Consider the following 71,882-nt stretch of genomic DNA (forward strand, 5'->3'; position numbering starts at 1 on the left):
CATGACTGGATCTGGAGTATAGAATTAGAATCATATAATCACAGAATGGTTTAGGTTGTAATGGACCTTGAAGATCATCTAGTTCCACCCCCTTGTGCCACAGGCAGGGACATCTCCCACTGTATCAGGTTGTTCAAAGCCCCATCCAACCTTGCCTTGAACAATTCCAGGGATGAGGCAGCCACGACTTCTCTGGGGAACCTGTTCCAGTGCCTCACCACTCTCACAGGAAAAAAATATATTCATAATATCTAATCCAATTCTCCCCTCTTTCAGCTTAAAACCATTTTCCCTAGTCCTGTCACTACACCATGATTGTTTTACAAAATTACACATGCCGCTTTCAGTATTTACTACCTTCTATGAGGACTGTTTCTTCTAATTCTGTTTAAACAAGTTGTGACATCTCTAAGTGCCATTCTCTGCATTATAATCGCTAGTGAAGTCAATATGGATTTACGTCCAGAAATTTTTCAGCAGGCTGTTTTTTCACCAAAGCTGAGAGCATGTCAGCCTTGCTAGTTTGCAGTTCTATTTCACACTAGGTTTTGGAGAAACAGCATTGACCGGTGCCCCTTTTGTACTAGGGACAGCAGCCCCTCCTGCCTGTCAAATGGTTTAGAATGGTCTTTCTAATTCCCCCATACAGAACAGCTTTGATGGCAAGACCAGTTTTCAATAATCTGCTTTCTTTTGTCCAGAAAATGGCTCCTTCTCTGCCATTATTGACAATTCCTGACAAAGTTCATAGTTTTTATGCAGGCCAAGTGAAAATTTGATCTGAAACAAGAATAATACACCCTTCCTACATCAAATGCTGCTAATATTTTATTACTACTATTACAATCATAAACTGGTACTTTACAATCTGTCTTAGCAAATGTACAACTGACCAGCAATATTCAGAATCTTAAATACAGATGGTCTTCTGATGGGGGAGTGTGCAATTATTACTCTGTGTTGGTTCAATTCTGCCATCTTAAAGACTGGTTGAGAAAAAAATGAGGCTATTGATTAGTCTTTTACATAACCTTGACCTTTTATTTTCTGTTGATGCCTATGATGATTTAGAGAATCTGTATATAATTTCACAAAATCTGATTTAATATCCTCCCCCATGCATCTTTTATAAAGCTGAATGTGACATACTCTTGGCAGCCCTATATCTTTTCTATTGTGCTTATGTAGAAAATCTGGACTTCAGGAGACCTTGTTAGTTGACACAATCTGTCTCCCTGTTCCAAGACAAACTTAAATATTTATATCAATATTTATAAAAATATTTCTTCTACAAGTTATGAAATACAAACACACTGAAAATAAGAACTCAACAGTCTTTCACAGTAATCTCTTCCTGTGCTTTTCACAATCCTTTGCATAATGGAGGTAAGCCTTCCATTACTGACATCAGTTTATTCCCTTCTGCTCCTTCACAGATATGCGTTAAATGACATTGAGGTCCTGGAGCGTGTCCAGAGAGAGCAACGAAGCTGGTGAGGGGGCTGGTTAAGAGGCCTTATGAGGAACGGCTGAGAGAGCTGGGGTTGTTTAGCCTGGAGAAGAGGAGGCTGAGGGGAGACCTTACTGCTCTCTACAACTGCCTGAAAGGAGTTTTGCAGAGAGGAGGGTGCTGGCCTCTTCTCCCAAGTGACGGGTGATAGAACAAGAGGGAATGGCCTCAAACTGTGTCAAGGGAAGATTAGATTAGATTAGATTAGATTAGATTAGATTAGATTAGATTAGATTAGAAAAATTCTTCACAGAAACGGTTATCAAACACTGTCAGAGGCTGCACCGGGAGGAGGTTAAGTCCTCATCCCTGGAGGTGTTTAAAAAGTGGGTAGATGAGGTGCCTGGGGACATGATTTAGTAGTAGAGAGGTACAGTTGGAGTTGATGATCTCTAAGGTCTTTTCTGCTGTCGAATCCAAAACACTGTGATATTTCAAAAGCATAGCATACAAATCCTAAAGGAATGTTCTCACTAACAAGTGGTGTTCTCTGTTTAACTCCCTGCAAGGAGTCAACACACCATTGCTTCTATAACTCTTTGTATTTGTAGGCTGTTATTAGAACTGAACTTCCATTAAGCTAAAGAAACCATTTCCTACTAGGTTATGTATCCTGAGCCTTGGATCCTTCTTAGGCACTCTTGCTTTCTTCTTTCTTTAATTGCCATTCTGAAAACTTGGCAGTACTCCACCAGAGACCCTACCAGTGGTGAATACACTGCAAGGATTACTTCATGTGTCTTTCAGACTACATTTTTGTTTATACAGTCCAAAAGCTGATTATCTTTATTGCAATATTGTGACACTGTTGACTCATGTTAAGCTTGTTATTCACAGCAATCTCATGATTTCTTCATGCATGCTGAGCTGGAATTCCAAAGGGTAACAACACAGACTGAGAAGGCAGCAGCCTGTGTAACAAATGGCCTATAAAGATGATTGTCCTGTTTGCCCAGGAGCAAAGAAGGTAGGTAAAGATGTCTATCTTCCTGGATTGCTGGCTGGACAACTGTCACGTGTGTGATTGCTTCAGGCCTGCCACAGGGTGTATTGCTTTTTGGTGCACTGACAGGCTGAGCAGACAACCAGGGGAGATGCGAGAAGGATCTAGAGGGTTGTAGAAAGAAAGTCTAGGAAGAAAAAGGAATATTTGTGGAAGAAACATTGCCAGTTGTTGATAAACTGTAGTCTTTCTGAGTATCCTTTTGATCAAATAATGATAATCTACTCAAAATTAATGATTTCCAGAAAATATTCTGCTCTGACCAAGGAGAAAGGGTTTGAGAGGCCACGTCACCTTAAAGAATAAACCACAAAACTCCATGCATAGTCGAATGACAATGTCAGGAGCTTGAAAAGGTATCATACTACAGTAGGAAGCCTAGGGCAGCTTCTCTACTGCCTACATTTCATAGAATCATAGAATCACTAGGTTGGAAAAGACCCACTGGATCATTGAGTCCAACTATTCCTATCAGTCACTGAACCATGCCCCTCAGCACCTCATCCACCCATCCTTTAAACACCTCCAGGGAAGGTGACTCAACCACCTTTACTTTTGTGACTGCTAGTTGCTTGAAGATTGTCATATATTTGTTCCATTGACAGTAAAATCACAGGATCACAGAATCACTAGGTTGGAAAAGACCCACCAGATCATTGAGTCCAACCATTCCTATCAATCACTAAACCGTGCCCCTCAGCACCTCATCCACCCGTCCCTTAAACACCTCCAGGGAAGGTGACTGTGTGAAAGAAAACAAGCAAGGAGCCTGGAGGTAAAGAATGAAGATGTGAGACCAGAAGCTGAAGTAGATCACGTTCCAAGATTACATTTCTGTCTCTAATTCTTCTGGCCACCCTGCCATCCAGACCTGTGTCCCCTCCAGATAACTTCCACATGTGAAATGCTGTTTTGTTACCTTTCCTGTGCTGCTGGATCTGGAGCACATACGGTGCAGATATTTCATTGTTCTGTCTCTATGCTTCACGGAGACATGCCAATTTCTGTGATTCAATAAAAACACCTACATTATTAGATGATGGAAATTTGTCAGTAGTTGGGTCAGCCTAGAACAAGTCCTAAGTTTCACAACTGGGATGGTGACAGAAAAGATAACATTATGTTCCCTCACTTTCCAACAGATTACTTATGATGACGGAAATGTTCTTTCCTGTTATGAGAAATAACCACCCTATTTCAAGAGTCAATTAAAGCTATCCACTAAGAAGAATACGAGACACTAGGTGTGTTTTCCTGTTGTGAAAAGATCTTCGACTGGACTTGTGATGGTCAATAATGACGAATGGCCAGAAGAAGATGAAATTCCCAAACACATTATGAAGTTCTATCTCAGCAGACTCTTGATGTATTGCAGCACTTGCCAGCCAACACATCTTCTTTTATTCTTTGGCAGCCCTCTGAAGGGTTTTTTTGTGTGTGTGTCAATAACATACAATTGCATTCACTTCAAAATCGGACTGTGAGGGTGGTACTATGTCAGGGCACCCGTGGTTTGAGCAATGCCACAGGGCATTGCGTGGGGCTGCCTGCGGTGTCCACGGCTTCGCAGGGCATTCTGGATGCTTGAGGAGGCAAAGCTGTCGCACAGGTGGAAGGCGTGCACTGCTGTTGGCTTCCCAGCACACCGAGGGGCAGGTGTGGGTGGCTAGTGCCGTGACATGGGAGAGCATGGTCACGAAACCTGAAGCTGGGGTTGTTTAGCCTGGAGAAGAGGAGGCTGAGGGGAGACATCATTGCTCTCTACAACTACCTGAAAGGAGGTTGTAGAGAGGAAGGTGCTGGCCTCTTCTCCCAAGTGATGGGGGACAGGACAAGAGGGAATGGCCTCAAGCTCCGCCAGGGGAGGTTTAGGCTGGACATTAGGGAAAAATTCTTCACAGAAAGGGTCATTGGGCACTGGAACAGGCTGCCCAGGGAGGTGGTTGATTCACCTTCCCTGGAGGTGTTTAAGGCACGGGTGGATGAGGTGCTAAGGGGCATGGTTTAGTGTTTGATAGGAATGGTTGGACTCGATGATCCGGTGGGTCTCTTCCAACCTGGTTATTCTATGATTCTATGAAATAGCACAGAATGGGATGGTGTGGGAGGACTGGTGGCCACCAGCCAACATTTGGGCATACCTATAGGCGATGGGAGTGTGCTGGAGGTATCAGGTGCCTCATTATTGCGCATGTAAGTGCCAGGGGCAGACAGTGTGGCTGGGCAAAGAGGCATCCATGTGCATGAGCCATGTGTAGGCAGTGTTTGGAAGGGGTGTGGGACCTGGTGCGTGGGAGTGCCAGTACATGCAAGGCAGCAGTGGTTGCACAACACCGGGTGGGTCCTGTCCTGGGGAGAGGTGGGTGACGCTGGGACGGTGCCTCTGTGACTACCATCAACGAAAGAGTGATGGTAAATGGAGTTAAATCCAGTTGGAGGCCAGACACAAGTGGCGTTCCCCCAGGCTCAGTGCGGGGTCCAGTTCAATATCTTTATCAATGACCTGGATGAAGGCATTGAAGGTACCCATAGGAAGTTCACGGATGACACTAAGCTGGGAGGAAGTGTTGATCTGCTGGAGGGCAGGGAGGCTCTGCAAAGGTATCTGAACAGGCTGAACTGCTAGGCTGAGACTGTGAAGATGAGGTTTAACAAGGCCAAATGCCGGGTCCTGCACTTGGGGCACAACAACCCTGTGCAGTGCTACAGACTGGAGGAAGAGTGGCTGAAAAGCCGTCTGGAGGAGAGGGACCTGGGGGTGCTGGTTGACAGCGACTGAACACGAGCCAGCAGTGTGCCCAGGGGGCCAAGAAGGCCACTGGCATCTTGGCTTGTATCAGAAACAGCGTGACCAGCAGGTCCAGGGAGGTTATTCTCCCTCTGTACTCGGCACTGGTGAGACCGCTCCTCGAATCCTGTGTTCAGTTCTGGGCCCCTCACCACAAGAAGGACGTTGAGGGTCTGGAGCGAGTCCAGAGAAGAGCAACGAAGCTGGTGAAGGGGCTGGAGAACAGGCCTTATGAGGAGCGGCTGAGGGAACTGGGGTCGTTTCGAACCCCCCGGGGCTGGGGCGGTGCCTCCCCCGCGCTGCGAGGGGCGGGGCTGGGGCGCGTGACGGCGCGGGCGGGAGGGGGGCGTGGCGCGCGTGTGACGGGAGGGAGGGAGGGAGGGAGAGCGCGTGACGGGCTCCGCGCTCCGCCTCCCCCACCGCCTGTTTTCCCCTCCCGCGCTCCCTGCGACCGCTCGGGCCGGCGCGGCCATGGAGCCCGAGTGCAGGGTGCTCTCCATCCAGAGCCACGTCGTCCGCGGGTACGTGGGCAACAAGGCGGCCACCTTCCCCCTGCAGGTGAGCGGGCGGGCCCGGCGCCGGCGCTGCTGCTGGTGCAGGTGCTGCTGGTGGCGGTGTCGCTGCTGGTGGCGGTGTCGCTGCTGGTGCTGGTGTTGCTGGTGCTGGTGGTGGTGTGGTGCTGTGGTGGTGCTGGTGTTGGTGGTGCTGGTGCTGGTGCTGGTGTTGGTGCTGGTGTTGGTGCTGGTGTTGGTGCTGGTGTTGGTGCTGGTGGTGCTGGTGCTGGTGGTGCTGGTGCTGGTGGTGGTACTGGTTGTGCTGGTGGTGCTGGTGGTGCTGTGGTGTTGCTGGTGTTGCTGGTGGTGCTGGTGTTGCTGGTGTTGCTGGTGGTGCTGGTGGTGCTGGTGTTGCTGGTGTTGCTGGTGGTGCTGGTGTTGCTGGTGGTGCTGGTGGTGCTGGTGTTGCTGGTGTTGCTGGTGTTGCTGGTGGTGCTGGTGTTGGTGCTGGTGGTGTTGGTGCTGGTGGTGGTACTGGTTGTGCTGGTGGTGCTGGTGCTGGTGGTGGTGCTGTTGCTGGTGGTGCTGGTGGTGGTGCTGAGGGGGAACTGGTGGTGGTGCTGGTGAGGCTGGTGCCGCTGCTGGCGCTGGTGGAGGTGCTGGGGCTGGTGGTGGAGGGGCGGGTGCTGGTGGAGGGACTGGTGCTTGGGGGGCTGATGCCTCTGCTGGCACTAGTGCTGTTGGTGCTGGTGCTGGTGGTGGAACTGCTGGTGGAAGGTCTGGTGCTGGGGAGGGGGCACTGATGGTGGTGCTGGTGGGGCCGGTGCCACTGCCGGTGCTGCCTCTGCCCTTGCTGCAGGGTGGCCGAGCGGAGCCGGACAGCGGGCAGGTGGTCACGGGCAGCCGGGAGCGGCGGGCGCAGTGTGGGGGTGTGGGGGTGTCAGTCTGTGTGTATGTGTGCTTGTCTGTGTCCTGTGTGTGTGTTTGTGTAAGTCTGTGTGTCTCTGTATGTGTGTGAGTCAGTCTGTGTGTGTGTCTGTGCACGATTCTGTCTCTCTGTGTGTGTGTCTATGTTTGTGTGTGAGTGCAAGTCTCTGTGTGTGTGTATCTGTGCCTTTGTGTGTCTGTGTGTCTATATGAGTCTGTCTGTGGCCTGTGTGTGTGTAAGTCTGTGTCTCTGTGAGCCTGTGTCTGTTTATCTATGTGTACGTGTGAGAGCATGTCTGTGTGTGCCTCTGCATCTGTGTGTGTGCCTGTGTGTGTGCCTGTGTGTAATGCTTCTGGTGGGTTGGCTCGGCTTCATTCACACCCAGGTGTGTTCTCCAGCATCAGCCAGGCTCCTGCCTGACCGTGTCCCCGCTGGGCTGGTTGCACCGCTGGCCTTGTGCTGGTACAAAGCCAGGGCCCTCTAGTCTTCCTGAGCCATGCAGCTGGGTTAAACTCGTGCCCCTCGGTTTCTGAGGACCTATGGAAGCTGTAGTAGAGTATAAAAAAGCACTTAATAGCCATAGAAAAGGCTGAGATGGAGAAACTCGCTTAAGTGGCCCTGGGCTTGAGGTTCTAATTTAATCTTGGCTGTCATGTGCTGACTTCGGAGTTGCTTGCTAAGGTCTAGCTGATGGTGGGAAAACCCTGGCATGCTTTGGGGTGATCCTTTGTATGTCTCACTGCTTTCTCTTGTGAAGCGTCTACATCCTAAGAGGTCTCCGTTCTTGACACACGTCTGGCTGTACGAAGCTTGCCGTCTAAGAATCTCATTGCTAGAACAGCGTGCTGTGACATTGGTTGTCTTGGTACATGCTTAACAAATGATGGTGTCACCTCGCTTGACTTAGATGCAAGAGATGGTCTTGCCCTGATAAATGACACGCTTGAAATCTGGCCTGCAACAAACTAACATCGCACCCTCTTATCACCATCCAATTATAACATAAGCCAGTCTCTTGAAAATTAGTATATGGTGAAGGGTGGCATAGGTACAAAATGCCCGTCTTGTGGATAAATCTGTATGTGTGTATCTTTGTCTGAAAGGCTGTTATGGTCTGCAGCCCAGCCGTCCCTCCTTTCCCAACAGAATGATCTCTAAATTGTGCTTTGGCCTTCCCCTCCCTCAGCTGTTTTTGTGGTAGCAGAAGGGCATGCAGTAGTACTTACTCCAGAAATCTCTGGTCTCTTAAACTGTTGTTTTCATTTTAATTCTGTGCCGAAGGTTCTCTTTGCTCTTCTGTAACTCAGCCTTTCTATGGCATATGAGCCTCTGCATGGGTGTCTTGTATGACTTGGTAAATCAGTTCCTGTATAGTGTCTTTAGTTCCTTGACTGTGATGCTATAAAAAACTACTCTAGTTAAAAGGTACTGTTGGTGTTGTAGTTGGGTTCTGTTTAGGAGGCTCACGCTGTGTCACATTTGTCAGTATACAGCATAACAAGAAGTTAGTGTTGGGGAGGAAAGGTAGTTGGGGGACAACTGAACTCCTGTCACTACAGGCTGCACTTGAAAATCCTATGTAGGCAACGCTTAATGAAGCTGTGCTTGCTAGGAAGTTATTTAAACCCTGGTTTTGCTAAAATATCAGATGTAGCAAGTTGCCACCAAGTGAAACTTGACCTTTTAAAGTTTTTTTGGAACAAGGAAAGGAATTAAACTAAGTCTCTTTTATTTTTTTTTTTTGTATATATAAAAGTGAAACATGATTCTAGTCATGAGCATGGGTGCACATGTGGCATGGTTATGTTATTTCCCATTCTCTTTTTTATTTTGGTCTTCTGAACCAATAATGATTAAATGAGGCATCCCCCTGAGCTCATCGGTACTGAGTTTGCAAGGGAAGATGTATGTAGATATGTGTGTGTGTGCGTGTGAGGTCTGGTGGGCTGAAATCCTGACAGTACAGTTCAGGAATCTGCATTTGGACAGCAGCATCCAAACAGCAGACCAGATGTGGTTTCATCTGCTGTTTGCGGACTTGTGCAAAACACACCAGTCTTGTTTGAATGACTTGATCTTTGGTGGACGTCTATGGCATTATTATTTATTAGCAACAGCTAGTGTAGCACAGTGTGCATCAGAGAATCCCTTAGTGTCTTTTTTTATTCCAGTTGATCTTAGAAGTAGGTATGTAGAAATACTTTCTCTGTGAAGTATGTGGTAAATGCTTTCTATATAGCAAACACAGAAAAAGACAGTTAGGCCATATTTCAGAGCAGTCATAATAATGGAAGTAATAATAGAACTGAGTGAAAAATGCTAGAACCCTTTACACCATTTCAAGATAAAATATATTCAAGTAGTTTGAGATACTGGAGTAACTAATAGGTCTTAGAGGAAACATGCACCTGGATTTTCCAGGTAGTAAAATCATAGGAATTGAACCGTCCTCAGCTGTGCTTTGAGTTCTGCTTTGTCAAGGCTTTAAATCTTTTTTACTTGCATGGTTTTACTATCTCTTTAAAAGTTCTGAAGGTGGTTCAAAATGATTTTTAAAAGTGGTAAGTTATTTCACAGTCGTGTAACCTGAGCAGCTTTTGGTATTGGGAAATAGTTTAGGGCTGTCCAGAGTTTGAGGGTTGAAGAGCGGTAGGGTTTATATTAACTTAGGGAGTTGCCACTACCAGTCAGATAAATTGTTTTAAAACACCAAAGAATGTTTCTCCTACTTGACTGAGAGTTCTTATAGTTTTTCTGATAGAAACAAAAAAATTGTGTTTTCACCACACCATTCTACATGAATTTTGTCATGTCTTTTCCTCCTAAGTGCAATCTCTTACTTGTTACTGTTAAATGGCATTTTAACTTGTTTTTGTTGCCCCACCTTCTAGGTAGGTAGAATGCAGCAATAAGTAAAAGGTGCACTACTGGGAAGCCCTCCTCAAACCACAGAGAGAATACACAAGGGCGAGCTCATTTCTGTTTTGCTAGGGTATTGCATTTAATTCTGACCCTTAGCAAAATTTTGCTGGGCAGACGAATTTGAAGTTCATGTACTGCACCCATCTCTACCAGCTCTAGTGAATGAGTATTTCAGTCTGTATGTTCAGTCGTTTGGGCCTCTATGATTTTCCAGTAAAGAGGTTTGAAAGTACAAGGAATGGTCAGGAGAAAGTCGCAGCCAATTTCACCTGGGCACTGGACATTAGCATTTGGTTACCACTGGACCAGCATATACTCCCGTCTGCAAGCAAGAAACTGTTGATTTTTGCTTACATATAGGTAGCAATGAGATCCAGAGAGTTTTGTACTTTCTGTTCTTACCTTGTTTGATAATGCTAATGGAGCATAGTTATGTTGTGTTGTTTTTTTATCTGCCCTAACAGTCATGGAATTTGAGAAAAATCTTGTCTCCGTTTTGAGTATTTAATTCTTGACTTCCTTTTATATCTGCTTGCCTTGAGGATGGAGCTAAAAGCATGGGTGGCAGATACTATTAATTATTTGGGTCTGGAATATGAAATTGGGTGTTCTGAATTACATGATGCTACAACCATAAACAGCTTTTACCATACAGGATAAGATGGCCTTTTGAACTTTGTTCCAGTGAGTTGTTTGGGTTTTTTTTACCCTTGCTGAATGGTAATACTTGTCTTTTTGGGTATTATATTAATAAGGGCAGATGATTCTCGTTCTTACAGTATTCCTCATTGATTCTCTCATGCAAAAGAAAGAGTAGGTCTATATTTTTAGCTCCCTGTTAATTGTATAAAAGATGGGAAAACAACTTTGGTCAGCACAGATGGTAATTTCTTTGATATTTAAGGATTGTCTTGAACCCCATTGTTCAAGGTCAAGGGTATAATTTGTTTCCACAGGCTGAGACCAAAACCATTATCAACCTATCTTTAATGATTATCTAGCGTAAAAGTTAGTCTTTTTTTTTTTTGGCTTGTTTTGTTGAACACTGTAGTGAAATGGATTAAATATTGTACGGAAAGAGAGATAGATAAAGAGCAACTCTTAAATAAGATGACTGCTTGTTCTGTTTTTTTCAAAACCTACTTCTATTGTGTTAAATGTACAAGTCAGAAAAAGGATGACTCAATCAAAAGTCTTTACAGAATAACAGTAAGTAATGTTCCTACTGGCTAGCCCTTACTTTGTTACAGATCAAAGGCTGGAAAAGCCTAACCCTTAAACAAAAAATAAATACAAAGATGAAAGGCTGTATTTTCTCTTTGTAGTGCATAAAGATTGTCCTAAATCACTTATCTGAAACAAGAATTGTGGCTCTAGATTCATACTTCAAATGAAGCTTGCGGAAGTACGTTTTTCTTCTTTGCCTCTGTTCTTGTAAGAAAGGTAAACAAGGGACAGATGAGTTTATAAAAAAACAAACCAACCAACAAACACACAAAACTCTCATAACTAAACTAAAAACTCACAGCCCCTCTGGGAAGGCTTATTCATAGCTACGTAAAGAGCATTTTCTTGTTAAGTGGATGTCAGTATATGTAGTTGCAAAAGTCCAGAGAACACCATGTGCAAGGCGAGGCCCTGAAAAAGACCTGTAATCCAAAAGGTCGTAACAATGTGGTTCCTAGCAGTCTAGATTTCTAGGAAAAAGCTTTTTGAGAACTTTACCAAAGTGTTTGTCCATGTTAACCCACCTGTGAAGGAAGGATGGCTCTGGTCCTCTAGAAGCTCTGATGTGCTGTGAGAACTTTGAACTTGTGAGAGAATTGTAGGAGATGGATTTTCAGCCTGTACAGTAATCTGGAAGGGGAGTAGGACAGGTCTGAGAGAGGACAAGGAAGTGGAAACCTCTTTGAAACTAAATAAAATAAAATAGAGGTGAGGGTTGCCACTTTTTCAGCTCTTAACATTGCTTGAAGACCTACCTAAAAGAAGTGCAACTAGGACTGCTCATGTGCTGTAGCCTCTAAAGTGCAAGTCTGAGCAGGGTCTCTAATAGAGAGCAGGGCTGACGGAATGGTTATCATCTGAAGTCAAGTGTGTGACCATAGTATCCATTACTGTTCCCACAATGCTTAATCGTGGCAACTTGTTAAAATAAGCTTTTGTCATGAATATACAGAAATGCTGAGGGATGTTCACAAAGGTTGTTTGTATTACAGTGAAGAAGCTGAAAAAGGCATTTTAAGATGCATTAAAGTTTGTTTAGCTGTGTGTGTATGGGGCCAGTTGCCATTATAACTTTTTTTACAGAGGAGACGATAAACATTTACAGTGATTGGTTTTTATTATAATGTGCTAATTTTTTCATAGTGCATTGTGAAAACTGGAACTATGCAGGTACATAGGCTGATATTTGACATGTTTGCACTGAAATATGTGCTGTGGTGAAGAAAGTTTTTTTCCACACAGAAACATAATCTTTTAATCTAACACAACACAGGAAAGTAGAAAGATTGAGGATCACATTTGGTGTCTTCAAGTACATGCAAATATTTGACTTAAGAGCGCAAGGAAAACTGCCTTACGCTGATTCACCCACTTTCTTTAGGAAAAAACATTGAGTTGTCAAGAAATTGCAAATCTTATTAAAGGACTGGAAAATCTTTCCTGAAGGTGGATTTGCAGTGTTTGTATTGAGAACATAATATACTCAGAGACTCTGCTGCAAGTGTTTACTTGCTTAAGGCATTTTGTTTTAATAGGAAATAGCCTTATGTTCTATATTTAAACCTTAGGGGTTTTTTTGTTTGCTTGAATACTTGCAGTTCTTACGTCTTATTTCTGCTCCAGATGAAACAGTGGAGAGAATATTTTTTCATGTATAAACAGAATAGGACAGACAACAGAGTCAGTGTTGATCAGATTTGTGGAAAAAGTGAACTTCAAGTTGGAAGTTCACTTATATATTAAAATGTACTGAAATAAATTAAAAAATAAAAGAATCATTTGAAATAATAAGACGAATCTTTAATTGTACATGTGAGGATGGTACAAAGATACATCTGGGAAAAAAAGGTGAGATACAAAGCTAATTGTTAAGCCTAGAGTAGAGAAGGCACTGGAGAGACCTTATAGCAGCCTTACAGTACTTAAAGGGGGCTGCAGGAAAGCTGGGGAGGGGCTCTTCATCAGAGAGTGCAGTGATAGGATGAGGGGGAAAGATTTTAAGCTGGAAGAGGGGAGAATTGGATTAGATATTAGGAAGAAATTTTTTCCTGTGGGGGTGGTGAGGCACTGGCACAGGTTGCCCAGAGAAGTCATGGATGTCCCATCCTGGAAGTGTTCAAGGCCAGGCTGGATGAAGCTTTGAGCAACTTGATCTAGTGGGAGATGTCCCTGTCCATGGCAGGGGTTTGGGATTGGATGATCTTGAAAGTCCCTTCCAGCCCAAACCACTCTATGATTCTAATGATACTTCTCTAAAATCTTCTTTTTAGTAAAGTGATATCTCTCTCATATTTTTTGTATTTATATCCACAATGATGGTTCCTTGGAGAACATTCTTAGTAATTTTAAGCGAGGGATAAAGCATTATCCGTGGCTGACTGAACACACAGCAGGCAGGTATTTTTAGCCTCTTTAGGCAGAAAAGATGTGGAAGTTCCACTTCAGTTGCTTGTGTTGCATGGAAAATGGGCTTGAGTTGGTGAAGGAGGATTAATATGAGGAGTTGGACATGTGTCCTGGTGCACAACATGTCCGTTCTTATGAAACTGCTATATGTGATAAGAGTTTGCAGCTGTACAGTAATCTAGGGGGGAAAAAAATGAGCATGATGTTTGAAATAGGTCAAGAAGATCTGTGTTGATTGATAATATGTGCCCCAACAGAAGCCAGATTAGTTACTCATCCTGTGGCTTGGCAGCAGTGGGGTAACTTGTCATAGCAAAAAAAACCCAAAAAACCCAAACCCATTACTAGGCTGAACTACCTGAATTATTTCAAGCCTTTGTTCAGGACTTTTATTTGTTGATGCTAATTCATGCATGACGCCTCTGAGATCCAGTTCCCTTAACATCTGGAACAGTTTTCTATAGAGGAGGTGAGAGAACTGTGATACCAAAACCTCTTACTTCATTCATTAAGCAAGCAACCAACCAACAAACAAACAAATCAAAAACCAAAATGAAACCAAACTTCGCTTCTGTCATACTTTGTAAATTTTAAGCATATGGTCTAGTTTGGGCTGAGTAGAAATCCTTCCATTGTGATTTAACTTTGCTGTCTTGGGAATGCAAAATACCTCTTGCTGGAGGGATGTGTGGGATTGAGTAGATGCTAGAGCCCATGCTGGAAAATAGAAGAGTTTCTCCTGTGGCAAACCAAAAGCTGGAGAGCCGCTTCCTGATCTGTAGGTGCAGCTGTTTTCAAAAACAGAAGTGAATGATTTTACTCACCAACAAAAGCTTTCCAGTCTGATCACAATGGTTTCCCTTCTCCCTGCTGCGGGGTTCAATCATGTTTTACCTCTCAGAAGAGGTTCTGTGTGGAAATCTCAGGCAAGGATGCAACAGCTATCAATGACATTAATAAGCTGAAGGAAGGGATGTGTGGCAATCTTCAACAACAGCATTCATTAGGTCACAATATGTGGAACTGCCAAAGAAGTGAAGTGCTAGTCTATCCCACAATATCAGAGTAAGGCAGCATTTTTTCTCTTACTTAACTTGTCAGATGGCTAGCCAATGAAGCCAAGTATATTTTCTTTGTTTCCTACTCCCCTTAATAATTCTCTTTGTTTATTTGTTGTTAACACTAAATTATTTGTTTTCTTGCTGAATTTTACTATTTTCATGACTCCTGTGCACAGTAATTCTGCTCCCATCTTCTGGAAGAGCAGCAAAATAGAAAAAAGCTAGAACAGGAAAAAATGTTGGCTAAATTCTCAACATTCAATACTATTTTTGCAGAATTGTACACAAGTTTATGGTGATGTATTTACTGAAGTTTGGCCTAAATCTATTCAATTGAAATATATGTGTATTTTGTATAAATCTGTATATCTTCATGTATTTTACAGCATTTACTGTGTGTGATGAGTGGTTCTGAAGAAATATAGACTGAAGGAAAACTGTTACATATATCCAGCTCTTCACTGTGGTTACTCTCACTTTTCTGGCACAATCCAGCCCCTGTCTCATAGAGGTGGGCACTACATTACCTTTGGAAACCATCAGACACTCTGAGCAGCTAACAGGAATGGAAAAAATGTTTAAAAAATTGTTTAAACTGAGGCCAGCAGGGATAGTTTTTCCTGCAACACATTAATTATTCATTGCTGCTGTTTGTGGAGCAGCAAAAGCTACAGCCTGTGTCACAGCTCATTCCCTTTCTAATTGAATGTTGCTGGTAGTTTTATATTCAGGATGGTTGTTTCTGTTCTCATTGTAGTTAGTAGAAGCAAACATCGTGCCTGTGCAACAACAACCAAATATATGTCAACTTAGCGTTTAGATTGGAGAGATTTGAAATGGTCACCTGTCCTCTGGGATACTGTTTCACAATCTACTGGCTTCAGTAGCACAGCCAGCTTGAGGAACTCTTACTTTTTACTTGCCAACACCATGTGATTGTTCCACCTATGCTATTTTGCTGTCCACTTCAACTCTTCAAGGAAGGTAATTTTGTGAGGCTGTGTGATACGTTGCTCTGAGAAGCCATGGAGTTAATAAATAACTTGACAAAGAGGGAAAAGAAGAAAATGTTTGTTTACCTTGTGAGCCAAGTTTGCTGTACCAGTTCCCTACCCAGACCTGCAGGCAGCTCTTTTGGCATAACTGAGGTGCCAGAGCAGGAGCAACCCCCGGGCTCTAGCGCACGGAATCCACCGAAGGAAACATTCCTCAAAGTGTGCTCTTATCTGAGACATCTGCTTGCTCTGACGGAGTTAATGAAACATTTAACTGTTCCTAGAAGCTTCATTCTTTCCTGCTGTGGCTGTGGTGTTACGTTTACATAACATGGCACCTCTTTCTGGGAGTTCCATTTTTACAGGCATCTGTTTTCTTGCAATTTAACAGCCAAAGCCTTGGTGGGAGAGTGGGATCCATTCATAGTCTATCAAAGAAGGCCACATAAAGCGTTTGTGCTGGACAGAACAAACCTATTTCTTGTAGGGTAACTCCACCTTAGGTGTGTGTAGTGTACTTTCCATGCCTTCCTACTGGACTGGTGGTTAGAGTGCTAGATATCCAAAATACAAACAGCAGCATTAAAAATAAAAGTGAATAAAAATCAGAGGAAAAGAATGTGTTATGGGATTCAATGCCTCAGCCCCCTATTTCATTCACTAAAATAAATGAGAGTAAGTCCAAGCCTGCTGGACCTGTTGCTGCTGTCTGTGTCTGCTTCTCTTAATTGGTGTTTGTAACTTCCCTGTGTAGCATTGTGCATGATTCCAGTTGGCAGGATTTTGCAGTGAAAACTGTGTTGTTCTTGTAAAATTACATGCAAGTGGAGAAGGAAGCAGTGTGAAGATGATACATCTGAAATTTGTGGTGAACCTGCAGATTTTACAACTCTTCAAAACAATGTGTGAACTGCAACTTCCCCATCTGAAATTACTATCTAAACTCACTCGTACCTAACAGTAAACAGAGTCTCTGAATAGAGAGGAAAATTTATTTCTTGGGTAGAAGGCAGTCAAGACACTCACAACACCACCTCATTCTCCATTTTTATTTTTTTTTATGTTTGTCCTTTAGTGGGAAGAATGAAGTAGGAGATAGAAACTGTCTTTCATCACCTTTGCCCTTACAAGTCAGTGTCTTGCAGATCCATCACTTAATGCCACCCCAGATGAAAGGATAGACCTCCTGCCCATAGGAAGGTTAATATAGCAGCTATACCAGAAATCTTTTCACTCTGCAGTCAGGTCAATCCTGAACTGAACTGATGTAATGCATGGAGTAATGGCAGTGAGCATGTGCACAGGAGGCTGTTTGTTTGACTAGCCTATGAAAAAATGCCTATGATGTAGGACAAGGAACTTCTTAGTGCTGAACAAAATGGCTTAGAGGGAGTTTTGACAAAGGTATGTATTTTGTACCATCTTAGTATCTTGCATTGAATAGTTAGCAATGCATACCAATCAGTCTGTCAGGGTGGAAAGTGGAACTGAGTGACCTGGTGATATTTTCTTTGAGGCATTCCCCTGTCTTCAAGGCTTATTTGAAGGAGCATCTTTAAGGCACTATTGTCCCTCTCTCCCATTTGGCTTTCCTGTGATTCATACGTGTAGTTATATTGTGAGCCTTTTCAGGAAAATCAAGAAATAAAACTATCTGAGAACAAATTCACTGCAGTCTCAGGCTCTTCTAATCTTTTCTGTTCAGATGATCACGATATTACAGCTAGATCAGTCCATCTGCAAATTCTCAGTAAGTACCAATTTTGGCAGAGTATTTTGACAAGAATTGCAGTCAATCTGGTAGAAGAGAGAGTCATTTGCTTTCTGCTCTAGTCTGCAGGTATGTCCAGTGCTGAAGTTAGCTTGTAAATCCTGGAAATTGGTATGCAGTTGATCAGAGGTAAGAAGATCAAGGAATGGGCATTAGGCTACCTGAGTTGATGATGTTGTCTTGTTTTTGCTAATGTAGGGCTAGTTGTTGTTGGACATGAGAACTTGTGGCCATAGAGCAACAATGAAGCATTAAATAAATGTGGCTGTGGCATACATAAAATGTCCCAGACCAGCTTCCTCTCATGGATGTTCTTTTGTAAATGGAAAGCTAAGCTGGGGAGAAAGAAAACAGCTTAAGAGGTGCATGGAGATTGACTTGAGAGTATAAGAAATTGAGGTGAAAGGTAGGTTTTGTATATTTTTGACTTGTGTGTGTGTATTGTTTGTATAGACTTTGTGTAGTATATTTTGTAGGGGTTTTTCTAAAAAGTATAAAGCTCTCTGGTTGTTGACAAGTATCAAATGCTATCCAAATATTGTTCTTTTACATCTTTTGTAACCTTTCCAGTGGTTCCTGTGTCTGTCTTTGTGTTTTTCTTTTCTCAAGGTCATCTGCTCTATTTTTTTTTATTATTGTCTGTTTTGTAGTTGTCTATTTCTAACCTCAGAATTTCAAGTGGCCTGTTTGGTACCTGACTCTGGATTAGTGAATCACCAACAGTATCTCCAGCATCCCTGTTCCTAAGCTAGTTTATTTGCTCTTGCATTTCTTTCCTGGCATGATATCTACAATATCTTAATGATTTTTCTTTGCTATGCTTTGTCAGATGCTGCGCTAAAATACTGCTATATAATATGTATGGTGTTCTCATTATCTCCTTGGTATGGCTTATTTAAAGTTCAGCAAGAGAAAGAAGAGGTTGTGTTAGTCAATAGCAGTTTCAGTTCTGTTTATCAACCCACGCCAGCAATTACGCCTGCTCCACTAGTTGCCAGGACATGCCTTTTCTTTTTCCCAAGTTCCTTTTCTCAAACCGAATCTGTGTTCTGATTTTCTACTCCCAGAACAATGTGTGTTTTTTGATTCAATATCAAATGGAAGGAGATCCAGTTAAGTGAAAGAGCTGGCACACAGTGGGAGGTGTGAGCTGCAACTGGGAAATCCTTTTTCCCGTCTCCAGTCTAATTTGGTTACAGAAATCCAGCCTTTTAAAATATGTTTCTGCTCCATGATCAGTAGAATACAGTGAAGCAATGATGTTCACTGCAACTATAGTGATGTCTGGGTAAAATAAGCTTCTAAACTGTGGTATGTAAACATCAGCACATACAGGCAAACCACTGATACTGCAATGGATACGTGAGTGTTTCATGGCCCGATACAAAGCCTTTCTTCTTGGAAAGTACTGCTGCCATTGCTTAGCAAAAAAACCTCTCAAAACTGAATCACCTTGTTTGACAGGGTAGTTTTAACTGTGGCATTAAAGTTAATGCTGTTAGTGACTTTGAATTAAGATAATTTTTAGTATATCTACAGATACTGGAAGGGATGGAATGGCTTTGGTTTATGCAATATGGTGATTTTTGTAGAAAAATACAGGTATTACTGGCTTATTCAGTTTATGGATTGCACGTGTGCCCTGCTAAAGTCAGCACTTTGGAGACCTACCACAAAATTTCTTGAAAATTCTTCATAAATTGTGTCTGGTTAAGTCTCTGTAACTTTCTTTGTTTATATATGTATTTATGCTATAAAACTTTGTCCTTTGACTGATGCATCTGTCAGTGTCACATTGCTACAGGGGTCATTTTCCTTTTGATTTAGGTAGGTTCTGCCATATGTATGTCCTGTTAATAGCAATATGCTAACTGTGATCTAAATTTGGATGAGGAGGGAGGTTTTCTGGAAGAAAATATGATCATATAGCGGGGTTCTTCAAGTCTTTTGTTGTTTTTGTGTTGCTATCATCTACTCTCAGATGCTTTGATCTGTTCTGTTACAGTAAAGCTAACATTTTAAAGTTAAGAACTTTAAAAGAACTGGAGAGTTTGGATGAAGGTCTGGGCTTTGTTTAATGAAATTTAGATAGCAACCTGTGAACACGTACTGGGGGACATAAATGCTGTGGAAGAAATGTCTGCAGTTTCCAGAGTCTAGTTTTATACAGTCTTTTTTTTTTTTTTATTTCCTTAGACTGCCTTTCCCACACACACTTACTCTGCCTTTCAGTCATTTTTCCAAATTTTGCCTCTAACTTGAGTTTCAGTACTGCTTTGTGGTTTTCATTTAAAACCTTGAAATGAAATGCCACCAGAGGCACAAGCCCAGTGCCCAAAAAGGGAAATACATACTCACCATGTTGAAGAATAGAGAGATATTTTTAATTGAATTTCACTGAATGAACTAGGTCATTGTTCTCTACGGTTGTCTAAATTAAGTACAAACTCAAACATTCTAGTTAAATTGATCCACTGATAGTTTAGCAGCAAAGGATGTAATATCTTTAATGAGAGAGCTGACGTAGTTATTGATGTAAACATACCATACCACTGTTTTTTATCTTTATAACCAGAACTTCAGGATGGGCAGCAGGTGATGATGTTTTGTGTAACTTTACCTATGGAGTTGTACAGTGGGTAAAGCTGAGCTTTTTGTATGTTGCAGTATCATCAAATGACAGAACGAAGCAGGCTGGAAGGGAGCTTGTGCCTCCAACCTCTGGCTGAAAGCTGGGTCGGCGCTGAGTTCAGATTAGGGATTTGTCCTCCTGGGTCTTGAAAAACTCCAAAGACAGCAATTTCACAGCAGTTTTCTCAGCCCCCTCTAAACCTGTCTTTCTCTAACTATGTACATACGATGCATTGGAAATTGGTTTGTTTGTCTCTAATATTTATTATCCAGGAAAGGAATAAAATGTAGTTCAGGAGTTCATGTAATTCAAGTGACCTTTTTCCCTTGCACACTTAGGAGGTTGAAGGTATTTATCCTTTTTTTTTTTTTACCTTTTTTTCCCCCAAACTGAATATAAGTGAGGAAAAAGAACTTCTTGAGTACTATAAAGTGTGTGATACTTCTGAAAATTTACCTTTTTTCCCCCTACCATGGCATAGTAAAGCTACAATACAAATTTTAAACAAGCAGTTCAGTAACAGCTTTTCACATTTCTGTAAACATTTCTCAGAGAAAAAAAAAGTTATTAAATGAGATTTTATATTAATATTTGCTCTGAGGCAGAGCTAATCTTTGAGGTTAACAGTTTTCCATCTCTAGTGGTGTTAACAACCAAATAACAAATAGGATTAGGGGGTAAAAATAAGTACTTTCATTTGTCTCCGGACCATTGGTACATAATGTAGATTACACAAATATAAAGATGAAGCTTAGCAATCATTAGAACTGAATTTGAGATGTTACATTTACTAGAAAATCTTCCTGTTAAATTTCTCTGTTGCTACACACAGTTTTCCATAATGTGGAATGTTTTTCTTCCTCGGGTTGTTTTACATTCCCTGTCATAATCAGTGCTTTTAGTTGCCTCTACCAAAGAAATTAAAAATATGGGTATATATTAAAAAGATTTAACAAGACATCTTTTGAATACTACTCCCTTTGTAAACAGGGAAGGTATTACCCATCATTCAGTGCATCAGAAAAAATTTCTGATATGTATGGTCCTTTAGATATGCAAGGATGATAGTTACTAATACTGCTTTTTAATCGCTGGTTGAAAGAAGACAATAACATTTCCTTATCCACTTTAAATTAATAAGTTGTTAATTTTTGTTTGTGTAGTACATTTAAAGACACAGTTTTCTCTGTAGACATAGAAGAGATGATTGCTGTCAAAAGCTGCTTTTAACACTTCAGTATATGCTGGTTTTAGGTTGTCTTCTGATGACTAAACTCCATGAGACTTTTCAATTCAGTTTCCCTTGGTGGTAAACACATACTGGCTGAACTTAACTTCATTCTTTTTGATTATTTTAGTACTTCCTAGTAAGCCTAGACCTCAATATCTGTAGCTCTCCTTTCAAAGGTAGTACTAACTATGTTTTCTAATTATACTTTGCTTTTTAAATGCCATTTTATGTATTTTACTTACTCTCTGTTTTGTTAAGAATCTTTGCTAAAGGAAATTCCTTGAAGCAGAGTAACCATGGCTTATTTTGAGGACTGAATCAGAGCTAGAGAGCTACGTAATTAGGTGTGCCAGATTACAGTCATGTATATTAATCCAAACCAAAACTTCAGGGCAAATTAGTAGCTGTGACAGAACAGACTAACACTTGTATGTGATTGCTATGGATACCTTTAAAGGCTTTTTAGCCTGCTTTACACTGATGAGAAAAATGGGATTATAAAGCTCCTGTGCTGAATTTGAGCTGTTTGTGACTCTTCCTCAACTCCCCAAAAGCACTTTCTTTAATTCTTTTTTTCCAAGCTAACCTGACACTTGGCTGTCTTCAAGAGTGGTGGCCTCCCTTGTATTTTCCCGTCTGCTGGTTAAAGCAGATAAACTGGCCAAAAGAAACCAAAAATCCCTAATCCAACAGCCTCTTGAGAAATCAAATCATAGCTAGTGCTGGTGGGGACAGTAAAGAAAGACCACTCTTTCTGGTGACCTTCAGCCAGTGCAGTGCTTATCTGTGTTATAAAACAGCCCTTCCTACAAGCAATTGTGTGTGCTCTTCTTCCCTAAAGCACTAGATGTAAACCCAGTTAGTTAGTAAATCATAGTAAGTGTGTTCTGTAGTGTCAGATGTTAAATAGTTGGAGAATGTGATCCAAGTACTGCACAGAAATGAATTAATTCACAATTGTTACCAACATGGTTGAAGGAAATTAGGATTCCCCAGGTCTGTTCATTGCAGGGAGGGAAATTGAGTATAGGATGACCATCTGTATAGAGGCAGTATTCTCACTTATTTCTTTGTAGAGCATATTCAGACATCAAAGTTAAGGTCATAACAGTATTGCCATGTTCTCACCCCTTTCGTTCCTGAGCTTTTAAAATAACATCCATCAAGCTTGAACAAGATGCTGGGGTGAGAGCAGAAGCTGAGGTTAATTTTAACTTGATCAGGCTGAAGCAATCCACCAGTCTATCATTAATGTAAGATAACTTTGCTTTCTGGTGAGGAATGAACAGAAACCCTTATTGCATGTTGGAAGAAGAGATGTGTTCTGTGAAGACCTGTGTGGGTTCTGAGCTGCAGAATGACAGACACACAATGCCAGCAGGCAGGAGGAGCTACCCATTGCAGCACATACCTCCATCTTCTAACGGCCCAGGATTTGGAATAAGGGGCTTATCTCTTAACAGCTTTCATATGCGATAGAAAGCACATGCACATGGAAAACCTAATGTCTGGCACGATATACCCAGAGAATTTTAATATATGTGAAGGAGTTGCCTTTGTGATGAAAAGGGAAAAGCGTGTGTCTTAGTGGAAAACGTGACTGGCAAAAGCTTCATTTGTTCGCTACTCCCTCCCGAGGAAATTGTCTGAAAGTGGATCGTAAACAGCAATGCATCATTACTATTATCTCCCTATGTGACTCATTGAGCCATATATAGCAGCTAGTCTTTTGAGGAGGATTCTTACTCAGAGCAAGTAGGATGTGGAAACAAATATTAAATGTCAGGCTTTTATGTCACTGTTGCATTAGAATTTCTTTCGTGACAGATAAAAATGTCTAAAAATGGCTCGAACAGCAATGCCTGTCTGGATTAAACAGGTATTGTCACGTTGCAAATCCTCATTAGTCTTCTCGTGATTCAATGTTCTTATTTTCATAGTATTTACCTCTTTTGGGGCAAGAAGAATGTGTTTGTTGATTGCACTACTAATTTCAATATTTGGATTGTTGGTAATGCAAGATAGCAGGTGGCTTTTGGAACATGCTGTAGGCTTTTTTTAGTTTGTGTTCTTAAAAGCTCTCTCTCTTTGATTGCCTAATCATTCCCAAAATTAATTCTCTGTGATTTCTTTCTATTCTCTTGGTATTGAATGGTAAAGAAAGTGCACGTGAAATCCAGGTATGGCAGTAACATTAATACCTTCTAAGATTGTTCTGTCTCCCCTTTATCTGGAATACTAACAGTATCCTCCCTCTTTATTTTACATTAATTTAGTACCTTGAAATTTATACTGCTTTTCTTGGCAAGGCTTTCTTCAGGGCTTCAGTGATTGCTGCCAGACCAGCTGCTGTGTCCTTATCCCCAGATGAACTCTAGCCTGAGAATCCAGAGCTCTGGTTTTCGGGTGCTGTTTCCAGTGTCACTTCTGTTCCACATCCACTGCTATGGTAAAGAGCTGCATTATTTATGTGGCATGTCTGCTGACTCATCTTTCACTTTAAAACAGCACTCAAGATTTTTAAATACGCACTGGGATGTAAGAATCCTTCTTGTGTTTTGTGATATTAACTTAACAAAGCTGGATTAGTAAAAGAAATATTCCTGTGTTCTCTTACAGGTTTTGGGATTTGAAGTTGATACAGTGAACTCTGTCCAGTTTTCAAACCACACAGGTAAAATCTTATGTATGTCTTCAGATACCAATCCACAGTAACTCAGCTCTACTGAACATGTAGCTCATCTCATCACGTGACAGCGGAAGGGAGATCAGACTTATGGTTTCACTCACATTTTCAGGATACAGGACAGAAATGTAATTCTCATGATTTGATTCAAGTCTCTCAGAAGTCTAGATTTGTGAATAGGACATGATATGATGTGGTAATGGCCTGTTCTGATACTTCAGAGCATGAGTTTTGTTAGGCAGTAATCTGATTAACTCAGACAGAGAAGCAACACAAATACAGCCATCTATGCAGGCAGGGCTGTGAATGGGGGAGTCTTCAGTACTGTTTTCTGTGCAGTATGGCCCTGTGGCACTCATAATCATGTTACCAACCCAAACATCAGAAAAATACTGAGCTAGACGCAGTGTTTCTTCTCTACATGTGCACACCCAGATGGCTAGGAAGAGTCCTAAAATTACATTTTGTAGAGGGGAAGAGAGTGGGGTGTTAATGCATTTGGGTGTATTTTTACTTAGGTTATAAGTCTGAACATGATGCACTTGTTTAATAGTTTCAGACATCCTAACACTCACAGTGCTAGAGAACTTTATTTTTCAAAAGAAAGCTGAAAATTATTTTGCCTTTCACCCATAAAGGAGCTCCAAGTGCTTTGCTATTTTTGGATCAATAGAGGCACACCTGCTGTCATGGTAGTGGCAGGTTGTTTGACGGGAGATTTACTCTAGTCTAAAAAATTCTAAGGGCATCTTAAAAAATGATCTAGGAGCAAATTCTGACTTTTAACATGTTGGAAAAGGGCAAAATTGTTTCTGACATGAAAAAAAGACAAAAGTTGAGGTACTTTCCTAGTATCTCACAGATATAGCTCTATTACTAAACCGCTAACTTGTGAAACAGAAAGTAGACCAGGAAGCCTCTCTGCTCCCTTACTGTGTTGAGCTCTGTGCAGCTTTCAGGAGGATTTAAGATATGGAAAGAATTTGCTGGGAAGAAGAAATGAGTGCTTCAAAGGTAGCTAGAAAGCCATCTTGGCTTGTTGAGGAAAGGCACAAAAGAGGTAATAATTAAACAAGTGGTCTTTCCTCGCACAGGCAAAAAGCTGCTTATTTTGCTTGTACCCTTTTACCCCATACAAAGGTTCTCTGGAGTTTTAAGAAACACTTAAATGTGACTTATGTTTCTTTAGTGCATTTAGTTTTGGAGTTTGGGCTTTTTTGTTGTTTATTTTCTGATAGCTGGGTAGAGCTGTTGTAATTTTCCAGAAATAAAGCAATTTTTTCACATGAAATAACTCAGCGCTTAAAATGGATGAACACCTGTCATTTGTTGGCTTTCAGTTTCAAGATTAAATCAGCTTTATAGGGTGTTAAAAGAGATTAATAGGGATTTTATTGGACCATAAACTGAATGTGTCTGAAGGCAGGAAAATTGCATTACCAATAGGATGACCAGGTTCTTAAAACAGAAAAGAGGGAAGATAGATAGATAGACAGACAGACAGATAGATAGATTAATAGTATCACAGCTGGAGAAGGGTTACCAGTTCTTCATTCAGGTTTGGCAGACAATGAAGATAGTAGAAAGCCTAAATGAACATCTCAAACCCAAAATTATGCCAAAGATCTCAAATCTTTACAGTATTTGGAACTTTTTTTTTGTCTTCTGATGTTTAGGAGTCACATTATTGGCTCTTTTCTGTAATCTTGATTGTTTTATTGAATATGATAAAATAATCCCAAAGATTGCTGCAGAGCTTCAAGAATTCAGGAACCAGAGCTTTCAGGAAAAAAATCACAATATGGTAAGTGTTTGACACTTGCCAAGCTTATAGAATCATAGAATACTTTGGGTTGGAAGAGACCTTAAAGATTCTAAGCCCAGTGTCTTTGCACCTCCTGTTAGAGAGAGGCGTGTAGGGACACGTGCTGTACTCATGCGAAGACTTCCAAGCTTGAACGTTTGTGCGTGCCTGCACACAAACTTGCACTAGTACCTGCAGGTCAGTGGTCATGCAGTGGGTGCCACTGCACAGATTAATGAACAGAAATGGTCCATTCTGGGCTGTGGCTTGTGTCTGTGGCAGTGCCTCAATACACAGGAATTGGTGAAGATAACTTGATTTTCCTGCAGGAACAAGATCTTACGAAAGGCCTTTCTGTGGTCATCATTAAAGCTGAAAGGCAAATTTTTGCTTCAAAATGCATAAGCTCCAGTTTCTAAAAGAAGGGAACCAGAGGGAACACAGGTTACAAAGTGTGTCAGGCTTTAGACCTGGTGTTCTTTCTTCCCCCATCCCCGTCTTTAAACCTGCTCTTGTCAGCAAAACATAAACTGCAGAGAGAGAATTTATGACTAACAGGCTTTCTATGGTGAATCATTATTGGATTTTTTGCCCTGTCTTTAAATGAGTAAAATACCACAGGGCTATTTCTGCTGACTCCTGCCCAGAAAATAGAGCTTTCTTTAGTCTAGGATAATCATGAAATTCAGAAAATGTGCTTTAAATCAGGCCCTCTGGGAGGACATTTTGTCATGTTGCTTGGTGAGAAACTTTTATGATTAGAGTGACTCACCCTTGAATGGCATCATGTTTCACATACAAATAATAATAAAAAAAAGCTGTCATGCAGCCTACGAAGAACCTGTTCTTTTAATTCTATTTTAATTCTGTATTGTTTGCAGAAGCATGTCATCACCTGGTGCGCAGAATTAAAAATCTAGGGTTTTTTTTTATTGCATTGTTGATTTTTTTGGGGTACATTTTTAGTTCTTCAGTGATTGCAATTTTTGAGTTTGGTAGTAGGTTAATGGTAAGCATATAACGTGCTCACTTTGAAACTGATGCAGAACAAATAGTCTAGTTTCTTTCTGCTCCTTTTATTTTATTTTTAAGGGAAGCACTTTTGTCTTCCACTTAGTGGATCTGTAGTGGGTGGTAGGGTTGGCTGGTAAGTCTAATGCATGAGAAGTTATAATTGTGTGTCATTGATGTGTTTCTTCAGTCTACCACTCATATGCAGACATTCACGCTTGTGCTGTGCAGGACAAAAAGAAGAGGTCTCCACTTGTGCCTGTCACTCATAGTATTTTTCTCCCACACTGGCCAGCTGTTAAAAATCCAATGAAGAATTTGGTACCATGTATCTGATTTTGTTGAAGGCCTTCTGGTAGCTGAAGATTAAGTCCTGTGCTTAGACCGGGTTGTCTGCCAGAGTTTGTGTGTGAACTTTGTGGCGCAACTGGTACCAGATTGCCTGCCCATCATGTGCCTTAAACGCTAGATCTTTCTTCCTTTCTCCCATGCAAATTATTTGATTACTGAAGCCGATTGAGCACCACCGGAGGAACTGAAGCCTCAGAACAGAATGTTCCGAGTTAGAAAACAAAGAAATCTTACATGCCTTGCTAAACTTAAATCGTAGCTTGAGTTTTTTTTGTTCTGTTTTTTTCCTAATGGTGTTCCTGGGATTTTTATTCTAGGCTTTTTTCCCTGTTTTTGAAAGTAATTAAGAGGCTTGTAAATGCATTCCAAATGAGAAAACAAAATATGTACCCGTGGAGGAAGGCAAGAAAGAAAAGTATGCAAATTCATCTTCAGTGCAGTATTAGTTGCCGCTTGGTTGTGGTTTTGTTTTTTTCTTTTCTTTTTCATACAGATGAACCAAGACATTTCCTTGGAGACTAAAGAATACACTTAGCATTTTGGACAGATAAGTGACAAGAGGCACTATATCTTACCTGATTATCATTCCGTTAAAAGGCCATGACACAGATAAGCAAATGGGTATAAAGTTGTTTAAATGTTTAAGTTCATCTATGTGTTTAAAATTATTACTAATCCAGGAGACTAATGGAGTCAGTCTGAACTAAGTGCAGTTTTGGAGAGCTGTATCATTATTTGCAGTGTTCTCTCTGCTCTGTCAGTCCAGCAATGAGGGGCAATTATTTCCTGGTTTTGTAATGAGAATAAGGAAGAATCAGCTTTCTACCTCTGTGCAAGGTACAAGCCAAGATCTCACCTTAATATCCAGGGTAATATCCAGCTGCTATGCCTAACCAGCTCTGTAGTCTCGGAATGGGATGCGGTTGTTTTGCCGAGTACAAACTTGAAGTTCATTGTTTAGTTTTCTTGGCTGTGGTTCATTTATAATGTGTGCAAGTAGCCAGGTATTGTGAGACTTGGAACTTCTGTATTGTTGAGTGCAGTGGTGGAAATATAACTGCAGAGCAGCAGTTACAGTAAGTGGAAAGTTAAACATTCTAAGTCTTCCCTTGCTGTTTTTCAGATATTCGTATTTAGTGGTGTAGGCACAGGGATGACATTTCTAGGAAGCTGACTTTCTCCTAGGTCTTGCAAGGCAGCATTGGGCATTCAAACATGCCTATTGCCAGCCAAGTTCTGATGTGTGGACAAGGAAGACAGTGATTCCTTGTTATCATTCTTAACTGCAACCTCTCGTGCTTTTTACTAAAACCAATCGGACCTCATGTTTAGGCTTGCTGTTGGCATTCCCTGCTAACAAGCTTTGGATTCAGGGCTGTGCAGTGTTTTCTTGACCACTTAGTATCTGTCTGGACTATTTGCCTTTCCCCTTTCAAGGTAATCCCTCTCCCTAAGACCCCAAGAGTATCTATCCTTCAGTTAATGAAACCCTTTTTGAACATGAGTAACTGGCTTTTTCTTCTGTCCATCTAGAGAAGCTGCTCTTTGGTTGTATGTTCCACCAGGAGAGTAGGATAAATGCAGGGTCATGGGATTCGCCCCTTATAAATCGTGTTACATGAAATTAGCCTGAGAAAAGGGCTTAGGGCAGTTTCCATCTTGGTGCCTGTTTTGATTTTGTTTGTTTCTTCTTCTTGTTACTTGAACATAATTCAGCTCCTAGTGGAGTCAGAGTTCTCTGCAGATCCAGTCAAGGCATTGCTCCTTTTCTTCTTTCTGAATAGCTAGAGCTTCTCTGAGACCTTCCCCTAGGGCTTTTCTCTTCTCCATCTATTGTGTAATTAGACTTTAGATTGTATTACACATGTTAGCAGGTGGTAAAAAGGACCTTCTGATTACCCTTGGAAGTCATTGCTACAGAGTTTGGACAGTGTCCCAGCCCTTAGCAATTCCTGAGCTAAGCTGGGCTGTTACCTAACATTTTGTTTCTGTATTTATTTCCCTCTCTCAGTGAAGGATTATTGTGGCATGGACTCTGTGCATTGATTGTTTAAGACAGCTTGACATAGGAAGGTGAACTTTTAGTTAAACAATGAGTTTGCAGGGTCTCTCTGTAGGAACAGCTCCCAGGAGTGTCTAGATTGGCTGGGCAATCTATCATAATTATTTTTATGGCCATGTGTAGGTTGGATGACTGCTCTTTTACCAGCTGACCTTGATTCTGGGTGAAAACTGCACTCGGTTTCATTAATGGGTACAATGGAACAAAAAGTACTATGTTCTGTTCCTGTATGGACTGGCATTGTAGTGCTAGTAGAAGTAAAGTTTTGGAGAAGAGGAGAGAGCATTTCTGATTTCTCTCTGAAGCTGCAGATGTGACAGAACAAGCATCTGCATGTGTGTTAAATCAGCTGAATACTTGAGTTAGTTATAGTCAAGAGTTCCTCATACACTTGGGGCTAGATGTGTGCCCAAGTGTTAGGTGTTGCCGTTTTAAATATCACTGTTCAGCGATGGAATTACACCCCTAACATGCATGAATGCCTCACTTTGTCCATTTCTTCACACAGACTTCTTACAAAGCATTTGCTAGGGAGGAAATTGTAGTGGCTGATGTGAGTCAGTCCCACAGCGAGCTGGCAGTGAGTTGTGTGGTAGAGGCTAGGTCTTTGTGAGCTGAGGAGAACAAAATGATCCATCTGCTCACCCTACAGTGGGTGTATTTGCATTCATAAGTCTGAAAAATGTGCTAGTCCTAGACTCTAGGCACCTTTTGGCAGTTACTCTAATAACACAGTTGAGAGTGATAATTGAAGCAAACAGTTTTAGTCACAGATTTTTTGAACTTCAAGAGCAGAAGTTAAGGTACACAAAGTAGCATCATCTTCACACAGGGGTGGTGTGGAAGAAGATGACTCATTTAAAATGTTTCACTTTTTGTAATACCAGTTAATTAAAAAAACCCCAAACTTTTAAACTGAATTTTTGGAGGTTGGAAGAGTTAAATTGTACTTCATTTAATAATGTTGAGGAAGCCCCATTCTTATATACAAGGGAGTGATGGCTGTCATCTAGATGGGCAGGCTTTGATGACAAGGTGTAAGGTACTTTTACATTTATCACAGGGGTAGAGTCTGTTGAGTAAGATTTATTTTTTTTCCCCTTGAAATTGGCTGCCATGGCACTTGGTCCTTTGTTTCCTGAAATCAGTTCAGCTTCTCCCAAATAACTTCGTCTTCTATCTGCTTCTCAGCCAAGAATATTGGCTTGTAATTCTTAGAGATCATTCAAGGATAAGAGTGTATGGATATTGTCTTTTTATGGTGTCTTTCTGATACTCATTTACCTCCTCCAGGATCCTCAGCATTAAAACTGAGCCATTTTTGGAAGAAAGTCTGTCCAATGACATTGTATGTTTAAAGAGCATCCATGACAATGTTCTGATGTGGTCATTCTACTCGTTACATGCAAATCCCAGTGAACACCATATCTGATGGGTACAGCAGTACTGCATGCTTGTGTCCAGGCAGATCCACAAGCCTGTTTAAGCTTGTCATTTCTCTCTTGGTCTTTTTCTATTCCTTTTTTTTTTTTTTAGCATAAAATAACAAAAATAGATTATACTGACACCCTCCTCCAGTGAAGTCTAAAACATATTTTTTTCTTCCTCCACACAGTAAAGGGATATTTGTATAGGCTCCATGGGAAAACTTGGAGGAGCTTGTGTGTGCTCTGCTCAATTTGCTAATAAATGGGCAGTCACACTCCAGTGTAGTCACTCAATTTCGGTTTGGAAATGGAAGTGCTAAGAAGAAGTTGTGCACATTAACTGTTTTGCCGACAGTGGCTTTCATTTTGCAACAGCATTTCCAGAAGAAAAGGTGGAAATGGTTTCTGATGCGCATGTCTTATACGGTCCTCTAAGTGTATAATCTGTGTGATCCTAAATAGAAAATCTAGCTCTTGAAAAATGATCTGGCGCTTACTTTGCAGGTTATGACCACTGGAAGGGTCAGGTGTTAAATTCAGACGAACTTCATGAACTGTATGAAGGACTTAAGCTGAACAAGGTCAACCGGTATGATTATGTGCTCACAGGTAAGAAGAGCTTATTCCTGGGAGTTTCCATGAGATACAAACAAAAGTAAAGAAATATAAACCATATCTCTCCTTATTCCAAATCAATTTCATTTTCCCTCGTTTGATGCCTCCTGTGATTTCATCTGTTACAGTGTCAACTGCTCATGCTGTTTAGTTTGAAACAGCTAGTGTTCTCCAGCATGGAGGCTGTCATTAGATAGGGTAAAGTGATCCTCTTATGTAGTTTACAGACTTGTACAGGCGAGTCCTGTACAGGCTTAATGTTTTGGGAGTGCCTCTACTGAAAAAAGGATGAGGAATGTCAGGGTATTGTTTTTAAATTTATAATGAAGACATGAGTTTAATCTTTTCGCCTAAGTTTGCAGTCCTGCCAGTCTCTGGTGTTAAAGCATTTATACACAGTTATCTGTTCTTGTTTTTCCTACTTGATCTTCAAGGAGTAGCACTTTGGATACAAAGTGAAGTATAAGCAGGGTTGGATTTTGATTTTTTGCTCCTGTTACTTTGTAGGTCCTCTGTGTGGATACAGTTCTGCAGATCATAATGATTGTGCAGTGTTTTCCTTTGCTTGGTAGTAAGTGCAAAATCCTTATAAATACAGGCAGAGACAACTTCTTGCGGAATGCTTTATAGAAAGGAGAGATTCTGTGTGCAGTTTCTATTAATAATTACTTCTCATACAGTTCCTGCTTCTCAAATGTAGATTACTGATCAGGTTTCACCTCAGGAAGAGCTATGCATCAGGTTTAGATTACAGTGTCAATTTTTTATAGCAATGAACAGTCATTTTTTAAAGGTAAACAGAAATATGTTGCCAGTTTTGACTGATTTCACAGCTTCCACATGTAGGAAAGTACTTATGCACAGGGAAAACTGAAGACTCTAGGTGTATGGATTGTAACTCCAAAGTAGTCTCTGGCTTGAAGGGTGTGGCATGTCTGCAGAGTTGTTGGCAGTTCTTTTTTAGGGAATATCTCCAAAGTAAAGGAAACTAAATAGCAAATACACTGAGCTAAGGTTAAGAAATTGTTTTCAGCATAAATGGGTTCTTGATTTGAGATTGAGAAATAGGCAAACGCCTTTTCTTTCCTTGAAAGAGCTCACACAAAGGACATTTCCAGTAAGAGCACACTGAATTGTAGGAGCGTTCCAGATACATTAGTATGCAACATGTGTAAATAATGTTTGAGTGTTCTTTTAGCTGAAATGTTCCCTTTTAATTTTGCTTTGAACTCTTGGAAAAGACCCCAATTCCTTTCCTGTCACTGTCGTTTGTTGGCGAAATGGATGTAAGAGATTAAAAATGGTAGAAGGAAAAATAGAAGTCTTCATCATAAAGAAATAGTACAGAAAAAAAAAGAAATATTTGTTAATATGCTTTTTAAAATAAGTTTTTTTGTTAGATGGGTCAGTGTTTGTTCATGTTTGTTTAAAAAGGCATGGGTAGAGATGGCAGTAGTTCCTTAAGTTCTAATAGCACTCTCAGTGTTGTAATGATCAGTTGTGCTGTGGCTGAACTTAAAATTCAGGTTTCTTTTCATTCTGGGGCAAAAGGCAGATTTTTCTCTACAAACAGAAACAGCCATTCAGTGTAGAGCACAACTGTACTTTGTACCTCCAACAACCTGCATACGATTATTCAAACACTGAAAAGAAACTATTTGTCAGCAGATGGGATTTGACTGTAATTGTACGTCTGATGACTGTAGGTGTCTTAGCTGGGATGGAAATTATTATCTTTAGACAGATTATACAAAAGAACACTTTGTTAACTTTTGTTACTGCTAGTTACTTGGACATTTCTAAGATGAAGGTTTGAAGAAGCTACCTTGCTAAAAATAATACTACTAAATAAACTACAATCAATGAAAATCAAATAATAAATCAATAAATGTTGTAAAAAAAGTTAATAAATAAAGAAAAATGTATTAAAGAAATTAATGATTAAATAAGAGTATTGCGGTGCTAGCATTGTGATTAGAGACTTGAGCTATAGTAAAACTTATTTCCAGTTTATTTCACTGCTAAGCCTAAAAAGAGGAGTATTATTCGTATATTAGCCATTGCTCTGAAATATTCAAGATTAATTCTTTGTTGCATTAATGTATTGGGCTGTATCAGCACCAATATTATTAATAATAAAAAACCTGCTTTGAACCAATGTAAGAGAAAAGCATATGGAATTTAAAATAGTTCTTATTTACTACATGATATACAGTACTGATTCAAACCGCCTTTTGAAGAAAAAGAATGTGTTTCCCTTTCAGCATGACCTTTTTGTGTGTATGTTCAAGCATTTTGAAGTTTTGTGAGCCCTTCATATATAGTGTACTTTTGAAATTGTTTTTTAGGGTTACATTTGTAGTTGTGCAAGCACTGTCTGAATTCCACCTGTTATTCTTGAATGAAATTCTATAATGCCTTTGTTCTAAAAATGCATTGTTCCAAAGAAGAAGAAGTATGTAGCATTCCTTCCTGAAATTTCTTTAGAAATTGTTAATGAAAATAGACTTCAAAAGCATCTGTTTTCTCCAAAGGGTATACAAGAGACACATCGTTTCTTGCAATGGTGGTGGATATTGTCCAGGAGTTGAAACAACAGAATTCTAGCCTAGTATATGGTAAGGATGCATATTATAATCCTTTCTCCCTCATTGGTGTATATGCCCATCATTTTCATGTCTTAGGATGAAAACACTGTTCTGATGTTACCCAGCATTTCACAACCGTCTTGTGCTTCCAATGTGGCCGGGACCAGCTGGGGCTCCAGTGAAGTTTTGTTTCAGCGTTGCTTAGCCTTTCGCTATGTTTCTTGCGTTATGCCATCCAAAGGAGAACGTACCTTGAGGATGGATTGTCTGTATGAAAGAAAGGCTTGTAAGATCCCAGCCAGCTGCTGCTGTTCATAGTTCAGAGGTATAGGCTGTAAGTGCCAGTAGCTGAAGCCTCTCCTTGTTTTCCAAGTCAGTCAAAAGTGGGATAGACTCCCCTGTGTTGCCCTGCTATGGTTTCATGTTACATTCCAGAACTGTCTTACTGTGCTTTATAAGCTTCATAAATTAGCTTGAAATCTAAGGCATTTTTAACTCTGATGCCCTCTGCTAGGATTACCTAGGAGGTCTCAAAGAGGAACAGTCCCTAGCAACTGCTGTTGTTAACATGTCGTGTCAGGCTTAAACCTGTGAGAAAAGATTTTGCTCTTTCCTTTCTGACTCTTGAAGTGCTCCAGGACTTTTCAACATAACCAGCAGAAACTTGAATTGAGCAAAACGTTTAGAGTGATAGGGCAAAGTCAGTGGGGATTTAGTGGGATAAAAAGCTGTGAATGATGGTTTGAGCCTGTCATCTTCATGTTCAGTAAACTGTGTGGCCAGGAAACATCTGTATTGGTGTGCAGGGCTTGCAATGTGTAATACTGCAGAGTGTGATATTCTCTTCTCTTAAAGTTAATAAAGCTCAGTGCTCATTTAGAAAAATGTAGCAGAGACACCTTGGTGAGCTGGGGTTTTGTTGCTTTTCGGTCTTTATTAACACTGTTGCATTGTTAGGTTCTCCAGAGCCCTGTACTTGTAAGTGAAAGCTAAAAACTGCTGGAGTGTGAGCAGAAAGAAACATCTAGCTGTTCAGAGCAGGAAGAAAGTGGTAAGATGGTGAGAGCACAGCTAGACTTCTAAGATCCTTTATATTTAATAAATAGATTACAATGTAAGGAAAAATCTTATAAAATGTAAACCAAATTTTACTAAAATGCAAACCTCTTTCTACTCATAGAAACTGAAATGCTGATCAGACATGATTTGATAACTTTGGATTTGTATTTCTTTATAGAATCATAGAATAGTTTGGGTTGTAGGTGACCTTTAAAGGCCATCTTGTCCAACCCCCCTGCAAAGAGTAGGGACATCTTCCACTAGATTGGGTTGCTCAGAGCCCCATCCAACCAGACCTTGAATGTTTCCAGGGATGAAGCATCCACCACATCTCTGGGCAACCTGTCCCAGTGTTTCACCACCCTCACTGTAAAAAATTTCTTCCTTATATCTTGTCTAAATCTGTCCCATTTTAGTTTAAAACCATTACCCCATCTCCTATCACAACAAACCCTGCTAGAAAGTTTTTCACTGCTGTTCTTACAGGCCCCATTTAAGTATTGAAAGGCCACAGTAAGGTCACCCTGGAGCCATCTGTTCTCCAGGCTGAACAACCCCAATTCTCCGAGCCATTCTTCACAGAAGAGGTATTCCATTCCTCTGATCATTTTTGTGGCCTTCCTCTGGACCCGCTCCACCAGGTCTATGTGTTTCCTATGCTGAGGACTCCAGGTGGGGTCTCACCAGAGCAGAGTAGAGGGTCAGAAATACCTTCCTCAACCTACCTGGTCACGGTTCTTTTGACGCAGTCCAGGATATGATTGGCCTTCTGGGTTGTGAGTGCACATTGCTGGCTCATGTCCAGTTTTTCATCCACCAGTACCCCTGAGTCCTTCTTGGCAGGGCTGTTCTCAATCCCTTCATTCCCAGACTGTGTTGATACCAGGGGTTGCCTCAACTCACATGCAGGACAATGCACTTGGCCTTGTTGAACCTCCTGAGGTTCATGTAGGCCCACTTCTTAAGCTCATTTGGGTCTCTCTGGATGGCATGTTGTACATCAGGCGTGTCAACCGCACCACTCAGCTTGGTGTCATCTGCAAACTTGCTGAGAGTGCACTCAATCCTGCTGTTGGTCATTGCTGAAGGTATTAAACAGTACTGGTTCCAGTATGGATGCCTGAGGGACACCACTTGTCACCAGTCTCCATCTGGACATCGAGCTGTTGACTGCTACACTCTGGATGTGATCATTCAGCCAATTCCAGATCCACTGAACAGTCCACCCATCAAAGCCATATCCCTCCAAGTTAAAGAGAAGGATGTTGTGGGGGACTATGTCAAAGGCCTTACAGAAGTCCAGATAGATTACATCCATACCTCTTCTCTTGTCCACTGATATAGTCTTTCCATCATAGAAGGCCACTAGATTGCTCAGGCAGGACTTGCCCCTGGTGAAGCTGTGCTGGCTGTCTCAAATCACCTCCCTGTCCTCCATGTGCCTTAGCTTAGCTTCTAGGAGGATCTCTTCCATGATCTTCCGTGGCAGAGAGATGAAGCTGACAGGTCAGTAGTTCCCAGGGTCCTCCTTTCTACCCTTTTTAAAAATGGGTGCAATGATTCCCATTTTCCAGTCACCAGGGACTACTTCTGACCACCATCACTTTTCAAATATCAGGGAGAGTGGCTTGGCAACTCTCCAATTGGCAATATCAGGCAATTCCCTCAGGACTCCAGGATGCATCTCATCAGGTCCCATAGACTTACATATATTCAGGTTCCTCAAATGTCACAAACCTGATTTTCTCTTAACAGTGGGGGCAGCTTTGCTCCCCCAGTCCCTGCCTTGTGGTCCATCCACTCAAGGTGTGGGAAGAGAGATTTTCAGAGAAGACTGAGGCTTCAACTATTTGTTAAGTACCTCAGCTACCTCATCTGTTGTTACCAATTCATGTTCATCAGGAGGGGTGCACAATGTTTGACCTTCCTTTAATGGCTGACATACCTGTAGATGCCCTTCTTATTCTTCTTCGCATCCCTTGCCAAGTTCAGCTTCAGCTGCACTTTAGCCTTTCTGACCCCATCCCTACACACCTGAGCAGCATTCCTATACCTTATACTCAGGATGCCTCTCTCTGCTTGGACTGCCTGTGCATTTCCTTCTTGCCCTTTAGTTTGACCAGGAAGGTCAGCTTTCTCAGCCGTGCTGAGCTCTTGCCTCCCTTTTCTGATTTCCTACGATCCTGATCGAAAGCTCTTGGTCTCTATGGAAAGCATCCTTAAAGATCTGACAGCTCAGTTCTGCTTCCTTGTCTCTGAGGGAAGATTCTCAAGAGATCTCAAGGAGTTAGTTGACTAACTCCTGGAAGGGCTCAAAGTTTGCTTTCCTAAAATTCAGGGTCCTGATTTTACTCTTTGCCTGACCTATATCCGTCAGGACTGTGAACTCCACCAGTGCGTGACCACCACAGCCCAGGTTGCCTCCTTTTTTATGTCACTAAAATCTCTTTTAATACAATGAACAATGTTCCTTTTTGAAGTACAAGACTAGGCTGTTTCCATCCTCACTTCGCAATGAAAGCTCTTGGAATATGTTGTTAATACTGCTGGTGATTCAGAAGCTGTGTGAAATGAGTATTTATATTATTACGCCAAGTATGTGTTTATGTACTTTGGCATGGATTTTTTTCATGTTTCATTAAACTAGGACTGTAGTTTCATTAAAGCAGGACTCTTTCACTGTTTCTCCCATGTTTCCTCTCCACTATACTACTCTTCCAGTGTTTTGGGTTGGTGAGTGAAGGGGAAGGCTCTTGGTGTTTTCTACAACAAAAGCCACTTTACTCCCAGCAGTCAGACCCTCTCATCCTCATTGCCTTTAGACATAACAACATGGAAGCCTGTAGGAGAGGGTGACTACAACCCTGTGACAGTTTTTTAATACTCATGCCCTGCTCTTGCAGAATTGGCAGCCAGCAAAGCTATAAATTTCAGGTTGAGTGTGCTGCAAGAGCAGTGACAGTATATGTGCTGTCAGGTGCTCAGTGCTGTCACATAGATTCTACAGTTATCTAAAACTTTTCCCTCCCACCAGGGTCTCTATAACTGTACCCCATTTCTAAAGCTAGATTTATTCTGTTGCAGTATGCGATCCAGTGATGGGTGACAAACGGAATGGAGAAGGCTCTATGGTTAGTACTTAATCTGTTTGGATTCTCTGACTGGTGAATATTTGCTATATAAAGATGTTTAAAATGTATTAATTTTTAAAGATGAAAACTAAACTACTTTACCCAAGTGCGGTTGGATCCCAGCATCAAGTAAGTTTATACTTTAATTTCCTGTATTTGAATGAATTTAGTATCTGGGAAGAATGGTAGCTGCATAGCCTTGGAATTATTTCTAACTCTCTGCTGAGACAACAGGTGGAATATAGACCCTTCTGCAGGAAAATACCCTCCTGCTCCCCCTCCTTGTTTCACTGAAGTTCTCTTGTCTTCTGTTAAGAGCTCTTTTTTGGTTGGTATCCTAGCTGGCATTGTCAGTGATCGTGTGAATTGACATGCCACTTGAACCTAAATGAAGATGACTTATTTCATGTGAGATCCAGCAGCTGTTAGTCATTGGGCCGTGTTCGGTGGCAGAAAGATTGTGTGTGCCAACACCAGACTGCATACTGACAAAGAAATATTTCTTTTTTGATCAAAACTAGCAAATAATTCCAGTAAAAATGTGATGTGCGAAGACATTAGCAGTAATGATATTTTATGTTTTCTTCCACCTTAGCTAGTCATGCACTATGAATTCTTCTTCGTCCTTGTACCTGTTTGCAGTTTACCTGCTCATAAAACTTCATGTGAAGTAGAACTTAGTAATAAATTTGCTATTGCTTTTGTGTTCTATTCTTTCATGTCACATCTATACCAATATTTATTGTCCTTGGCTTTTTCTAACAAGGCAGAGCTCTAGCCACTGTAGAGTCACCTTGCAAAGCTTTATCTCCTTGGAAGAAGTCATAACCGTGTTTTGAGTGAAAGATGAGGTAGATGGAAGATGAGGAGAGTATTTAACATGCAACCCACCTACTCATTCCTGGCATTTTAAAAAGTTTTAAAATCGTTATTTAAAATGCCTCCATTTGATCTAGCCTTGCATTTCTGTCTAAAGGCAGAGTCCCAGTGACGTTGTCGCTTCACCATGGCTACATGAGTGAGCTCAGTATCAGTATCCCAGGTGTTGTGGTAGCACCTAGAGGTCAGCACTGTGGTGTGGTTGTACCTGCTGCTGATAGAACTGGAATGGGAGACAGTAGCGCAAATGGGCACGTGCACCCTGCCCTGCGTAATTATGAGACCAACAGAGAAAATACAACATGGACTAAAGGGGTTATTAATCCTGATACAGGAAATGGGATTCTGCCCAAGACTTTTTAACTGCTACTAGTTAAAAGTTAACTTTTAATAGAGGTTTTGTTAAATTGAGTTACAACACGACTCAGGAAGGTGAGGTGTCCCTTGTACCTGTCTAATCCAAACTCCTAGCTGAGCCCCAGTGTGTGCCAAAACAGCTGATGCTTCTCAGTTGGCTCCTGTTACATCTTGGTGTATGTCACTTGCTTAGACAACCAATCTCCCTTCACTGATGAGCCATATTTAGCTAATGAAGATGGGATAGAGGTGGAACAAATGGGCAGAAACAGGCTCTTATTAGTTGAAGGCCTGATTCTGCAGACAGCAAAGTGTGCTAGTGTTTTGATAGACTTGGGTGCAACACAAACAAAATACGTTTAATGTTTTAAAAATGATTTTTAATTTTAATTAAAAATCTTTTAATTTTAAATATTTTATTGGAACTACTTCATAGATTAAGTTTACTGAACAAATTACAAATCTGATTCCTGCTCACACATACTGAGGTATAGCACACCCTAGAAATACTTTGCATTGAAAGGAGGCAAAATTACACATAGCATGGATATTACTTTTTCCTAAGCCCCACAATAACAACACAATCCATACGGGCACACACTGCCTCAGGAAAGGGCCACTGTACTGTTCATACAACAAAGTAGTTTCTTTTGGAGATAAGGACATGGGAAAGGGTTCTTTTTGGCACACTGTATTTTCTCATGCTGCTGTGTCACCTTGGTGAGAGGGAACCCGAAAGCAATTTATTCAGACACTGCTTCCTTTTAATGCTGCCAGTTTAGGCCTGTCTCCTTAGCAGTGCTTCCCATCACCTCCAGTAAAAGAAGGGCTGTTGGTTGTACTGTCACCAGCTGGAGGACACACTGCTGCTTTTGGTACTGCTGTGTAACAGTACACTGAGAGCCGTCAGGTGGCTCGGTGACAGCTTGAATGGTAGTTGATGGAAGGAGAGTTGCAGTCCCACGGCTCTGATGCTGATGTCAACATTTGATACCGTTTCTTCTCCCCTAGTACGTGCCCAAGGATCTCCTCCCAGTCTACAGGGACAAAATTGTACCTGTTGCTGATATCATTACTCCTAACCAGTTTGAAGCTGAGTAAGTACTTGATTCCTTTTGTAGCCAAAAGCAGGGGAAACTTTTATTTGCCTCACTACAGTGCAGTATGTATATGTATGTTGGGGTTTTCCCTTTCCCTTTCCCTTTCCCTTTCCCTTTCCCTTTCCCTTTCCCTTTCCCTTTCCCTTTCCCTTTCCCTTTCCCTTTCCCTACAATCTGAAATAATTTCGCTCACACCCCCCGATTAGATTCAGAAATACCACCATGGCAACATCTCCTAGGAGTTCAGAGTTTAAATACCTCCTGCCTGTCCTGTCTACCTAGCTGACACTCTTGGGCCAAGAGATTTTCTGTTGTAAGGTGTCACAGGCTGTCCCCATAAGGGAAGGGAGCAGCTGCCTAGGAGACAGTGAGGACACTTTTGAGGGAATTTTACGATACAGGGGTCTCTACAGGAGGCAGGTTCGGACAGGTGTGAGTCCATTTCAGAAGCACTGCACATCTGTGCGCATAACTCTTAAAGACAGCGGTCTGGCACAGCAGACGGTGTAGCTACCAACCATCTAAGCCTGTGCGGTGCAGTCCAAGCTTTGCTCCTTCGAAAGAGTAAACAAAGCTGTCATTGCCTGGAGAGCCTGCGTTCTATTTAAGATTTCTGTTTCACTCTCAGGTTACTCACGGGCAGAAAGATTTACACAGAAAAAGACGCTCTAGAGGTAAGTAGGCAAGGTGTAGGATGTGTAAGATCTCTTTCTATATTCCTCCCTGCAGTGCTGCAGTTCAGTATTTGTCTTTGACCTCTATTGTTTCTCTCCCTTTGTCATTAAAGCTTGTGCACTCCTAGGTGCAAAACACTTTCTGTTCTAGTGTCAGACTTCCGAACAAACGAGAGAACTACAGATAAAGGCATCACAGTGGTAAGGAGTAGATCTCTGTGAGCTCGTTTTCCTGAAGTGTTAGAAGGGGCAGCAGCAGCGCACATGGCAAGTAACCAGCCAACACGCTGAAAATCCCTGGTGACCTTGGACGTTAGAAACTTGCATGAGTCGCTCCCTCTGCTGTCCACATGAGAGTCGTGCAACAGCAGTGCGAGGGTTAGGAGTGTTTCTCATTCTCCTATACAGACTGTTTGCAAGGAAGAGAGGTTACGAGCAAGCTCTTACAAGGATTAATTGAATACATTCTGAATCTCTTCCTGATGGTGTTTGCTGGTGCTGTTTCTCTTCCCTAAATTGACCCAAAGTGGGTAAGAATTGGGTTGCAAAAGGATAGCTTGCATAGATAAGAAACTAGACTGGGAGTTATGGCCTTTGGGTACGTCCTGGTGGAACACCGACAAATCCACAGCATTGGCAGCTGCTGTCGTCACCATAAGAAGATGATAGGTGATCCACAAGTACTCTGTAATGAGGTGTAAGGATTTACCCTTTTACACAAACTGAAGAATACAAAAGTTCAGGGCTAGTGATAAGGGAGAAAATAGGAATATGGTTTTATTGGTGTCTTGAGAATGGCTGAGCTCTTTGTTTTGTTGACAAGTCAAGTGCTTTCGTAATGGACTGGTGTTACTTCTTCCAGTTTAGTTTTGAGCTTCAAAGGATCAGAAGATCTTTACACAAACAGCAGCTGTGGTGGCACCCTGGAGAGTAGCTGGGGTGTGTGAGCTCAAATGTTTGTTGTTTTTTTCTCCAGCAACATCATGAAACATGGATTGATCACCATCTCTTCACAGCAGGAAGCAACTCCAAAGAACTCAGCAGTTTTAATTTCCGCCTTCACCCTTACCCCCCATTTTTTACATTACCCCACTCTGCTGGGTAAGGCTGATGAACTGTGTTTCATGCCACTAGCTGCTAACTACAGCTCAGTTCTTCTATTCTCATTCTTACCAGTGGAACCACAGTATTGAGAACAACACTGTTAGCTAAGCAGCTATTAGTTTTAGGTTTGCCTATTTCAGCTCCAAACATGATTTGCCTGTGCTAAACAATTTTAAAAGTTAGTTTTCTGATTCATGTGGTAGCTCTTATTTGTGGCAGGTCTTAAAAAAATCTCTTCGAAACAGATGGATTTATACTTAGGAATGGAAACATTTTTAAAATAGTTTCTTGCAGGGTATTATATTTTAATCTGTCTGTCTCCCCAGCTGCGTGTCATATATAGGTCTATCCTTCTGAGTAATAATCCATGGTGAAATTTGTCTCTTTTGGAGGTGGTAGGAATTCTGATATTTTCTGTGGTGACATGCTTTCATTCATTTCTTCAGCAAGACTAGTGAGAACAGTGTAGTCTTCTAACATAAAACTAGATTTGACATAGTATTAAAGTAGAAGGGGTGAAGTCCTACTACTAGTAATACTGGTGATTAGGTTCTTGGTGAATTGTGACTGAGAAATTAAATTTAGTTTAATGTGACTTCACAGGTTGATTATGTCAGTATATGCTAGTGGATTTACTGCGTCTGTAAAACCCGACTGAAAGGGGTTTGAAAGTTGAAGATACCTGGAGGCTTAGACAAGAAAGAAAAGGAATAAAGAAGTAAAAAATAGCAGAAATAAATCCTTATCATTCAGCTGCTCATGAGTCATAGCTAGCCCGAGAGGATTTGTAGTTAAACTCTTTTGGGAGAATCAATATTTTATGTGTTTTAGACTAAACTCATTATTGAAGTCATTCTTTATTCTGTGGAATCAAAATTACTTATGTAGCTACCAATTGTGATACCAAAAGTAGAGCATTAATGAGTTTAAGTGAGGAACACTTAAACAGACGAGAAATACACCTGCAAAGGTACATAATTTACAGGTGTAACTTGGACGTTGAAACAGAATGAGAAAGGAAGATAGAGACAGATACACTCGTGCCTCTGATTTAGCTCTTTAACTCTTTGTTTTTGCTAACTCTTAAAGTAGTAGCTAATCAAGACTTCATGACCTGGAGTTACTGGCTTTCTGTCAAGTGTTTCGAACTGCCAGCTCTGGTGCATGTGTCTGTATATTTGTTCTCTTGTTCTTTTGGTAATATGTTCTGAAAACATGATGCGAACAAAAACTGCAGTCACAGCTGAAACAGAGAATTCTCTTCAGAGGAACATCCAAAAATAATAGAGAGATGCCTGTATATTTTAACAACTGTGTATGTTTAATTATGGATGTTTTGATTCCTCTATTTCAAGTTATTTCCCCTAATTCAAGTGAATTCTTTTAGTAGAAACTGTTTTCTGTTACCAAAACAAGAGTTTGTAAAAAATCCTATGCCCTAGGAATGATGTGAGGTTTAATCAACACATGCATTCACTGTATCCTGTCTTTTTGCACATGGAAAGGTAATGGATATGCTCCATGCCATGGGACCAGAGACTGTAGTGATCACAAGCTCAGATCTACAGGCGCCTCTAGGAAACGACTACCTGATTGCTCTGGGAAGCCACAGAAAAAGTACGTCATGAACTGTGCTTTCTTTTAACCTGTTCTATGCTTTCAGTTCCTTTGTAAAGACCTGGTTTCATCAGACGATCTGTATGTGGGCATCACATTCTGGACTGCTGAAAGTCTAAAAAAGTCTTGATATTTAAAACAGATTCCACTAAGAATCAGTCAGGGGATCTTGGCACTCTACAGTTGCCATGACTGGAATAAATCTGGTTATTCCAAGGGTGGCTACAATATGACACATGGGTCAGACGTTCTTTACTGATGTCAAAGCTGCTCTTGTGTCTCCATACAACCCAGAGGTACTCTCAATTACGGTTTGGGATGTTGCATCTAGGATTCAGCAGTCTCCATAAATACGTGGTTTCCTGAGCAACCTGCTGCTCTCAAAATGAGAATAGGTGGTTCTCAATGCCTCGTGAAAATGAAGGTGCTGGTTACCAACTCCTTAAGTGAAGTATGTACACCATGTAAACTGTAAATGCTTATCCCAACTTGGCAAAGGTTTGAAAGGTTACACCTTTTAAAAGAGATGGTGCAAAGGTTCCAAACAACAAAGGAATTAAAATCTGGTGATTGCTTTTAAATTATGGTAAATGCCATTGTATTAATTGCTGTCTCTGTTATTTAACTGTTTGTGTTGTAGCTAAAACAGATGGTACCAAGATGACACAGAGAATTCGAGTGGAGTCTCCTAAAGTGGATGCTGTCTTCGTTGGAACAGGAGACTTGTTTGCTGCTATGCTTTTGGCATGGACACATAAGCATCCAAACAACTTTAAGGTGTGGGAGAAGTTCTTCATCTCTCTGAAAGTTTTGACTATGTTCGTTTTTTTTTTTAAATTACTTTAAATCCTTGACATTATTTAAAGACTCTTTTCTGGTTTGGCTTTTTTTCCTCACCTCAGAGGAAAAAAGCAAGATTTCCCATTTGCCAAACCATTTTAGCTTATGCAACTTTAGACGATCACATTTCACTTACATGGATTTTGTAATTTTGCCAAATAAGATGATGTTCTCACTAGACAGAGAGAGGCTGCATACATGTTTGTAATTATATTTTTTAACCTTACTTCATAATAAGCACTGAAAATCATTTATCACATCTATTTTGCTATTTCTTTCCCTTAAACACACAGAGTCCTCAATACAGTTATATAGTTTCTAATACCTCTTCTGGGAGAATTAAGGGAATCTAATTTTTTTTTTCCCAAACTCTGCGTTACATAGTTGTCATCCAGCTAGCATCTTGTTGGTCATTGTCTCTTAATAGCAGTATTTTTGAAATAATAATATTAAGCTAGGCAGCTGAAGATTTACTACAGCCTGAATATATTATGTTAATGCAGGTGGCGTGTGAAAAGACTGCGTCAGCCATGCAACATGTTCTGCAAAGGACCATTAAGAGTGCAAAAGGTAACTCATTCAAACCTTGTTCCCTTATTCCACCTGGATTTGCATCAGAAGAAACAGTCGAAGAGCTTTCTGGGTTTCCTGACTGAAGGCAGCCCTTGGTGCAGAAGCAGCCAGAGGATTTACAGAATGAGAGCTTGTCAGCCTAGTCAGTGCATGTTCCTTACTGTGTCCTCCAAGCCTATTTTTGACCACAGCTGACTGAAGATGTCACTGTTCAGCATGTAGTGGGACTACAGTCATGCTGACTGCTCTTGATCACTTTGCAAAACAGCGTCAGGAGAACTTGAGGAAATGCTGAGTTTGACGAGCAAGAGAGCTTCTCTTTTAAGCGTTGCTCGCTCACTTTCCCTTGAGTGCCTGAGTTTAGTATTGAGAAGGTCTCTATTAACTAATAATAAACTCTCTGTTTGCTGTGTCAGCCATGTGAGGAGCAATTTTTTTCAGCTCCTCTCCCCTTGGAGTTCCCATGTTTTCAGTTCCTAAGGAGATCCAGATAGGATCTGTGTGTTCTGGGAGCATGTGTGTGTCACTTTCTAATAATAGCAGAGCTTTGTTTCTTTGCTCGAGAGAGACACATAACAGGGGTGATAGAAATCACAGTGCTGGCCTGGATCTTCCACTTTGGAAGCTTTTAGCAAGGTGTAGTAAGGGAAACTGGGGAGGGGAAGAGGATAGAAAAAAAGGTGGGGTAACAGAACAATGTAACTTCTTTCTTTTTATACTGCTGTTTTTAATGACATTGTCATGTCATCTTTTTAGTGCAAGCTGGAGAAGGAAACAAACCAAACTCAGCCCAGCTGGAACTGAGAATGGTCCAAAGCAAAAAGGACATAGAAAACCCAGAGATCATAGTGAAAGCCACTGTGTTATAAAGGCTGTACATCTCCAACAACGCACAATGTATTGATGTCCTCATTTCTTTCCTGTAAATTGTAATATTTGCCTTAGATCTGTGAACAGAAACCTGACTTTCATGAAGTAGTGCCCAGCATAGGCAGATATCCACTCTCAAACATATGCGCTGGCCTTGCTCGGTTTTAAAAACAGAACAGTTAGCGTGCATTGAAGCATATTACCAGGTATCAAAATGGCTGTCAAATTCACTTAGTCTGTGTAATTACCCATGGCAAGAGAGTACAATGTTCCTGCCTTGCCAAAGACTTCAGTTGTGAATTTGCTAATGGAATGCTTGACTGACTGGAAAATATATTTCAAGATGGCATCTAGTGCCAATGGAGCTGGCTCCATGCTCCCTTTTCCTGGAGATATCTGGTTACCTGCTCTGGTATTCAGTATCTCAGCTGCTATGAAACTAAGCAGGGTTAAAACTACACACAAAGTTCTGGTTGTGTGTGGGAGTACTTTGAAGATGTTTGGCATTTAAGTTCTCTGAAGTGACCTTGAGGTGTTATTCTGTTACTGATAACTGCTCCTGTTTCTTGTCTGTGAACAGCTGCATGGGTTCAGCTGCACGGTTTCAGTTTTTGCAGGTACTGGCTGCTTATTTTTCATGTCTCTGGGTGCCCACATGATTTTCTTCCAAAAGCTGCTCCAGAAACGTTGTCTTTGATAGATTGATATTTTTATTCAGTAGCACTGATTAGAAGTTTGTAGTTCTACCTCGGAGGCCAGGTTTGATTCATTTTAATTAAAGACAAACATTCTGTAAGGACGAAAGAGAAAGCAGCTCTTACCCTGAAAGGTGACTACCTTAGTTTGTTCCTGGGTGGACGTATTCAGAGACTACATGTCCACTTAACAGTAGTGAGCACTATTGCCAGGCTTATTAATGAAGCAATGTGGTAAAAGTAATACTTTTAGTTTAGTAAGGTTTAGTAAGTTGCATATGTTTACTAAATGCAGTGAAACATACAGAATTAATTCGTTTATAATGTAAGTCTCTGAAGCCTATGCTGATTAGGGATTACAGAAATGCATTATTATTAATGCATCTTTATTGCAAAATTCTGCTTCATAGTGCTTCAAAATGGGATTCTTAATAATTTCAGCATCCTGTGCATCACAGCCACATATTATACCAGTAGGGCAGATATGCTGATAGGTACTGATTACTCATACTTCTGAATGATTTTTGTATGGGACTGAGGTTCTTACTTCTCCCAAGATGAGATCTAGTGTGTTGTTAAATCCAGATTCAGTTGATGAGCTTTACTTGTCTCAGATGGCATAGGGACATTAAAATTGCATTTCTGCTTGCAGTGACACAAAGGGAATGTGCATTAGCGGAAAGGACTCATTTTTTCTTGATTACTTGAGTATGCTGAAGAAACTCACTCTTGGATATCTCCCATAAGATAACTTTCCTGCATCTTCCTCATCACGCCCGCTGGGCTGATAGTGTCACTTACATAGCTTGGAAGTCCCCAAAAGAGCTTGTTTGGAGATTGCTTTGGCCACTGTGCTCTTCACTTATCCCACTGTTTTTATGGATCTTCTGCCATTGTAAAAGTTAATTGGTTTTAGCTAGTAGAAGAGTCATTTGTCCTTAGAGTGAATTTTTAGCTGAAAAGATAATTTTATAATAGGGTAAGATTTCATAATTAAGACATTTCTGAAATCCCTCATTTTCACTATCTCTGAAGTAAATGAGATGAACACCTTTTGCAGTAAATTTAAGAGTCAAACTTCAGGCTTTCGCTCTCTACAACTAATAATAATTTTATTTCCTCTCATGCATTTGCCATTAAAAATGAAAGAAAAAATCATGAGACTTGAGAATTTTGAGAAAGAAAAAAACCAGAAATTACCTATAAAATGTGACTCTACTGCCGCAAGTTTTAGTAACTACTGCCATGAAATAAGTTTCTAGCAATAATAATTTTGGTGATGCGAGCAGTTGCTAAAATTAGCAGTCAATAACTGAGATGAGATCATGGCTGATATCCAACATGTAAAAAGACATGAGGTATCTTAACAGTGTGTATAAATACCTGATGAGAAGCAGTGAGGAAGAAGGAGCCAGGCTTTTCTCATTGGTGCCCAACAGACAATGGGCACAAACTGAAATACAAGAAATTCCATTTCAACATGAAAAATATATAATTCACTCCGAGGGTGATCAAACACTGGCACAGGTTGCTCAAAGAGGTTGTGGAGTCTCCATCCTTGGAAATATTCAAAACCTGACTGAACACGACCCTGTACTTGACCCTGCTTGCACAGTGGGGTTGGACTTAGATGATCGCCAGAGGTCCCCTTCAACCTCAACCATTCTGTGACTGTGAACTAAAACACATTGCCTTTCTTTGCAGCAGTGTTATTTTTAAATGATGCAAATTTTTTTTTTCTTCCTGAGACACAAGCTTCTGGATAGGCTAGAAAATAGCTCAATATTAATAATTTGCCTCCTTTATTAGATAAGCTGCTTTTTGCTTGGGCAGTTGTGCCAGGAATAAAATTGCCTTTTTTGAGATAGTTGCTTTCAGCAAAGGTATTTAAATATTGTAGCTGGCGATGCATTCCAGCAGTTGAACACAAAAGGATTTTACCTGTTTCTAGCATTGATTAAAGAAATAGTGCATGCCATATTCCAAACATAACTATGAGTTATTTTATCTCTTAAAATTAGGCTATTTCACATGGGTTTCTGATCCCTACTATCCTTTAGGGAAGAGAGGATCAAGGTACTGAACTTCCCTGCCTGCACATATCATGGTCAGCTTTGCAGCATTATGCTTGACACCCTCACCTAGCTGTATCCAGTTTTGCAGCTCCTATGTGTCACGTAAAAAAATCTTCAGATGACCAAGCTTTGAGACCTCTACTGTGTCCATAAGATTGCCAAGAATTAGATGGATCCCAGGAACAGTTCACACGCAGTAAATGGCACTTGGTTTTTACGGTCCCACAGTTCCAGCACAGATCTTAGCTTGGTCTGGAAGCAGCTCCTGGTGCGTTACCCAGTGGCCCCTGCACCAGCATTATCTTCATTGCCAGTCAGGTAACACCACCTGGCTTGGGAGCCACATGGAGCCAAAGTGAGAGCCATGTGGTGGCCATCTCTGCGCTAGTGCTGTGCAAAGTTGAGGTTCTTCAGCTCTTCATATCAGGGGGATCAACAGGAGAGGGAAGCACAAAATTGGCCTTTTAATTTTATTTTTTTTTAAAGCAGCAATAAGTATGCACTGTCAGAATTTGCTGTCGAAAGAAACTACCTGTTGTTACGTGTGTACTACAGAAAAGTCCTCTTAGTAAGTGTGAGACAGCGCAAAATTTTTTTTTTTTGCTACTAAGGAAAATAGACTTTAACATGGGAATTGAGAGAAAGGCAAGGGCTGGTTTTCTCTGAAATAAAGCAGTTTGGAATTCAGGAAACTTAAAGCTACCTTGCAAAAAAGATTTTATCTGTAAACCATAATCAGTGTGATCTTGCCATAAAAAAGAAAGCATTATGTTTGTTGGAGCAGCTTATACTTGTCCAGTGTGATCTTTTCCCACTCCTTCAAAGAATGGATCTTTTCAGAAATTCACACCTTCCTTAGGTCTGTCACATATCCATGTTAAAAAAAAAAAAAGGGATAATGATACTAATGTGCTCAATTTGCAAAAGTTCATTTTTTGCCGTAGCTGGATTCTGTAGCAATAGGCTGCTTGCTTCTTTGCTTCTTGTGCTGAAGTCCCTGGGAGCTGCTCATACATTATGTGTTTTAAACTCCCACTGACCTCATCTAAATTAGGTCAGGTTTATGTCTTCAGTGAAGCATTGGGCTTAACTTCTCTTGCCAGGAGTAAACATCAGAAATGACCTGTAAATACATTCTGCAGCTAACTTTCTGTAGTCACAAGAGGTTAACAGGTATTTTTAAATGTCAAGGTATACATACTTATTACCTAGTGGATTTTTATTTGTTCAGAGTTGCACAGTGCTTTTTCATAATTTTTTGAGAACGAAATTCAAAGAGAGTCCTGTCCAATCTCTTATTCCTTCCTCTCCTCCTGCATATAATACCTATATCTGTTTCTGAGTCCCTGCTGTCTTTCTGGTACAGCTGCCCACTATTTAAGAGCTGTAGGAGAATTATCGGGGTTGTCTGATCCACTTGCAGATCTCTAAGTAAAGAAAAATGGTTAGTCTGAACTAGTTTAGGTACCAGTTGATTACAGAATGAGCGCTTTAGCGCAGAGAATGGAGTCAATAACTAATGGATATTCTTCCACGACCGTCCTAACAGCAGGAAAGGTGTCTGTAACCCATCTGTCCAGTATGCACCAGTTAGGGACTGCTGACTTGGCTGCCATGCATACTCCCATATGTACGTGTGAAGTTAGCAGCAAAGGACACCTCTAATACTGAAGTACACGTATGCATGGGAGCAGTGTATGCTTTCTGTTTGTGTCCAGTCAACTTCCCCACCATTCTTTCTTTTCTTACTGGAAGTATTTTTTTGATGGATCCCTTTTATTCTGGAATGAACTTTGCAGTGTATGTGGCCAGCCATTTTGATTACTGCGAGTTGCACTCATTTGCAGAGCCATTATGCAGGAGAACCCAAAAGTTGTTTACAAACGATCTACTCTATTCTGGGCCTGGATTAATCTCTACTTGCTTAAAATTCCCGTGTTCTCTTTTGGGACATGTGCATAAAGACATTGTGCTAAAATCAGCGCTATTCACACATGATATATACATCTATGAAATCTGCAGTATGAATCGTTAATGTTTGTTTGCTGATTTATGTCGTAAACGGGAGATATCTGTAATCAATGCGTTATACAAAAGAATCAGAGGACCAAGGTTTCCAGCTACTCATACTGCCTTTTTGAGTATCTTAACTGTGTCTTGATTGGATGGTGTTAACTTGTTGTCTGAGACTGTTATGGTGATTGTATTGATTAATTTTATTTTAAAATACATGGCAAGGAAGATTGTAATAAAAGCATCTACATTTAATATACTGTGCACACACAAATTGTTAGATCCTATTTTTGAATATGTTCATCATTTCGGAATTAAAAGAACAGTTTGGTAGTCTTGCTGAATAAAGTGGATGTAATTAAAGGTTTCCTTTGTTATAACCTAGTGTAGAGAAAGGATATTTAATGGAAGAGCACACATTTGTGCACTGCAATCACCTCATTGTCAACCAGTAGGTATGTGGAAGCGAGTAAAGTTTTTAAGAAGTTTCATGGGAAGACAACTGCTGGCATTCTGCTCTTGTGTGCCTCTTACTTGCGTGCATAGAACCTCTCTGTGTTGTGCTTTTTATTCCTGCATACAAGGTGAGAAGAGGGGCTTGGAGAAAAAGAACCACGAGCTCTCTTTCTTGAGCAGGATTTAGCTGCGCTCCCCTTCACAGGATAATTTTTATATCGCTGCGTAGGTTAGAGCACACAAGACTATCTGCAGTAGGAAACAATTGTTCCTGCAAGTCAGAGCAAGTGCTTCTGTCAGCACTTAGAGTATCTCTGCTGTGGCAGTGTTTTGCAAGAGTAAGGGGGCAGATATCCAGTTTAATGAGGGCACTGGTTATTGGAGAAGGTGCTACATCATTTTGCTTATGTCCCCTGGAGAAGTTTTGCTTTTATTTGTACTGAAGAAAACCACCTCTCTTGAGTGAAGGTCTTTGCCTGTTTAAAGAGTTATTTTAGAAGCTGAGACCAAAGTGTTAGAAATTTCAGTCACTCTGAAACCAAAATATTTCCTTATAAATGGGAACACAACCCCGTCTTTTACATCCCATTGCAGCCCCACTGGCCCACTAACCAGACATTCAGCTCCTGTTAGAATCACAGGATAAGACTATTCAGAGAGCTGCTCTTCATGAAAGGCATTTGCTTCTGGTAAGTGAGAGCCTGCTGCTGAACAGCTTTGTAGCTCTCTAAAATGTGTCCATTAAAGACACACATCAACCATGGAAACTTAAGCTTTGAGGTGTTCAATCGCAGCCCTGAAAGTAGCTCTTCTCTTTTAAATGAATGAGTTAAACAGCAAGTTTAGACATGCGTGCAGGAGCAGGTTTAAGGTAGATCCACAAGGTACAATCAGTAACTGGAGGAGTGTGCCCTAAGCTGCCCAGCGAAGGGTGTTGAAGGCAGAATGCAAGGGAGCTGCTGTAGTCAGCACACTTTTTCAGGGCAGCCCAAGATAGTTTCTCACATTTTAGAGAAGGGAAGAATGCGGTTTGGCTTTCATCAGGTTAGGAAAGCTCCTGTCTGGTTCACTAGTAAAGCAGCGCCAGATGACAGTGGCCCAGCCACCAGTTTGGTGCTTCTACTGCTCCAGTAGCAGTGGACTCTGAGGCAAATGGGATGCTCCCAAGCACGCTCCTAAATAAGCATGAATTCCTGACTTAGTGCCTCCACAGTGCAAATAAGAAGAATAAATCCACAGTTAGCAGAGCAGTGAACAAGGCAGCACATTATCCAGATAGAGAAAACCAGCAATATGAGAAGGCTGTGCCATATGTTACTACCGAAATCACATGTACTCCTTACCTATTGCCTTTGTGGTTGCATTATTATTTAGAAAAATCTGTGTGTAGAAGAGTGTAATACATGTACTCCGTGTGTATGTGTGTGTATGTTGAAGCTTTCTTTGCAATGTGGTGGGGATGGGGAACAGAACTTGGGGGCTGGCTGTGTAGGCCTTCAGGATGTGAGCAGAAGGTCTTAAGAGAATTATATTTTTATAGATTGTGCTGCAGCTTTGGGTCCCAGCCACACATGGGCTTTTCTTCCAAGAAAGTAAAATGATATGGAAAGAGTCAGGTGGCTGTAATAAAGTAGGGATAGTACAACCCCACCAGCCCTGGACAAACAGAATAACTTAATAAAAGATGCCTTTTTAAGTAATATTTTTTTAGTGCTGAACTGTTAAACAAAGAAATACTTATGAGCAAACTTTCTATGTACCTAAAATTTGTGTGATGCTTTGTACTGACTAGGTGGACCTATTACATGTTTACATATCTTAATGATTGTCCTCGAGGCGTAGGTAGTAATTCAATGACTTTTATGCCAGAAAAAAAAGAAATGAAGTTCTGTGTAATAGCAAATTATTTAAATTCTAATGAAACTGTAGGCTTTTGTAGTATTTATGTACTTTCCTGGTTGGCGGTTACGAGCTGTATTCTTTCTGCAGTAAGGCTTGTTCGCTTGATTGTAGAGAGAGGCAATAGGATGGTAGGATACCATTGTTTAAAAAGAAAACCCTAAATATTGCTACCTTATCCATTATAAAATCAGCTAAATTGTGGCATAAGCCTGAAATTTAGATTTTGAATTGGAATAAAAAACTACATCTAGGACACATTAAAAATAGGTGAGGGAGTTTATTTATTTAAATAAGACTGGGGAATCTTAACAAGTGCTTAATAGCAACATGTGAATGGACAAGCCAGGAAACTGGAACAAAAGTAGCCTGGTCACGTTTTATGAACCTGCTTGAGCTAACTTCAGAGCTTGTACTGAATGTGCAACAGAGAGACAGGTAGGATAGTGGGATAAAGTGAAGATTTTTTTTTCCATGTAGTTTGTCAGTTGTAATAGTGCGAAGTTTTTAGTAGGGTGACCTTTCAGAAGAATTGAGTTACTAGTAAAATCCCATTCAGTCAAAAGGAGGTAAGCTGTTGGCATGTTTGAAAATCAGAGCATGATTTTTTTCATCTTGCTGTACATACTGGTGTCTTCGTTCTTGAAGGTCTGAGAGACCAGGGCTAAAGCACAACCGTCCATTTATTTATTTATTTATACTTATTTTGGTTGTCATTTGAGGGCAAGGGTCTGCAACATCAATCTGTTTGTGGAGTATGACCCTCCACTGAATATTGTGCTCCTGCTGCAACAGTTGGTGAGCTGGAAAAACCAAGCATCATTTATTATGTGTCTTTTGATAAATACGGCAGCATCCTCACCACACTTCTGAATAAATCCTAAGGTGTTTAAGGCACGTGTGGATGAGATGCTAAGGGGCATGGTTTAGTGTTTGGTAGGAATGGTTGGACTCGATGATCCAGTGGGTCTCTTCCAACCTGGTTATTCTATGATTCTATGAAATCTCTACTGCAAAATGTAGAGGAGAATTTATCAGAAGTTTTTCTCTAGTGAGTTCCCGAGTTCTGAATATGTTAAGAGAGAAGTACTTCTGCTTTGCTGAGTTAGCCAGAAAAATATCAGAGAGATTAATAATGCATTGTCGAGGAGAGAGGCTACAGAAGGGAACAGCTATGTTTTGTGTGCTTCGCTCTGCCTGGCTTTTTCTCCCCTGGGAATCTGTGGGTGCAATATCCCCGTGGTGGTGACAGTGACAGTTTTGCCTGCACCCTCCCTTGGGGGAAATGCAGCAGAGCTATTCTGAGCAAGTGGGAGAGGAGGTCTATGTGAAGTTGTTGGGCTGCTCATTTCGAAGTGCTGCACCAAAGCTCTAGTTTAGCGCAACTCTGTCTGCACTTTAAAAGCACGTGATGAACAGCACGCTGCTATCCTGGTTGCATTGTAGGCTGTGAGGGTATTCATGCTTCTCCCTGTTTTAGGAACCTAATTTAGCCACGTGATTACCCTAGACTTCATCTGTAGACCATGGAGAACAGGTGATTTATTCAGATGATTTAGGCTAGGCTTTTGTTCTTTGGAAAAGAAAGGCAGAGAATTATCAGCTTCTATGATAGATCTAACTTGTCCAACTCAGCTACACCATAAAACTGCACTCAAACCTTCCTCTCCCACCACTTTTGCTGGCCCTAATACTTGCCTGCCCCGTAATGAGTGAGGTGAAGTGAAGGAGCTAAAACCACCAGGGAATTTATCCAGCCAAACCCCTTGAAAATTTCATTTCCTTTAGTTCCATAAACCTTCTTACCCTGGGAACAGATAAGCACTTGTGCCGCTGCTAGGGAGAGGCTGGGAAGGTGCAGCTGGACAAAATGGGGGAGAATGGGGTTGCCTCTTTCCCTGGCAGCAAGATTTAGGGTCAGCAGAACATAATTGCAGAGCTGCACTGTTAGTGGTAAAGAAAAGAAGTCTCTGCCAGCTAAGTACTTGAAAGAAGTGCTGCAGATTTAATAATCTGAGTTTGGTGTTCTCCATCCAGCCCATCCCCTGTACCCCAAAAACATTCTAGTACTAAAATTTTGTGTGACTGTTCTTAATAACCCGTGCGACGCTTGTGCCTAGCTGAGTAGAAACTAGAATCATAGAATAAAGCAGTTGTCTAACTAGGAAACATAGTAGGAAGATCCAGGTGGAGAAGGTTTCGAGTCGACTTCCAAGCATTTGCATTGTCACAATTGTCCAGGTCTGGCTCTTTTCTTTCATGTCCTCATTAAGTAAGGAAGGAATCACATAAATAAACAAATAAATTAGGGAAGTTGCCTGGGAATTTAAGTGGCATTAATATTTATTTTTGCCTACAGATGTTTAAATCTTACCTCACCAAAGGTCTTTAGTTCATGAGGGATTTTCAGAAGATGCCTTGCCAATCGGTGAGATGTGGCCTGTCGCAGGTGGCTTGGAGAATAGGTTCTTGGGATACACCTGTGACAAATGGCATTGGGATACCACCTGCAGGCAGGTACTGCTGTCCTGTCGCCTGCATTTGGTACAGCAGATGTATTCACGTGCCTGAGACGTGTTTGTGAATACGTGCCTTGCTAGGGAAGAAAACTATAGGGTGTGCTGCTGGAGAGGCAGTGGCAGAAGGAAACGCTGGAGAATTTAGTACCATCCAGTCATCTGCTTTAGAATTTGTTAGTGCAATGTAGCCTTCCCAGGACTGTTTTCTTACCAGAAGATAGGAGGGTGACAGCCTATATGTCATTTTAGTGTGCTTTGAGCTGGCTGAATGGGAAATAGGCATCAAGACTCTTTCAAATGGAGGGGAGAGAGAGCTGTGAATTCCCCTACCATCTAAATGAGTAGAGAAAATTTGACTCTTGTCTCTAACTCAGAAATAATTCAGTGTTGACCAAATGAGTGTCATTTCTTCAACAAGGAGTAGCATCTGGAAGAGGCCAATATTTAGGGTTTTTACCCAAAGCACATTTAGCCCTGCTCTACTGTTTAGTGAAAACGCCCAACACAGATGCCACCAGAGCCTCATCTCGTGGAGTAATGCTGTAATAAAGAATGTGGTTTTCTTGTGAAAGTCCTAACCTCTTCTTATGAAAATAACACACGACTTGGTATTTTCATGGTGTATAAGTGAAATGTAACTGGTTTTTTTTCAATAAAATACATTTCCTTTCCTAAATGTTTTCTTTTCTTCCTTTTCTTGGTGATGTTTCTCTTTCCCCAGTTAACTGGGAGAGCCCAGCTTTACCAGAATTGTGCATTTTACCCGCTGGTAGGCTGCCCAGGGAGGTGGTTGAGTCACCATCTCTGGAGGTGTTTGAAAGACAGGTGGATGACGTGCTGAGGGACATGGTTTAGTGATTGATGGGAATGGTTGGACTCGATGATCCTGTGGGTCTTTTCCAACCTAGTGATTCTGTGATTCTGTATTTGTGCCACTCTAACAAATGCGTTACCTGGAGCTGAGCCTTGTTCCTGTCCTTCTGCATGTTACCTCTCCTCTCCTTGATTCCACCTCTGGGAACTGCAGCATGGGGCAGTGACCCCTGTGGCAGGCCAGAGCTTTTTCTCCCCAGTGAATCCTGCAGAAGGAGATCTCACCACCCCCAAAGCAGTGCCTTCCTATTAACTACCCATTACCCTCCAGTTCCTGCGGCTCTGGAGTGATTTCAGATAATGATTGTGGAAGATGCCGAAGCCCCAGAAGGAAAGTGTTTAATGCTGCTTGTGCCAGAACATGTTGAAACCTTGCTGTGAGGAATGAACCAGTTGTAAATTATGTGATAAGAATGGGCAGTAAATCTCAGGCCAGTGTCAGAAGAGGGAGTTGGCGCGCCGGCTCTGGCTGGGTTAGGTCTTCTGAATGGCAAACCATGAGGAGAGGTATGATGACAGCTACGTGCCCTCCTGATCCTGTCTTGTCAGCCTTGATATATTTGATTTTATATACGTGGCTAATCCAGATGCTTTGTGAATGTTAGTCCCAGGTGGAGGTCCACTCTTGAATGATCAAGGTGCTTCCCTGTTAATAATCTGCTACATCTATCATCAGGGGAGAGAGCAAAACATTAGAAAGTCACTTTCTGTGCATTCATTGGAGATACTGTTGTCAATCTTAACTCAGCCAGAGCACTTCAGCCTTCCTAACCCTGGGGACCTGAAATGCTCCTTCCCCAAAGCAGCTGCCACCCCTGTGGGTGCTGTTGTCACCACTAGCTGACTGCACGGAGACAGCGTCCTTCTTTACCAGCTCATGCTCCAGCCAGCACCTGGAGGGAGCTGGCCTCTTCTCCCAAGTGACGGGGGACAGGACAAGAGGGAATGGCCTCAGGCTCCGCCAGGGGAGGTTTAGGCTGGACATTAGGTAAAATTCTTCACGGAAAGGGTCATTGGGCACTGGAACAGGCTGCCCAGGGAGGTGGTTGAGTCCCCTTCCCTGGAGGCGTTTAAGGCACGGGTGGATGAGGCGCTGAGGGATATGGTTTAGTGATTGATAGGAATGGTTGGACTCGATGATCCGGTGGGTCTTTTCCAACCTGGTGATTCTGTGATTCTATGATTCTATGATTCTGTGCCAGGTGTCCAGCAGCAGCCTGACAGTACGGCCTGTGGAAGACGTGTGTGTTGAGCCAGCCTGGCTGGTTTCTCCAGGTGATGGCTAGAGCGAGCGCGAAGGGGAAGGGAGCATGGCCCAGCTTTTCCTGGCAGCTGTTTGATCTGTGGAGCAGAGACAGGAAACCAGGGGAAGGGACAGTAAAGGTAATTTGAACAGATGTTTTAGGAGGATGTGCTGAAGCTGCTGACCTCTTCATAGCCCTGTTGTCCTCACAGACAGGGCACCAGCTGGACTTCTCTCCTGTCATGAGCATTCATATTCATCTTGAACCTCTTTGCAATTTGCTTAGGAGAAGAAACAGAGCATGTGCAAAGTAAGACTTTGGAATACTGGTACCTCTTCCTGAGGAAACCTAGCAGAGCCTCCAGTAGGTCCCTGTGCAGCAGTGAGGGCTGCCATGCACTCTATGGCCACCTGCCCTCGATGCCAGCAATATGATTTGAGGGGTTTGCGGGCGCATGCCTGCCTCTACGGGATTTCTGTGGCCGATACAAGACATGCGCTCCCATCTGTGTCGGAAAAAGGAGTGTCTTCTAAAAAAAAGGAGCATCTCATCCTCTGGCATGCACAGGAGGTCACCAGGGCAGTCAAGTCTGAGCCAGCCGGCAGCCTGGAGAGCTGAGAGTCAGTGACAAACGCCATTCTTGCTGCCTCCTTTGCAGGTTTGAATGCTGCTGTCATGGCGTAGAGACTGAGCCATCGGATTGCGCATCACCTGAGCAGTCTGGAGGCAGGAACAGGAGCTGCTACCAGACCGGGCAGGAAGGGGGAACAAAATCAAAGCAGGAAAAGACATAGGAGATAGGTGGGAAGCCAGGGAGTGTTTCTGGATGTGACAGCCTCTAAACAGGGAGTTTAACAGCTACGGAAAGGCCATGTTCTACTTTTGGGCTCTGCTCATCCTATTTGTGCCCCAGGAGCGCTGCTGCAGATGAAAGGTGCTGGAGTCCCCACGTTCCTGTCCCACACATGGAACGTAGCTGCTCAAAGCCAAGCCCTCGCCATGGAGCAGGCTGATTAGCCTTTACATAAAAACATTATGGTTTTTTGGTTTTTCCTGTTTTCCTCTGGTAAGTGTGGATAGTTTCAAACAGAGGAGTGTTGCAGACCACATAACCAAGAGGAATTTTAAGGAAATAATAAAAGCTGCCACCACCTCCATACAACTTCACCCCTTTTATTCCAAAGACTAGGTTGAATAATAAGCAAAGATGAGCAAAAAAAAAAAAAAAAAAAGAGCAGAAGGGTAATACACAGCACTTGCAGCCTTCTGAATTGATTTGAATTATGAGTCAGGTCCAACGAATGGCTTTGGGAGGGCTGGAAAGCTGTGGCATTATTCATAACGCTCATTAGCTGAGCCTGCTAAGACAAAGGCAATTAAATCTCCTGCTCTCATCTGTACCTCAACTGCAGGGAAGCCGAGGAGGAATTTTACTGGTAGCCAGCATTTCACAGCTGAGTGCCAGGTGATGATACAGCACTAATCCACTGGGGTGTCTTCAGCCTGGGCTCCTCCAGCTGGGTTTGTTTTAAGCTGGGCTGTCAATCCAGCAAGCCTGCCTGAGTGCAAAAGAAAACACGACTAATGGCGGTAAAGGTTGTTTAGTGTTTAATATTTAACAAAGTTCGGCTAAATTGCTACTACAAAAGAATAAGTGCCCTTGTCAGTAAAAGCAAACATGCCAAAATAACCTAAGGCCCATTTTTAGAGGTCATTGATGTTGTTCTCTGGAATTGAGTCATTCTCGAGACTTTGGCTTCTTTTTACCCCACTGGCACCATTCAGGCTCTTGCAGCACCTGAACAAGCGTCCGGTTCAGCAGCGCTGAGTGTACATCCCTTGGAGGGGTTGGGGAGCTGTGGGAAGGGAGACACAAGGCTTTCGGGCGTGTGGTGATTTTCCCATGTGCTCTGCTGTTAAATGCTTGTGGTTCAAAGCAGCTGAGGATGCAGATATGCAGAAGTGGAGGTGGGACCAGTGGAGGGCTGCCGTGGCCCCACAGACCCTGCCCTTCACCGCCAGAGCTCTGCCTTCAGCTGGCAAGGAAGCCCGTGTTGAGCTGGATCAAGGAGCTGATCCTGCTGGAAAACACCCCTACTGAAAAAGGGAATTGCTTTTCAGCTGGATCAGGTCCTTGAGCTGCCACGCTGCCAGGAGCAGCACAGGCACGAAAGGGCAGGGGCAACAGGGTGGAAGGAGAGCAAGGAGGGACCAGTTGCAGCATCCCAGTACTGGTGGGAACCAACACAGCACACCAGGTGTCCCAGGCTTCAGTCAGAGTGGTGCAGCTGAGCTGTGCAATGTGCTCCCTGAGCTCACACCAGAGACGTTTCTTGACTTCCACTGACCAAAGACTCTTCCAAACTCTTTGCTCCCTGCATCACCAGGGCTGAAATCAATCCACAGGAGCAAATGAGCAACTAGATACAATGTGCTTTGAAGTTGGAAAGTTTATCAGAAATCACCCTCCCACCAGGAGAAGAGAGAGAAGTTTGTTTATTGCAACCAAATTGTTCGGCACAGCTACAGAGGTCTTTCAACAAATCCATCTCAGAAATTTAAGAATCCTCAAAAGAGATCTGAGAGGCTTGTTTTCCTCCTCTGGAGCAGGCTGAGGAGACACCCAGCAGAGAGCCTGTCCCTCACTCTCCAGCTGCTTGTGGGGTATGAGCCAAAGCTTCCTCAAAGTCCTTCCCCCGGCTCCCCGAAGTAGATAGTGTTTCTCCAGCTGTGTTCAAGCAGGCTCACACACTCACCTGAGGCTCAGGTGGACTATCCTCAACTCCTGGCTGAGCCCTTACCAACTCATTAGCTCACTGGGAGGACTTGGGCTAGGGGAGGTCAGCTCTTGGCATAAAGGCTCTCTCTGCAGTAATCCTAGCATTTCATGTAAAGACAGATAGTGAGACCCTCGCTTCGGACAGGCAGCTAAATGGGGTTAAGAAGTGGGTTGTTACTGCCTCTCTCCTGCGACCAGGGGGCATGGGGATTTTGGGGTGACCCTGGAGAAGGGAGATGACTTGTCCCCAGGCCCTGGAGAATATTGTGAGAGTGCCTGGGTGAATCTGCCTTCCCCCTGCAGGGACTGTTTTATTGCCTGTTAAATGGCTTCCTGCAGAATAAGTAGGGTAAGGTATGAAATAATAATGATGCAATAGCTAAGAAATAGTGCAGCTGCTGATTTATTAGCTGAGTGGGAAATGTTTGACTTGACCTTTGCCATGGAGAAGCACTCCAATGATTGCCTAATCTGGGCTAACCGGTGCCTGCAAGGCACCCAGCAGGTGAACAGATTCCCTGGTTTGGTCCCAGTGCCCCAGGGAGGGCCTGGGAAGCTTCTTCCTCTGCTGAAGAAATAGTAGCTACAGGGGTTGAAGTGGCTGCAGCACTTGTTGTAGGGGCTGTAGGAGCTGTGATGGAGGTGGAGGTGGTTGTAGTACTTGTCATGGGCACTGAGGTGGCCTTAGTGCCTGTTGTAGGGCTTGTGGTAGTTGCATGGCACCTACATCTGTACCAATGTTTTACTCTGAGCAGGACTAAGACCTGGAACACATTCAGAAAACTTAATGATACGATTATTTTGATTGGAACATTCAAAGAGTATTCAAAATTCTCAAAAGCTGTTGAAAGCAACATAGAGGAGAACAGGAAACCATAAAAAAGTGTTTCCTCCATTTCCCGGAACAAAACAGAAGGCGTAATTACAAACCACGTCCACTAGACGGCTGATTCCATCCCAGCTGAAACCTGGACAAGTGTTTTCTCCCGTATTTTCCCAACTTTTCTTTTTTTCACTTGTGTTGCATGCTTCTCTTGACTCTTCTCCCTCTTCCACTTCATCTTGACCCAGCATTCAGACCACAGCATCCTCTGCCTTGCTCGCAAGTCCCCAGGTGCCCACAGGCTGGTGAGCAGAGGGTATCCACAGGGATGGAGGACAGCGAATGCTTCTCCTATGGGTGCACAGCTGCCCCGGCGAGCTACCACAGTATCACACATACAATGAGAGGCTCTTCAGCATCCTCCTGTTTGTTCTCAAACAAAAAGAGACACATTCTGGTCTGGTGTGATTGTGAAGGTAACATTTGTATGATTTTGGTCAATCAATGCTGTCTCCGTGTCTCCTTGCTTCTGCATTTGTAGGCAAGGAATTATATTTCTCTGTCTTAAAGAAGAGCTATGGGCTAAAGTCACTTCTAAGCAAGACAGTTGAACTTCATGGAGTGCTGCATTTTAACCACAGCAAGGGAACACAGGGGAATTGCACTCATCTGCCTGGACCACGTTGACAGTTGTGCAAGGACAGAATCCTGTGATTTGTCCAGCCTGCCAGACCCCATTTAGCAGCAGCACTGACCAATCTGCCTGGACCACATCACCAGTATCGCAAGGACAAACTAATTTGCCCACTCTGTTAGGTCCATGTAGGCAGCATCATTAGTAAACTCCTCGAATCCCTTATAACCAATTAGTAAAGTTTCCAGAGACTTGTATATGTGCACACAAACCAATTTTATTTTAACGGCTCATGACAGGATAAGGGTTCAGTGATGGCTGGTGATCATAGAATCATAAAATCATAGAATGGTTTGGGTTGAAAAGGACCTTAAAGATCATCCAGTTCCACCCCCCCTGCCATGGGCAGGGACACCTCCCACCAAGGTCCAAGGCTGCCCAAGGTCCCATCCAACCTGACCTTGAAAACCTCCAGGGACAGGGCAGCCGCAACTTCCCTGGGCAACCTGTGCCAGTGATAAAATACTGTTTGCAAATATATGTCTTAGCAACTTGCAATCAAACACTAAATACAGAGAAAAGCAATGTGCAGGCAAATAATATACAGTTAGAAGCCAAATATAGACAGATGCTAGTAGACAGTGTTATGTTAGAATACAGCACACATAACATGAAAGTCTTACCCAATAGTGTTTCAAATAGGGGAGAAGGTAAGGACCAGACCATCAACTGATCTCAGAAATTTTGATGAAATCTTCCCTATAAATTCCCTTTTGTGTTCCATTTTTATAATAATTTGCACCTTTGGGTGGAACTTGAGTGACTTCAGCCATACGTGCTTTTACTTATGATTGGTGTAAAAAACTCTCGCCTTGAGTTTAAAGGTCTAGGACTAAAAATTAACTTTGTATGTCCAGTGGGAGTGGTTAAGGGAGTGGTTTGCCTCAGAGGCAGGTAGCCTTTGGTGTGGAGGTGTGTTCTTATATTATAATGACATTATAATGAGCAAAGTTCAGCTAAAGTTTGCATTTACATCCTAGAATCATAGAATCGTTAGGTTGGAAAAGTCCTTTGAGATCATCAATTCCAACCTAGCTGCTCAAGCAACTATAGAAATCAATTTATTGACAAACAAATGTGGTTTGGTCACTAAGAAAGACTGTGCTACCTGAGAGTAGTGCCTGTTCTTTATACCAGAACATACCATTTGGCCAGAACAGGCATTTTCCATGGCAACCCCATAACTTTGTTATGAGTAGCATTGCACCTGTGTCTCTCACAGTGGTAACTGCGTTATAATATCACAATATATTCCTAACCAGGAGCAGGAGGAGCTTTAGGAGAAACTGGGTGTTCTCATTCCTCCAAATTTCGGTTTTTTTGCACAACAGAGATGAGGGATTTACAAGCAGGTAAGCAAACGTAGCAGTCAGTGGGACCAATTTGTGATGTCAGAGTACGCTCTGGGAACCATCCCTCCCCCTCTTTATTTCAGTGTTCATTAGCAAGTCTGATGCCCCTTTTCTTAAGGAAATCATGTTTTTGCTTATCTTAGGTGATTTCATGGTACAGCTGTTCAGATATTATCCTCCTATCTTCAGCTCAAGAATGAAAAGAAGGCCCCTAACCTCCCTATCTCTGTTATAGCACTTAAACCTGCCACTTGTGGTAAGGGTGTACTCCATAACTTTATATTACTTCCAGAGTCATTTGGAGGGTTAGCCACATCTGTCCGTGCTGGCACAGGGCTTAGGCTGTCTGTACCTTCACCCACGGCAGGTCCACCCGCCTTGCTGGCAGAATACTGACCTCCACCGGGAGCTTAGGCAGCTCTTGAAGTTTGGTTTGCTTTTCTGCTTGACTGCTGAAAAGACAAATGAGGACCCTCTGCTTGATTCCTATTGATTGAGATGTGTGTCAGCATGCAGCGAGTTGGGTGACATTGGTCATGCTCTGGAAGAGGAAACAGCTGAGAAAAAGCTGTGGAAAGTGAGTTCATCCCACTAGTGATGTGAAGAGGCTTTAGCTGAGCCCCTGACCAGACAGAAACCTCATTGCATCTGTGCAGGGCGCAGACCCAACAGTGCTGGAGGCAGGACAGACAAATGGCCAGAGGAAGCAGTGGTGGGTTACGTTCCCCTGCCAGAAGAAGGGGGAAAGAACAAATGTATTTGATGTCATGCATTTAGCATAGCTTATGTTCTTAATTGAAAAAAGAAAACTGCAGTAAATAGCCCTCAGTCCCACTTGGCCAATGTACACCTCGGTCTGCTCCCTGCCTCTTGGTTGTCACTGGTCGCTCTCGCTTTTGGGAAGGCCAGGAACTAAATGAGCATTCACTAGAAGCTCCTCTCCTCTTCATCTGACTGATCAATCTGCTCCCTGTTTGAGACTCCACAAAACACAGACTTTCCCATCAACACTGGTTCTGACCAGCTGGGACTCGTGCCACCCAAAGAAGGGAAGCTGACGAGTGTTCCTGGGGGCCGGTGTCTCATTCTTCTTGGTAAAGTTGGTAGGAAAAAAAAAAGCCGACCCATAGTTCAGCACAATCTTTCTCTAGTTCATGTAATTCCCCAGGTTCATTACCTTCTCCAGTAATAAACCCCACGGATACAATATTCCATTGGTGTACCAGCTGTTAAGGATACTGTTGTCAGCCACTGGTAATTCCCAAAAGGAGCACTTAGACTTTGCTCTCCTAGAGTCACTACCCAATGTACTGTAATTCTGTAATATTCAGCACGTCCCCTTTCTTATTTGATCATCTCCACATACTTCTCTCTGTGTCCAGTTACTCATCACTCTGCTTTAAATTTGGCAATGTTTACTTGACCTGCCTCCTTTTCCTGCTTTGCATCCATACTGAAACTGAGACAAGCGATGGCTTTGTGAGCTGGTTTTTTTTCTGCCTAGCTGTCATTTTGAGTTAAAAAACATCCACAGAGCAAAACAATGGCAATTTCTAATTTCGTAATAATTTGCTAAGGAAACAATTTAGTAATTGGTGATCTTAAATGATAAACTTGTTATCTGTCATATTACTGTTAGCTGGGTTTCTTGAAGACCTAATTAACTAAGCATCTGGTTTTATAGATGCAGTTCTTAAGGTCTCAGGTTCTTCCTGCAGTTATGACGGGCAACTTATTACCATATTCAAATAATTAGTGGAAGCTAAGTAAATTCCCTCTGGTCTGTAAAACTGGAACGACCAATCTGTTACCTGGAAGGACCATAGGATAGGGGCACTCCCTGCCTGCAGTAGGACAGATGTTACTGTTTTCTCATTCCTTAACTGTGCTGACAACTCAGATGGACCTGAGCCACTTCCAGAGTGGCTATCTTGCAATACAAGATTAGCTGCTTTCTTCAACCCTTTAAAAATCTAGGCATTTTAATCACCTTTCCTCTCAAACACATATGATGGACAAGGAGGTCATTTTCTAGAAGCTGTACCAGCTCATCTCACCCCTCATCCCTTGTACCAGCATGGAGAAGATGGGACTGTGTTGGCTGCGTTGAGGAATGAAAGGTCAGTTTTAGTTCCTACTTTTACACACTCTTTCCTTCACACAGCCATGGAGTTCATGAAACTACTTCCTTCACCCTTTATCAGCCTCCGTGTGCTGCAAACCTTGTGGCGTGCTGTCATAGTGACTCGACCCACCTTCTGCACCAAGCCTCACAAATTGCCCCCGGTCCCTCTCCTGGTTTTATCCCGTTCCTCAGTGTGAGCCAGGCACTGAAGCCTCCTGATCCTTGCTAACTAGCTGCTCAGCTGTTCCGCTCCTGTCTTTCTCAAAATCTTCCCTGGTGTTTCCACATGGAGCAATTCCCGTGGGGAAAAGCTCATCCACGTCAGCACTTACAGGCAGCAGGACAGCACGTCCCTTGAGGCAGCAGTGACCTTGCCTGCCTGTGCAGCCCATGGAAAGGTGCAGCTACGACTCTGGCACCAAGAGCTCAGCTTGGACAGTCTAGGGCAGGAGTAGTCCTCTCCGACAGCTCTCGCCTGCTTCCCTAGTGGTTTTCAACTCCATAGTGGTCACTCCCATGCCATCTGTTTCTTAAAGGTTTGAGTTTGTCTGGAATGACTCCCTGGTACTGCATTTCCTAGATCTATGCTGTAAGTACAGATAGTGTCGGGTTTGTAGCTCGTTACCTTTTCAAGTCTCTTAACCAGTATTGCTGTGATCAATCCGAGGGGCTGGTAACTGCTGTGAGCCCTGGTCCTGGGAAATGTTCTGACACCCTAAATATTACTCGCTGTCTTTGAAGGAAGAAGCCTGTAGTAACCTGAGCGGAGGCAGCCCAGCTGTCAGTGCTTGCACACCTTCTGCGCGCTGGTGTGAGTGTGCATGCTGCTCTCCACTGCCTCTTCACTAGAAGTGGAGCAGGTAATTACCATCTGGCCCTTGTTATCAGGATGAATCCTGATGCCTCTCTCACTTGTTACTTGGAGGTATAATCTGGGCGGTGGGATAGCAACAGATCACTTTGACATCCCGGCGACTATATGACCCTAAATTAATTAATATTACTTTCAACTCTACCCCCATTTTAGCAGCTTTCCAACATACTTTAATGACCTACACCCTCTAGTGATCATTTTGCTCAAGATCTAATTTACTAGATGAACTTCTTTCAGAATACTATTATGGGCAGAAAAGAAGAGCTTTTAATCAGGGATGTTCATTAGCAGCAGGTAGCAGGTCTGACAGGTAGCATGGGCCACCACTCTGCCACTTGATGCATGTGCTCATTAACAGGGAAGTTCAGAGGAGAGGTTGGACCTATTGTCTTCAGAGTGTTGTTACAGACTGAATACCTTGCTGACTCTGTATTCAAACAGTGTTATCCAGAGTTTACTTAGCAAACTTGTTTAGGTCTACGTGATGGGCTTAGCTGAGGCAAATGCTGAGGAATCTAATGCTTTGGGTAGACTTTTTTTAAGCTGGATATTACTCAGGGGGTGGGAAGTGTAATTATATGCATATGAGTATGGGAAAGGGAGTTTGATGGAGGTTGAACAGGATTTTGTTTCTCAAAGCGCAGGCCTCCTAGGAGGGGCCAGGAAGCTGGTTTCTTCAGGAAAGCAAGACCTTTTTTGTGGTCTTGTTAACAAATAAGCTGATACCAAAGTCATCTGATGCTGTTCTCTGTTTCTTTTCAAAACTAGAATAACCAGAGCACCCCACTTGGTCAAAAAGGACTAAAAAAAAAAAGGTGGGGACGCTGAATCTGTCCAGAAGGGTAACAGGGGTCTGCTTTACTCAGTGATGATAAACCAAGCCTTTCCTCTGATGTCTGTTAGACAAACGATGTAGAGGTAATGATATATCCTTCTCATTAGGAAATGAGGTCCCTAATCTGTTTGAGAAGGAGTTCTTCAGTTAGCTGAGAATGGAATTTGCCATTAACTGAATGACAGTTCAACCAGGGAAAAGGCCTCCTCCCCTACCAGTTTGCAAGTGATATTTTTCAACCTGCTCTGAACTTTTACTATGAGAGCACAGATGGGGCACAGTGTGCTTGCAGAAGGAAAAAGTGAATCCAACTGTCGCTGGAAATCACCTCACTTTATAAGGAGTTAACTGGACCTAAATAACAAATGGAGCTGCCATAAAATCTGTTTAAATTGAAGCTTTCCTCAGGAGAGCTCATTTTTGACCCCAGGTACTTTGAAACGAAAGGATTTAAGTAAAAGATTTTGTTGCCAAGTTGTACATAAAATAAAGAGTACTTTCATAACAAGTTTCATGGTGCATCAGCTGCTTTGGAAGAGCCATGTCAGTTTTCTTTTTTATTAGTAATAGCTCTTGATAACCTCATCCTGGTTCCACAAAGAGCGGATGTCTCAGCCTGCTCCTGCCAGCATCCCTCCTTGCCAGGCAACCCAGGGCTCGTCTGCAAGTGCAGCCTCATTTCTCCACTTGATCCAAAACCAGTCTTTTATTACTATCTTCTGCTTCCACAGTCATGACAACGTCCTGACAACTGCAAGAGTTTTGTTCACCTGCCAGAAAGTGCCCCTTGCTGCCAAGTTGCCCACAATGGGCTTCAGAAGCTCCCCTTGCCAGCAGTGCCTTGGTCATAGTGGCAGGCAGCGCTGCAAAAGCCTGGCAGATTTTACAAGAGAGCAGCCTGGGTGGGTTCAGTATGGCTTTTTTTGTGACATCTGGCGGTATTTTAATGACATGCCTTCAGTTCAATTTGCTCAAACTTTTCTTTTCTTGTATTATTTTCTATTTAAAAGCCAAGATCATGCGTCGGCACTCAGAGCAAACCATAAAGATGCAGAAAACCACATATGACTGCTAACTAGGAAACGTGAAGGCTTCATCTACAGTGGTTCTGCCTATGTCCCTGTCCCCTCTCAAGTCCACCCTTCTCCCCTTTGGTTCCCGGGTGACTACTGAAGTTGTCAAAGCTGGAATGCCCAATGCTGTCCCTAGACCTACTTTGCATAAGTCTTGAAGAATGCTGTTTCCAAAAGCTTCCCTGGGGAACCTGCACCATGCTTCACTGGGTTTTGGTCTGGTTACGATTAGCTGACTTTGCTTATGCTTCATCCTTCAGAGTAAAACAGGCAATTCCCCTCCCTCACTGCCAAGCTCATACTTTAAATAGCTGCAGAGTTTTACGTCTTTACTTAGTCAAGCTAGATATCTGGTGCTTTTGTCTCTCCTCATCAATCCCTGCCTATGCCTCTGATCTTTCTTTACTTATCTCCTCATTTTCCCACTATCTGGCAGTGTCTTCCTGAAAACCCGGTGCCCCCAGAGGAGGGGGTGTCATGGGGCTGTTTGCACAGGGACACGCTCCTCTCCTCTTCTCCCATGGGATGCCCCTGCAGTACCCTGCTGTGGGATCCTTGCCAGCAAATGTGAATAAGCAGAGTTTACAGGAGTTCAGTCCCCATCCTCAAACACAGCCTGGAAACAACAGATTCGTTCATCTCTTTGCCACACGGCATAAATCTGACTCACTAGTATATGCCTGAGGTCTTTTTTTTTTTTTTTTTTTTTTTTTTTTATCTTCTAGGCCCTTAGAAACGTCTGACTCAAACAGTGGTGCTTTTAGCTTTCTAAAGGCTGAAGGGATTTTATTTTCTATCTGGAAATGAAATATTGGTCCTATTATAATCTGGCTTGGAAATATGCCACTGGATTTAGTGAGGCCAGAACACTGAGCTATATTTTAATACTGCTGAGGTATTTCCATGTACAAAATTATTTATCTTTAGGAGGAGAGCTAACTAAATGAAACAAAATTCACTCTCACCAGAAATGCCTTATGACATTTACTGATGGCTCCCTCCATCCCTGTGGCTTTTTTGTAGCTCTCCCAGTAAAGGAGAAGTGCAAAAACTAGTATTCTTTAAAGTTTTGTAAGTTTTCTCAAAGTTTTGTAAGTTTTAAGTCACTTGTGTAGCCGCCTCTTGTGTTTCCCAGGAAGGTGTCTGTGTGCAGGTCTCTAGATGCCTGTTGACTCTTATTAGATTCACCTTAACACTTGAATTCATCTCAATTCATTTATCTGTCTTCAACAGGTGCACAGTTCTATGAAATGAAACTTGTAACTCTAAGCATATGATAGGAAATATTATTATTTTAATTTTAAAAAATTTTCTTTGAAAAAAACCAGATGTTCTTGCTGCAAGTAGAGAGTGGGTAAGTATGCTTATTGGAAAATACTGTCTAGATAATTTTAATACTGAATCAGTTACTTTTTGTTTGTCTGGCATGATATTTATCCAGGCCCTGTTAATACAGTACAAAGCATGTTGAAGTTCTATGCGACGTGCAAAATAATTATGAAACATATACATTCCCTATTGCATGTACTTTAAAATGTGAACTGATCATGTGTGCGTATGCGGTACGCATTGGACAGCTGGTCTTTCAAGTGTGTTGTAACTCTAAGCTGATATCAAGCATTGTATCCTATTCTTATAAATTTGATTCAGCCTTGATAAGTGATAACCAAAAGGTAACTGCACTTCTAAAACTAAAAAAAGATTTATCAAGAGAGACTTTTGCAATATATCAAAAGAAATTTAAAAAAAAGTAAAAAATCAAAATGTGAAAACAAAGAACCCTTTAAAAAATTTCCTAATTTCTGATTTAATTGCAAGACGATCTTGTTTTCTAGAGGAGAGAATTTCTCTAGTGACTTGATCACAAAACTCTACATGAGTGTCCGTAACCACAGCTCCAGTCAAAGGCACAGGTTGGGTGATATTCCCACATAACTGACTCGTTTCAATGGATGCTGGTCTAAACAATGAGCGATCAAGACAGACTGATCAGGTACAGGAAATCTTTGTATAAGTAACTAAGAAAATCCTACAAAATATAATAATACACTATTTTTCTGATACTCCTTCTCACTACTAAAATATTTAGCAAGGTGAAGTGGAAGTCATGTACGTTTCAAGAGGCTCTGAGGACATTCCCATGTTATCATTGGAAAAAAAAAAACCCTAGGGCTGCTTTGAGAGCCAAAAGCGAACCCAGGGGCTGACTCCATGGAACAACAACAAGATTTAGGAGCTGAGCTTCTTGCATTTAGCCATCAGCAAATGAGGCAGCATGAAAAAAAAATTATCAGAGTTTCTGTGCAATTCTTTCTTATATCAGTCAAGAAGTGAAGGAGCATGTGAGCAGAGGGAGTAACCCACCTTCATTAGCCGTGTTGGTTCTCATCCCTCTTTGCAGAAACTCGTTGATCTTGCACTGAAAGGAAGGCTCTATAGGTGCCACTCTCTGGCCACATTAAGGTTGTAATTTTCTACAGCTATTCTTCTGACACCTTTTCCCAGCATGAAAATGAATGGAGTAGCTGCAGATGAAGATATCTGGAGAATTCTGGTACCTGACGGGGCTACAAGAAAGCTGGGGAGGGACTGTTCACAAAGGCTTGTAGTGACAGGATGGGGGGCAGTGGGTATAAACTGGAGAGGGGCAGATTTACACTAGACATAAGAAGGAATTTCTTCATTATGAGAGTGGTGAGACACCAAAACAAGTTGCCCAGGGAAGCTGTGGCTGCCCCATCCCTGGAGGTGTTCAAGGCCAGGCTGGTTGGGACCTTGGGCAGCCTGGGCTGGTGGGAGGTGTCCCTGCCCATGGCAGGGGGGTTGGAACTGGATGATCTTTAAGGTCCCTTCCAACCCAAACCATTCTATGATTCTATGAAATATAAAAGGCAGGAGTAAACAGGAGGGCTACCATCATGTTCAAATTTGCTGCTTTTTGGCATGAAACATAGAGCTCAAGGAAACAATTACGTGGTACCAAGGTTTTCCCTGCTGTGCCCCTCTGTGGGCAGCACACAGCAGGAGCAGGGCTGTTTTCATCTGTGTACTGCTCAGCATGTGGGAAACCAAGCATTAAGTTTAAAACAGCCGCAAGTCAGTTTCTAAATATCCTTTCCTCAGTCTTGGACCCACACTGGCTTTCTATAAATGAATGAGTTATTCTCTCTGTTCTGCGCCAGGACACCATGACTGTGCGTGGGGAGTCAGGTCATGTACCTCTTTGACTGCCAGGTTTTGGCTGGCTTCCTGAATAGGTTTCCTCAGTAAATTATATGTTGCTATAAGAAGCATGTGTTAACTATGTGTCTCCTATAACTCCACAACCCTTCCTTGCCGTGGCTCTTGTCAGACACAACTGAAGCCATCCTTGATGCTTAAAGCCCAGCAGCAGCACGTGTCTGCCACACACTACCAGCCAAGGGTACACACCCTTTTTTAAAATTACAGAATACTGATTACAACATTTGAAAAAAAAGAGAGAAAAACATGTGTGTGTCATGGTTTAGCCCCAGCCTGCCTTGACTGGCAGCTAAAAAGCAAGCAGCTGAACTCCTGATTCCCTTCCTCCTCTCCACTCCCCCTCAGGGAAAGAGGAAAGGGAAATGGGAGGAAAAAGGCTTGTGTATTGGAAACTGAAACTAAAACAGCCTTAATGAAATTATAATAATAATAATTAAGAAAATAGTATTAATAAGAAAATAATAAAATCAGTACACATATATAAAATTGTGCCCCCTGCCCCCTTGATAACTATACAGCACCACGGATGCTGCAGAGCAGGCTTGGGGAAAAGGTCTTGGGCTAGAAGGGAGATGAACTCAGAAACTTGATTCA

At 42.0% G+C, this 71,882-nt stretch overlaps 1 protein-coding gene across 2 annotated transcripts; it reads left to right on the forward strand.

Annotated features, from left to right (window-relative positions):
• The first annotated feature begins 2,380 nt into the window (after nucleotides 1–2,380).
• Nucleotides 2,381–52,836, forward strand: PDXK (pyridoxal kinase). 2 transcript variants are annotated; one of them, XM_069872511.1, is made up of 11 exons: nucleotides 2,381–2,477; nucleotides 23,588–23,642; nucleotides 30,814–30,918; nucleotides 33,459–33,542; nucleotides 37,656–37,702; nucleotides 39,950–40,035; nucleotides 40,667–40,712; nucleotides 43,322–43,433; nucleotides 44,074–44,210; nucleotides 44,777–44,843; nucleotides 45,603–52,836. In XM_069872511.1, the coding sequence occupies exons 1-11, from the start codon at nucleotides 2,433–2,435 to the stop codon at nucleotides 45,713–45,715; spliced, it is 897 nt and encodes a 298-aa protein (XP_069728612.1). In that variant the 5' UTR covers nucleotides 2,381–2,432; the 3' UTR covers nucleotides 45,716–52,836. The 2 variants fall into 2 exon arrangements, with proteins under 2 accessions (XP_069728612.1, XP_069728608.1); XM_069872507.1 differs by lacking the exon at nucleotides 2,381–2,477 and adding an exon at nucleotides 5,730–5,859.
• Nucleotides 52,837–71,882: the final 19,046 nt, after the last annotated feature.

The sequence above is a fragment of the Phaenicophaeus curvirostris genome, chromosome 1 (genome assembly GCF_032191515.1).
Source record: "Phaenicophaeus curvirostris isolate KB17595 chromosome 1, BPBGC_Pcur_1.0, whole genome shotgun sequence".
Classification (NCBI taxonomy): Eukaryota; Metazoa; Chordata; class Aves; order Cuculiformes; family Cuculidae; genus Phaenicophaeus; species Phaenicophaeus curvirostris.

Coding starts and splice junctions, on each gene's coding strand:
- PDXK (XM_069872507.1), top strand. CDS start 5,773: ATGGAGCCCGAGTGCAGGGTGCTCTCCATCCAGAGCCACGTCGTCCGC. Junction 23,643..30,813: donor CCAGTTTTCAAACCACACAG/GTAAAATCTTAT, acceptor CTTACTTTGCAG/GTTATGACCACTGGAAGGGT. Junction 33,543..37,655: donor GAATTCTAGCCTAGTATATG/GTAAGGATGCAT, acceptor ATTCTGTTGCAG/TATGCGATCCAGTGATGGGT.